Raw genomic sequence first — 72089 nt, 5'->3', positions numbered from 1 at the left:
TTAATGCTAAGGTACATGTAGAACCTATATCATATTGAATGCCGTCTTGGGTGGGGGGCAGGAAGAGAAAATTTGGAACTCAAAAACTTGTGGAACTGAGTGTTGTAAACCAAAAATAAAAAATAAATTTAAAAAAAGAAAGAAGGAATATCCCTTAGCTGACTTGGTGGCAATCCTGAGTCCAAGGATGGGGGTGAAGGAGATTCCTTATTTAGCCCCTATGGAAAAAGAAGATAGCCCCTACCCACAGAGATCTCCATGGGGGTAGAGATGTTGTATCATTCCCCATACATCACTGTCATGTGGGGGAAGGGCTTTTTGGCAGGTGAGCCAGGGAACATTGAGTAGGCAAGGATACATGGAAAGGTTTGGTTCCAACTTAGGTCCTAAGACAGTTGCATGTAAGAGGCTTATGACCTCCTTAGCTGCTTTCCTACCAATGACCTTGATGTTGCATGAGGCCTAGTTGACTGGGCCAGAAATGTCCATGCTATGGTGTATTGGCAACCAAAAATGGGCTCCTTAGCACTTAGTCAACAAGTGCCCTTGACTAGTTTGGCTTTTTCCCCTGAACTGAATGCTGTTTGTATCTTGGACTGGAGTAAGCTTGTCGGCCCCTTCACCTTGCTTCCCTTGCTTAAGCTGATGGAAAAAACCTGTGCTTTTCTGGTCAACCCCTTCACCTTGCTTAAGCAGATTGAAAGAACCTGTGCTTTCCCCGGCGTACCTTACACCCCCGCAGAAGCTGGATGGTTAAAAGCAGCTCCCGTTGGAGCCAGAGGCTGCTACAGCTACAGTTACAGCTACAGTTACAGCTACAGTTACAGTTACAGTTACAGCTACAGTTGCAGTCACAGCCACAGCCACAGACACAGCTGAAGCAGGAGCTGCCAGTAGCAGAGCTGACCTACGGGAGGAAGCTGAAAAAAGACTTCAGGCCAGTGGGTAATCTTATTACCATAGAGGGGGAAGCATGATTTTGCTTTACGCAATCATGCTTCTCTGTAGCCTCCTGGTTACTCTTTCAAGGCGTACTTATTGGGCCTGGAAGCCTTTGATCAATATATCAAAATGGGGTTGCTGGTTCATGGGTTGGTTACTGTGGAGCCTAAATATATGTTTTGATTCTTTTGCCTTCTACTTTGAGAGTTTCTTATATCCGGCGGTTCCGAACGTTTCAGACATGTTTATGATCCTCTTTGAGATTATAAACTCTGCCCTCCTAATACATTTGGCGACGAGGATGGGATCGCTAGGTATAAGATCTCTATTTAGAAGCAGAACAATTCCAGAGGAAGAGATGAATATCCCAGGATGGGAGGATCCATTTTATTCCTCCCTAGCAAAAGAATTGGCTAAAAAAGCTGGACCCTGTGAAAACTGGGAACCAAGGCTACGGAGAGGAGATCCTAGGGATTTGGAAAAGTGTTTACGAGAAGTTGGGATTCAGTCAGGGGCATCACTATCTAGGCAAAGCTGGATAGTGTTATCAGCCTACCGGCTAGTATACGAAAGATTGAGATTAAGTGAAAGACATGGGGGCACTCCTACCCCACAGGAAGAAGGGGAATCTCAGATAGCAGGAGACCAAACTGACTCAAATGAGAACTTTTCTATTAATGTGGCTAAGAGCAACAGGAGACCAAAAAAGCCCAGAGTGCATTTCAACCCAGCCCAGAAAGAGCCTGACTGCCTGCTTCGTCCTAGCCATGGTGGCAGAGGAAGTGAGTGGGGGGAGAATGAGACAATGTTAGGGGCTGAGGCACAAAACACTACTGGGGTTCAGGATGTGCCTCACACAGAGAATAGGAGATGGTTAAATGATCAGACAAGGGCTCGACCCATACAAAGGAGGAAGACAGAAACCCGAGGTGAAGATTCAGTTACAAGGGAAATTCAGGAAGATTTCTCACCGCAAGAGGTCACAGATATTTTGAGTAGATTCAGCCAAAGAATAGGAGAACCATTGATATCTTGGATGGTAAGACTCAGTGATCAAGGGGCCAGTGGAATATCAGTAGATAGGACAGACTGCATGAGATTCATAGGTATCAGCCATGATCCTCTAGTTCAACAAGCTTTTAGGGAACATCATCAGCAAGGAGATGGTGATAGCAGGACTACTCTGTTGGTATTAGCCGCTGTGGGATGCAATAAGAGATATGCTACTGATTCTATGTGGCCCACTGAGCACAGACCCTGGTATTCACTTAGAGATTGTATCATGAGACTAAAGGAGGAGGTAATGAAGACTGCCATTATGATAGGAACTGCAGACAAATATTACAATGATCCAATGGGACTGCCTCATAGGAATTTAATAATTAGGACAGCTCCCCCTGCTTATAAACAACTAATTTTGAATTTATTACTTGGAGAAGTAGGGAGCCGTCTTACAACAGTGATAAATAAGATTTTACAGTTACATGACTTAGGTGACTGGGGAAGGGATAGATCTCCTCGAGAGAGAAGGGTGAATAACCAGCAAACTTGGCGCCAAAGGAGAGTAACAAGGAAAGAAATGTTTACTGCTTTATTGAAAGCAGGGGTAGGTTTTGAAATGATAGATGGAATTCCAACCAATGAATTATACAGAATGTATAGAGGACTTGATAACAGGAGAAATAGGGAAATAAGAACTGCTCCTGCAAGCCCACAAGCCACTCAGAGTGAAGGTGACCTTGTGTGATTAACAGATGAAAACTTGTACATTTGGGGAAAGGCTGGGAGGACAATCCTAGTCTCTGTCTAGGATGGGATCCTCTTAGTTTAATTTTCCCATTGTGTTTCCTTGTACATCTGGGGAAAGGCTGAGAGGACAATCTTAGTCTCTATCTAGGGTGGGATCCTCTTGGCTTCCTCATTATGTTCCTTTTGAAAAGAAACATTTCCCACCTGAGTTTGGCTCTGATGTTGGATCTTTGCATAACTGAAATCTCAACCAAACTTGAGATGATTTTATTTGAAGAATTATAGTCCATACTTGTCTATTCTTTTTGTCCTTTGTTTTGGCTAACCTTGTTGCTAGTTTTGTTTCCTTCAGGCTTAAGCACCCTGCACTTTCCGGTGACTGCCTAAGCATGTAGCATTCTTGGAATTCCTGCCAGCTCGTTAAAGAAATGACCTCTGGAATGGGACTTTTTGGGGGCAGGGCCATCTCTACATCCAATTTCAGCATGAAGAAGCTATGGAAAATGAGACCTTCACCCCTCACCCCAAGATTTTGAGCCCCAATCGTTCAAGGGGGGTGGAAATGATGATAGTGTTCTGTTTACTTATTTTGTGTTATCCTTGCTGTGTTGTTTTATTGTTATGATATTATTGATCCTATGTAATGGATACAAGGATTTAGGGGTGGACATTTGAATTATTAATAATTATTTTGGGGATGATTGATTGAAGAGATTATCTTGCTGGGACCTAGGGGTGGATCACATTTGAATCGTAAACCAATATTTAGGAATGTCACCAAATGATATGTTTTGCTTTATAATGAATGATATGTTTTAGTTTCCTTTGTAATTGGATCACAATGTATGTTCTAGGATACATGGCTGATTAGATTATGTATCCTATAACAAGGGGTGGAGTGTATTGGCAACCAAAAATGGGCTCCTTAGCACTTAGTCAACAAGTGCCCTTGACTAGTTTGGCTTTTTCCCCTGAACTGAATGCTGTTTGTATGTTGGACTGGAGTAAGCTTGTCGGCCCCTTCACCTTGCTTCCCTTGCTTAAGCTGATGGAAAGAACCTGTGCTTTCCCGGTCAACCCCTTCATCTTGCTTAAGCAGATTGAAAGAACCTGTGCTTTCCCCGGCGTACCTTACACCCCCGCAGAAGCTGGATGGTTAAAAGCAGCTCCCGTTGGAGCCAGAGGCTGCTACAGCTACAGTTACAGCTACAGTTACAGCTACAGTTACAGCTACAGTTACAGTTACAGTTACAGCTACAGTTGCAGTCACAGCCACAGCCACAGACACAGCTGAAGCAGGAGCTGCCAGTAGCAGAGCTGACCTACGGGAGGAAGCTGAAAAAAGACTTCAGGCCAGTGGGTAATCTTATTACCATAGAGGGGGAAGCATGATTTTGCTTTACGCAATCATGCTTCTCTGTAGCCTCCTGGTTACTCTTTCAAGGCGTACTTATTGGGCCTGGAAGCCTTTGATCAATATATCAAAATGGGGTTGCTGGTTCATGGGTTGGTTACTGTGGAGCCTAAATATATGTTTTGATTCTTTTGCCTTCTACTTTGAGAGTTTCTTATATCCGGCGGTTCCGAACATTTCAGACATGTTTATGATCCTCTTTGAGATTATAAACTCTGCCCTCCTAATACATATGGCCTCAAGTATTTGGAGCTGCTCCAATTCATAGTCACCATCTTGCACTAAGAGACCTACTATGACCTGCAAATAATTGGCATCACACATCCTATAGAACAGCCTGTTGAGACTTTAGATGTGGTCCTTACAAAGGGATCAAGAAAAGCCTAGGATCTCTGGCTTTCCTTCTCCTTCATAATTTTTCTTATTTGTGTGTGTGTGTATGTGTGTGCATGTATGTATGCATGCACGTGTGTGCATGTGTGCATGTGTGTGCATGCGTGTGCATGTGTGTGTATGTATGCATGCATGTGTGTGGGTACGTGCATGTGTGTGTGCATGTGTGCATGTGTGTGTGTGTCTGCTTTCATTATGGTCACTGCTCTGGGGACCAGAGCAGGGAGAGATTTGTAATTTTCAACTCTAAGGTTTATTTTTTCTTATTTGCGGTAGTCATTATTTTTTTCTTTTTTCCTCTTGTATCTTTTAGCACTGTTCATGTCAAGAGGACTGGCCTGCCAGATCCTTAAAAGCATTTAAGTGGGGGAAAGTTTTCTAGAAGATTGTTAGGCTCTTACCGCCACACGTATTAGGACTAATGTCTACCAGCATTTCCCCAATTGTGGGTTGGGCCTGTGCTTCCTCTTACCTTCTATGATAGAGATTAGTTTCCCCCCAAAGGAACGAAGCTATCCCAGGAGCCCCAAGGCCATCCTTTTATACCTCCCTAATTAATTCATTATCTCACTCATCACAGTTGCTCAGTTGAGAAACTTGCTTCATGTATTACTGATAATATTGGAGCCGTTCCCTGAGAGTTCCTTCTTCTCCCCTCCTCTTCCTCTCACATCACTCAGATGCCTTCTGCCACTGTCTCCTCCTTTACTTCTGTTTCACACATAGATCTGGGCTTACTCCTTATCAAGTCAAACCCCTCTACAGACACAAGTGATCCTGTTCCGTCCCATTTCCTTCAGCAGATTGGTCCTTCTGTCATCCTCATTTTCTCACTTGTCTTCAATCTCTCTCTGTCTACTGGCTGCACCCCACTACCTACAAACATGTCCATGGCTCCCCCATACTCAAAAAAACTCTGTCTGCATCCATCCATCCACCCCTTCTAATTATCATCTCATATATTGCCTCCCTTTTGTGGCTAAACTCCTTGAAAAGGCCATGTACAATTTGCTTTCCTCTCACTCTCTTCCTAACTCTGTAGTCTGGCTTGTACCCTTATCATTGACCTGAAACTCCCCTCTCCAATATTACTAACAATGCCAAATCACATGTCCTTTTCTCAATCCCCATTCTGCACCCTTTAATATTGCCAGTCACAGTCTTCTTGCTACTTTTGTCTCTCTAGGTTTTCATGACACTATTCTCTCTTGGTTCTCCTCCTAATCAGTCAGTTAATAAACATTTATCAAGCATTTAATATGCCAGGAACAGTACTAAGTACTAGACATACAAAGAAAGACATAAGACAGTCCATGCCCTCCAGCACCTAACTATGACCACTCCTCAGTATCCTTAGGTGGATCTTCATCCAGGTCATGTCTGCTAACCATGAGCGTCCCACTGGACTCTGTCCTAGGCTGCCTTCTCTTCTTTCTATGTACTATTTCACTTGGTGATCTCATTAACTCCCATGGATTCAATTATCATCTCTGTGCAGATAATTCTCAAGTCTACTCACCCAATTTGAACTTCTCTGCTGACCTCCAGTTTTGCATCTCCAACTTACCCACTGAACATGTCCAAGTGGATGTCTTGTAGACATTTTCAAGCCAATGTGTCCAAAACTGAACTCATTGTATTTCCTCCTGCCCCCAACATTCTTCTCTTCCAAACTTCCTTATTACTGTTCAAGGTACCACCATCCCCCCAGTCACACAGGCTTACAAGTAGGTGTCATCCTTCCCTCCTTACTCCCTCACCACCAACAACAAACCAATATTGCCAAGACTTTTAATTTTACTTTTATAACAACTCTCATATATACCCCCTTATCTCTTTTGACACTGTTACAGGTGTAGGCCCTGATCACTTCATGAAATGGACTATTGAAACAGCCTTCTGGTTGGGGTCTCTACCTCCAGTATATCCACATTCCATTCTGACTTACACTTGGCCTTCAAAATAATCTGCCTAAAGTACGTCTGACCATGTGCCCCCTCCCCACTGCCCTTCCACTCAATAAAATCCAGTGGCTCCCTATCTACTGTAGGATCAAATATAAAATCCTCTCTATTATGTAAATCCTTTCAAAACCTACCCACACTCAACTTTCCAGTATCCTTATACGTTACACAACCCTCTCCGTACCTCCCTGATAAACTCTTCAGTGCAGCAACACTGGTGTCCTTGGTGATCCCAAGACAAGATAATACACCTCCCAAATCTGGGCATTTTCAGCGGCTGGTCCCCCATACCTGGAATATTCTCCCTCCTCATTTCTGTTTCCTGACTCCTTTAAGTCCCAACTGAAATCCCACTTCCTACAAGAAGCTTTCCCCTTTTCTGCAAATTTCTAGCACCTTCTTTATGTTGATTATTTCCAATATTTCCTGTATCTGTCTTGTTTGTACAGTTGTTTTGTGATACCTGAGTAGCCAGCTATTGCTAGAAAAACCCTGCCCCCAGCCACTAACTGCAAACCCCAGTCTGCATAAGAAAAAACAGACTGAGTTCCTGCCGTTTGGCGAGTGTCCTGGGCCCCTAAGACATTTCCAAGGAATGTAAGCTAATTACCAGGATGGAAGCCTTGGCCCTAGACATTATCTTGAATTATATGACTTTTACCGTATCTTGAGCCTTCCTAGCTTCAAGAGTTATGGCAAAAGTTGGAGACAGAGATCCTGGGTTGTAATTCCAATTGACACTTTGTCAACTATCTGATATGTTGTATTTACAATCTATTCAGGAGGTTCCTCTAATGTATCATGGTCATAAAAAGTGAAGTAACACAGGCTTGCTGAGTCTGCAAAGTAACATATGTAAACTTCAAGAGATAATTAAGCACTGAATCCTGTATTGTCTATATAAACTACCCTCTCGGTTTAAACGTGGTCATTTGCTTTGGGAATTTTCCCCGAATGACTGCCGGCTAATAAACTTCTCCATTCAAAACTTATACTCTGTGGCGTGTCTCACTCACTTCTGGTATAACAGTTTGAATGTTGACTCCCCCATTCATCTGTGAGCTCCTTGAGAGTACAGACTGTCTTTTACTGTTCCTAGTATTCCCAGCATTTAACACAGTGTCTGGCACAGATGAAGTAGTTTAAAAATGTTTCTTGGAGAGAGAATTCTGGAAAGATGGTGGAGTAGGTCAGAAAATCCCAAACTCTCCAGATTTCCCCCATAAGCAAGATAAAATAGTACTTCAGGGCAAACGTAGAGTATGTAAAAATGAACAAGAGTTGTGGCAGAACAGTGGCCCCCCAGGACAATCACAAAAGGTCTGAAGAAAAATCCCAGGACTGAGCTTTGGTCTCTGTGAAGAGGAAACACCTCCAGGCTAGTTTCCTTGAAAAAGCAAGCAGTGAGCCCTGGGGCAATCCAGGTTGGATTTTCACCTCTCAGACAGTGTGGGGAATCAAGTGTCTAAGCCATGGAAGATTGAGGGAAACTCTGCTGATAATGAAGGCCAGGCCCAGCTCTGCTGCCAGAGACCTGTCCCTGGGCAAGTAGGACCCAGCACAGCCCCAGTGAGTGCAGAAGAAATGGGGTGGGAATGCTGTTGGCTGAGGACACTTACAGTAGGGCAGAGTTCTTGTTTTGATTCCAGGCCAGAGGGGAGAACTGAAGGAGGATCTGAGGCCAGAAGCACCAGCCCCCATACCCCAGGACTAGAGGTGATTAGAAAAACAATAAGCTGTAACAAAAGAGAAAGAATGCAACCATAGAAAGTTACTGTGAAAATAGAGAAGACTGGGGCTTGTCTTCAGAGGAGTATGCTGCAGGAAAAAAGCCTCTCCTGTCCCAAAGAGCAATGTCAAATGGTCACCTGCCCAAAAAAGAATTTATAGAAGAACATAAAAAATCAAATGAGAAAGACTGAGGGAAAAAATTTTAGAAATAAGAACAATCCAAGAAAAACAAGATTATGAAAAGAAAGTCAACCAACTAGAAAAAGAGATCCAGAATCTTAAGGAAGAAAACATCTCTTTGAAAATTAGAATTGGGCAAGGGGAAGCTAATGAAGTTATGAGACCCCAAAAAATAAAACAAAAGATAAAGAATGAAAAAATAGAAGCAAATGTGAAACATCTCATAAGAAAAACAACTGATCTGGAGAACAGATCAAGAAGAGAAAACATAAGAATAATTGGACTACCTGAAAGCTACAATAAAAAAAAGAATCTCAATACAATAATACAAGAAATAATTAAAGAAAATTGTTCTGAAGCATTAGAACAAGAGAGGAAAGTAGAAATAGAAAAAATCCACCAATCACCACCTGAGATTCTACAAGGAAAACCTACAGGAATATCACAGTCAAATCCTGAAACCTCCAGCTCAAGGATAAGATATTATGAACAATAAGAAAAGAAACAATTTAAGTATCACAATGCCATAATTAGAATCACACAAAACCTAGCAGTGGCAACACTAAAAGATCACAGGTCTTGGAACATCGAAGAGCAAAAGAACTGAGGTTGCAGCTGAAAATATCATACCCAGAAAACTTAAACAATCCTGAATGGAAAAAAATGGGCATTTGATGAATTGTCAGACTTGCAGGATTTTGTTAAAAAAAAACCTGAACGTAATAGAAAATTTGACATATAAGATCCAAAGAAATATAAGGTACGCATCAAAGACTAATTACAAGGGACTCAATAAGGACAGACTGTTTACCTGAAATAAAAATGTAACGTGTATGTCTAAGATTGTTATTAGTAATTGGGTAGTTCCTAAGAAAGGTAACTCTGAATATGATATGATTTTAAAAAGTAAAACCATTTAGGAACAAGTAAAAAGAGTAATTATTTTATACAAATGAGGTGCAAGAGGAAGAACTGACACAGGGGAATTAGATGGGAGAGGAGGGCTGTTCGTTCTGGAACCCTACTTTCATCAGGAATGGGCTTAAGAGGGAACAATACATATATATATCTAGAAGGTCATAAAAGTCTTCTAAATACAGAAAGAAATTAAAAGGTAAGGGGGAGAGAATAAGGGAGGGAATTTTAGAGGGGATGGTGAGGGAATGGGATAAAAGGACAGGTAATGAAAGGGTGTTTAGGTTTATGGAATGGGAGGATAGGGGAGGGACCCTTGGAAGGGGGGGTAGGCTAAGTAATAGGAGGCCAGGGTAGTGGGTAGAAGTAAAGTAGAGGAATCAGGAGGGACAGGAAATAAGAGATACACACAAACATAAAATAAAGATCAGGAGTAAACTTTATTAGGGAAAAAAGCAGGAATAGTAATCGTGGTATCAGACGAAGTTAAAGCTAAAATAGATTTAATAGTAAGAGAAATAGGGAAACGAGACTATATGTCAGCCATATTAATCAATATTATTTTAGATTATTTAAAATAACTAGACAGTATAATGTTATAATATTGCTGTGGCATGGGAATTAAGATTTGATGGACTTAGAAAAATATGGAAAAACTCGAACTTATGAAGGAAGAGGTTATCCACCCTCAGAAAAACAGAGGACGAATAACCATAGTATAGTCTTACATACTTGGTTGGTTGGTTGTTGTCCTTCGTTCTTGAAGAGGACCAAAATGACCTCACTGTGCTAGAGTCAAGCTTCAATGTGTCCTACTGTAGCTGATCAGACCAATACAGCTCGGAATGCTCTACCATTGCACAAATAGTCTGTGTGAACATTTGCAATGGATACTCTAAATTTGTACATCCTGCATTTCCTTTGAGCTGTTTCAGTTCTGCTTTACTCATAGGGCACAGCACCTCCTCTGATGGGGGAACGCCATGCTGAGTGGTCCCATGCCAGTGTCTCCCATGTCACACAATCAATTCCAAAGTTCTTAATTGAGACCTTGAGAGCATCCTTGTATTGCTTCTTCTGACCACCATGTGAATGCTTGCCCTGTGTGAGTTCTCCATAAAATAGTCTTTTAGGCAAGCGTATGTTTTACATTCAAACAACGTGGCCAGCTCATCAGAGTTCTGCTCTCTGAAGCAGCATTTGAATACTTGGCAGTTTAGTTTGAGTAAGGACCTCAGTGTCTGGTACTTTATCCTGCCAGGTGATCTTCAGAATCTTCCTAAGACAATTCAAATAGAATAGATTCAGTTTCCTGGTATGGAGCTGGTAGACTGTCCAGGTTTAACAGGCATACAACAACGAGGTCAACACAACGGCTCTGTAAACCTTCAGTTTGGCAGTCAGTCTAATACCTATAATCTCCCATACTTTCCTTTAGGGCCTCTCAAACACTGAGCTAGCTCTGGAAATGTGTGTGTCAACCTCATTATCAATGTATACATCCCTGAAAAGTACACTACCAAGGTAAGTGAACTTATCCACAGCATTCAAAACTTCTCCATTTGCTGTAACTAATGGTTCCATGTATGGATGGTGTAGTGGTGGCTGATGGAGAGAGAACCTGTGCTTTCTTAGTGTTAATTGTTAGGCCAAAATTAGTACAAGCAGCAGAGAATTGATCCATACTTTGTTGCATCTCAGCTGCATTGAATACACAATCATCTATGCATTTTAATGTATATGTCTATATGAGTATGATTATAGATATCTAAGTATATGTATGTATATGTAAGTGTATGTATGTATATATGCTTGTATATCTTTGTGTGTATATATGTATGTGTATGTATATATGTATGTTTGGAAATATACATGTATATATCTGTGTATATGTACATGCATATGTATATGTGTGTATGTATATTTACAAATATGTGTGTGTGTATGAACTTAATTGTAGCCTTTGGGGGGAGGGAAAGGAAAAAAAAGTAAAAATTGCACAGCAGAGAACAAAAGAAAACTTACAAGGAAGCAAAGAAAAGATGAAGAGCTCTGAATACAATGTGAAGTATTTATTACATAGGCTTTCTTGAAATGGAAATTTATTGCTGCATTTTATGTTCCACTGTGCATATGGCAATTTTTTTTCTTTTCTTATTTTGTATTTGTTTTAATATTTAAGCTGTCCAATGACATCCAATTACCTTAGTTCATCCCAACATTGAAGCTAAACAAAGAGATTTCTGGTGCTCGATTTTTCTCCTTTCTATTTCCTTTCACCTTTGAATCAAGGTAGACAGCTCTCCCAAATTAGGCACCATTTTGTGATAATAACATTTACTACATGCACATAGATTTTTGGGGTTCAGAATGTGGAAGTGGGGATTGGCAAAAGGGGCATGTGCTTAGTACAGTTCTTTGCACATAAGTGCTTAACAAATGCTTTTTCAGTCATTTCCATCATTCATGGGAGGCTGTACAGAGAATAGATGGTGGTTTGGGGGCTGTTAACTAATCAAGCCTCCGGAAAAATCTAAAGCCAGTGTCAAAAACATCATGAAAATGCAAGTGGGATGAGAAGATGAAAAAGATGTAGTTGCCATGGCAACCCTCTCTATGACTCTTGTGCAGATAGAAGAATAGTCCCTGGTGATTTTCCTTTAGAATATACTCTGTTTGCTTGAGAGGGTCTGTGAATTGTTTTGTACAGTAATGGAAAATGCCTGTCAATGTCAGTTTAGGGAGAGACAGGAGGCAGCATGTGCCAATGTACCAGACAAATCAATACATCACCACCACCTTGTCCAGCATCTCCCCACAGACCCTGATAGAGACAGACCTATACCCTGAACCCAAGAACTTTGGGAAGAACAGGACCTCCAAGCCACCAGACCTGCTTCGAGCCCAACCCCCACAGACATCATGGAAAAGAGAAATCATTGGAAAGACAGAACCCACCTTCCTCATCACTACCAGGACCAAGTGCTGACCAATTGTCACCAATACACACAAAACCACACAAGAGACCTTGGAGTGGCAGCCAGCCTGCTTCTAGCCCATCTCTCACAGCCATCAGTTGGGGAAGCAACTCCTGTAAAGAAGGGGCCCACCAACTCCACTCAACTGCCAGCCATTTGGCATCACAGGGCAGGCAAGGCAGATTAATCAAAGAAGCAACCTGAGAGAGGGACAAGAGGCAGCTTACACTTCAATTTACTTTGGTATTCTTCTAATCAGTGTGGAATGAGAATGGGAGGAGGTTTTTGATGGAGTCCTTGAGAAAAGGGATTGTTTTTTGCTTTTCTTTGCATCCCCAGTGCTTAACATAGTGCCTGGCATTTAGTTGGCACTTAATAAATGTTTATTGACTGAATATCTGAGAGAAGTTAGCTTTCTTCATCCTCAGATGGCATGACTTTTAGCCTCTTTACCATCCTGTCCATCTTATCTGGATACTCTCCAGCTTATTTATTGGACAACCCCTCTCTTAGTTGACTCCCCCATCCTACACAGGTACTAGGAGGTATAGCTGCCAATACACCCAGGGTACTAACCCTAGTTGATAAGCCCTCACTCCTGCGTTTCCCCTTAACAATCTGCCAGAAGACTTGGTTTCAAAGCAAAAGCATTTAAATAGCATAGAAAAAAACAGAAGTTACAAAGAATTTACCTCAAAATGCCAGATATGCATTTGAGGCCCTGAAGCCTCATACCCTTACTAAGTATGAAATGTTTCTCCTAGGTCTGAAAGGACTTCTCTTGTGCATTTCAGCATTGATTTCCACAAGAGTTTGAATTACAAATTTTTTCTCCCCATTTCTACCCTCCCCCCACTCCAAGATGGCATATATTCTGATTTCCCCATTCCCCTGTCAGCCCTCCCTTCTGTCACCCCACTCCCCCCATCCCCTTTTCCCTTACTTTCCTGTAGGGCAAGATAGATTTCTATGCCCCATTCTCTTGTGCATTTCAGTGTTTCTGATTTTGCCCCCTTACACTCTCCAGTGTAGACTGGTTGAAGTCTAAATTGGGCGCAGTATTACACTAAAAAGAAGTTATAGTCTTCAAGAATTGGAAGTATATTCAACAATCAATCAATCAACTTATTAAGCACCTACTATGTGCCCAGCACTATGCTAACTTCTTTTACAAATATTATCTTGCTTGATGCTGACAATCCCCCTATGAGGCAGGTTCTTATCCTCTGTCACAACTAGGTTACAGAAGTGAAGGGACTTGTTCACTTCACAGCTAGTAAGTGCCTGAAGGCACATTTGAACATAGGTCTTCCTGACTCCAGGCCCAGTGATCCAGAGGGATATTGAAGTTTTCTCTCACTGCTTTGTTACTGTCTGTGTCTTCTGGTACATCAGTTAATGTTTCCTTTGTGAATTGAGATGTTAAGGCATTGGGAGTGTAAGTTTGTTATTACTGATAATTGGTTTACTGCTGTATATAAGGTGGATTTATTTTCTTCTTAAGATACTAGTTCCCAGGAATCCAGTGCTCTACAGGGATATTGAAGTCTATTGTCACTTCTGTGTTACCATCTATGTCTTCTTGTAGGTGGAGGGAAGGAAGACTAGAAAAGAAAAAGGGGAACTGTACCATGATATCATCTGCAAAGAGTGATACCTTTGTTTCTTCTTTGCCTATTCTAATTCCTTCAAATTCTTTTTCTTCTCTTATTGTTAAAGCTAACATTGCTAGTACAATATGGAATAACAGTAGTGGATGTCCTTGTTTTACCCCAAATCCTACTGGGGTTATGATAATTGTGTCTTTTTCTCTATCCTATTTTCCCCCTGTTTATGTTTTTCTCTCTCCTTTCTCCCTTTCCCTCCTCACTAGTGTTTTGCTTTTGACCACCACCTCCCTCAATCTGCCCTGTTTTCTATCCATCCCCCTCCTTTTTTTCTCCTTTCCCCTCCTACTTCCTATAGGGTAAGATAGATTTCTATACCCAAGCGAGTATGTATGTTATTCCCTCTTTGAGCCAAATCTGATGAGAGTAAGGTTCAAATAATGTTCATCTCCCTCCTCTCTTTTGCTGTACTGTAATAGCTCTTTGTGACATTTCATGTGACGTAATTTACCCTTTTCTGTGTCCTTTCCTCTTCTTTCAGTTGTTTTCACCTTTTAATTAATTTTTATCATCACATCAAAGTCAACTTATATCGACACCCTCTCTCTGTGTGTATCCCTTCTAAATATCATAATAATGATATAATTCTCAAGAGTTACAAATATCATCTTCCCATGTAGGGATGTAAACAGTTTACCTTTATTGAATAACATATTTTTTTCTTTCCATTTACCTTTTTATGCTTCTCTTGAGTTCTGTATTTGAAGATCAAATTTTCTGTTGAGCTCTGGTCTTTTCAGCAGAAAGGTTTGGAAGTCCTCTATTTCATTGAATATCCATCTCCTCCCCTGAAAGATTATGCTCAATTTCTTTGGGTAGTTGATCCTTGGTTGTAATCCAAGTTCCTCTGCCTTCCAGAATATTATATTCCAAGTCCTCCAGTCCTTTAATGTACAAGCTACTAGGGCCTGTGTAAACCTGACTGTGGTTCCATGATTTTTGAATTGTTTCTTTCCGGCTGCTTGTAGTATTTTCTCCTTGACCTAATAATTCTGAAATTTGGCTACAATATTCTTTGGCATTTTCCTTTTGGGATCTCTTTCAGGAAGTGATTGGTGGATTCTTTCAATGACTATTTTACCTCTGATTATAGGACCTCAGAGTAGTTTTTCTTGATGATGTCTTGAAAGATGCTGTCCAGGCTCTTTTTTTGATCATAGCTTTCACATAAACCAATAATTTTTAAATTATCTCTTCTGGATCTATTTTCTAGGTCAGTTGTTTTTCAAATGAGGTATTTTACATTTTCTTCTGTTTTCTCATTCTTTTGATTTTGTTTGACTGATTCTTGATGTCTCATAGAGTCATTAGCTTCCACTTGCCCAATTCTAATTTTTAATAAATTGTTTTCTTCTATTAAATTTTATACCTCCTTTTCCATTTGGCCAATTCTACTTTTTAAGGAGGTCTTCTCTTCAGTGCATTTTTGTACCTACTTTTCTATTCAGTCAATTGTATTTTTTAAGGAGTTATTTTCTTCAGTCAATTTTTGTCCTTCCCTTTCCAAGCTGTTGTCTCTCTCACCTATCTCTCATTTCTTTTCACAATTTTTCTTCTGACTTTTTAAAGCTTTCTTGAGTTCTTCTAAGAAGGCTTTTTGGGCTTGGGACCAATTCATATTCCTCTTTGAGGCTTCATATGTAGGCATATTGACAATATTGTCCTCTTCTGAGTTTGTGTTTTGATCTTCCCTGCCCCCATAATAATTCTCTATTTTCAGTGTTCTTCTGTTTTTGCTCATTTTGTTTGCCTATTTCCTGGCTTTTAAAGTTGAGCTCTCCTGCTGGAGCACAGGGGACACAATCCCAACCCTCTTATGTTGGGGTCCAGGGGCCTGGTCACTGGCTTTGTGTGCTGGGGCCTCAGATGTTGGTGGGTGGAGGATGGAGGATCTGGTGGCTGACCTGGCACTGAATTGAGGTCTTAGTGGTGGTGTCCAGTGTATGCTAAGGCCACATGGGGTTTTTCTGCATTTCCCTGGGGCAACACTGAAGCACATAAAGCTCTGGCCAATGGAGGACACCTGCCCTAGGCTGAGCTGAAGCGCAGGAAGGTTGGGCTGCTGGAGGATGCCTGACCACCCAGGGCTGCACTAAGGCATGAAGTGTGGGGGTTCTGCTACTGGAAGACACCTGATTCTGTCAGCTCCTGGAGGACACCAGCCCACCTGGGGCTGTGCTGATGCACATGCTGGCTCTCTGAGCTGGAATCTTCTGGTTCCCCTGGCCATGGCAAGGCACATGGGGGTCCTGGTATTGGCATTTGCCTGCTCCACTACCCTAGGGCTTAGGATCTCCTTCAGGTTTGCTGAGGTGGGGCTTGCTGCTGGTTTGCTGGGATGCCTCCTCTCCTGGACTGTGTTGCCCCCTTTTCCTGAGTAAAATGGACCCCTACTGGAACTCTTTTAAGTTCCCAGACCAAAAGACTGCTTCTCTCTGTCTTTCTGCTATCTCTGCTGTTCTGGGATTCTTTCTGTGGTGCTATTCTCTGAATCATTCAGAAATTAAAAAGGGACAGTGAGAGCAATTTACTTCTTACTCCACTATCTTGGCTCTAAACATTCATTTTTAAAACTTTGAGTTCCAAATTCTCTCCTTCTCACCCTCCCCAAGCAATTCAATATAGGTTATACATGTGTTCTGTTGACACCAGTTATACCAAAACTCCTACTGATTGCCCCATTGACCTATATAATGCATAAGAAAGATCTTGGGGCCAAATATAATGACAATTTAGATTTGAAGGTATTTCCCACCCATTAATAGGCCACATGACCTGCTTACATCACAGGAAGCCTTAGTCACATGTGGTGGGAGGAGTTTGCTGAGAGGAAAAGGAAAGTGTGTCACAGGAAGTGAAGTGAGAGAGCAAGTTAGAACTGAGGAAGAGAGCAGAAGTGTAGGCTGTGCTGTGAGTGTGTGTGTTGGTGGCAAGGCCCCAGGAACGGGGTGGAAGGTTAATGGGATGGCAAGACTCCATGCTGTGATATTGTGTTTTAAGTTGTTTGCTGTTATGATAAAGTAGGCTTACTAGTTTTGGGAGTTGGTTGCTGCTATGATGGAGTAGATTTATTGGTTATGGGATTTGGTCTTCTGGTGTCTGAATAAATGTTTTACTTCTTCTACCTTCCATATGAAGAGTCTCTCATATTTTGCAATACAGAACTACTTAGGCATTTTCACAATACAGACACCATCAGTTCTTTCTCTGGGGAGGACAGCATTTTTCATCATAAGTCCTTCAAAGTTGACTTGGACCATTGTATTGCTGAGAATAGCTAAATCATTCACAGCTGATCATCTTACAATACTGCTGTTACTTTGTACACAGTACATTTCATTTTGCATCATGCATCTTGCTCATACAAGTCTTTCCAGGTTTTTCTGAGAGCGTATTACTCATCATTTCTTATAGTACAATAGTATTCCATCATAATCACATACCATGACATGTTCAGCCATTCCGCAGTTGATGGGCATCCCCTCAATTTCCAATTCTTTGCCCCCAGAAAAGAGCTGCTTTAATATTTTTGTCCATATAGGTCATAGTGGTATTGCTAGGTCAAAGGGTATATATGGTTTTATAGCACTTTGGGCATAGTTCCAAATTGCTCTACAGAATGGGTGAATCAGTTCACAACTCTACCAACAGTGCATTAATGTTTCATTTTCCCCACATCCCCTCCAACATTTGTCATTTACCTTTGCTGTCCTGTTAGCCAGTCTAATAGGTATGAGGTAGTACCTCAGATTTGTTTTAATTTGCATTTCTCCAATTGTATCATCAAGGCAATATTCACAGCAATTGTTATTACTATGAATATGCTAACTTGGTCCTGTATTGCAAAATATAACAAACTCTCCATATAGAAGACAGAAGAAACAAAACATTTATTCAGACACCAGAGAACCAAATCCCCAAAGCAGTAAGTCCAATCCACCATAGCAACAAAGAAGTTAAAACATGCTATCACAGCAGGGAATGACTCCATTCCATAGCCTTCCTGCCCCTGCTAGGACCTTCCCACAAGCACACTCACAGCATGGCTAGCTCACCTGTGTCTGTTCTCTCCCTCAGCTCTAACTGCTCTACCTGCTTCCTTCCTGCTCCACCTCTTCATGTTCCACTCATTCAGCAAGCTCTTCCCACCACATGTGACTTAGGCTTCCTGTGATGTAAGTAGGTCCCATGGGCCTATTAATGGATGGGAAGATCTTCAAATGTACATTACCATTACTTTTGGTCCCAAGATCTTTCTTATCCATTACATAGGTCAATGGGGCAACTGGTGTCAACAGAACTTTAGAACAATATAACAGGGATAACACAAAATAAGCATATAAAACAATATCATCATTCCCCCCTCGAATGAATGAGGCTCCAAATATTGGGGTAACAGGTGAAGGTATCATCTTCCATAGTTGCTTCCTGCTGAAATTGGACATAGAACTGTCCCTTCCCCAAGAGGTAGAGTCCCATTTGAGAGATCAGTTCTTTAGCTGGCATCCAGAGCTTGGCCAGGTCCAGGGGTGACACATCACAATTGTCAGGTCCAGGGGTGACACAACACAGTCATGGACGGAGGGTGACATCAGGGGATGACCTCCAGCTTAAACTATCAGGCATCTGCAGGCAGAGGTACTAAGCCTACAGGAAACAAATCTAGCAAACAAATTTGACAGGCAAAAAGCCAAAAAGAAACAAGGAGACAATAACCAGAAGCAGGATAGATATAGAGTCAGCTGTGCTTCTGGAGTTCATGAATCCACTATAATAGTCTTATTCACGGTAGAATACATGAGTCAAGTGTACAATTGGGTGATCATCTTATCTGGAATAAACAACAATTACAGTATTATCTTTCCCATGTGCTATAATTTCCGCAGACTTTGGAACATTGCTTAGCTCCCATCATCTTTAGCTCCCAGTTTTATTCTATCTGTAGAACCAAACCCTTCTGTTCCTCTGATAATTATTTCAGAAGGAGGGTCAGTTTTCACAAGGGGTATTGTTTTGCAAGGAATAAAAATCATTTGAACTATTTGTTTCAAAAATCAGGCTAGCAGCTTCTGTGAGGGGGTGTAAGATCCACCAACAGCCAGCACCCAGCAAGCTGCCAACGCAGGTCCTTTTGATCTCCTTTACTTAAGGAAAGCAACGTTAAGGGGTTAACAATCTTATTAATCCAGCATACAAATAACATCCACCTAGTTCAGGGGAAAAAGCCAGCACCCTGAATTACAGACCAAATACAATTCATAGTTATCAACATCTGAGTGTTCAGCCAGGGAGCTCATTACAACGGCTGGCCCAGAGTCATGTGCCATTCTTGCTATGGCTAAGAGCTCTGAGAGAGAACACTAACCTCTGTGCTTATATATCCTGTTCAGGGCTGGAGGGCCCTGACCTCACCCAGGCTAGGCATGGAAAAGTTACCCACCCCCAATATCACATCAGATACAAATCAATGACTCCCAGTTGTCTCAGTGCTGAGAAATACAAAAACATCCCACTTTATCTGCCCCATTCAAACAAAGGCCAGGATCATTAAAGGTCAACAGCAAAAAGTCCCACCTTAATTACTATTACACTATTCTATCATTTTTACAAAACTGTATGGGTTCTTCCCCCAAATTTTGAAATGTCGCACTACTTTCTCCTTAATAATTAGAATATATAACTCCAGCCAATACATGTATTCCTTGAGCTGCTAATTCTGATTTAGGCAAATTCCATCCAAAATGATTTTTAGGGATTCTCATACATATTCCTGTAGAGATTTTTCTTATTTCTTTTCTATCCAACCAAAGTGTAAATCATATCCTGCCAAACCAGGTATTCCTGGATGTGGAGCTGGGACATCTCTCACAGTCCAAAACTAATATTTGGGATCTTATGTGTTTGCTATTTTTTAATTTGTAGATTTTGGGTCATCATTCTGGCTAGAGGTGTACTTCCTCCCAATGGTCTATTATTCAAATTATATAAAGCAGTGAACAAATTATCCTTCCAATGTTCATATGAATTATTAGAACTTAACTTCCTTAATCGTTCTTTTGATAATCCATTCATTCTTTCAATTAACCCAAATGCTTGTGGATAACATGGAATATGATATATCCATTATATATTGTTCAATATACAATATCACTTCATTTCATTACCTTTGAAATGTGACCCATTGTCACTTTGGATCTGCATTAGGGTTCCATAATATAGATTTATGACATCTAGAGTTTTACAGGTATTCTTCTGAGTTTCATTCTTTTAAGTACAACCCACTAGTACACCCGAATAGGTGTCAACACAAGTACATATAAATTTGTATCCTTTATCTTGGGGTAGTGGAACTTTTCCCCTTGCTATCTCTTCAGTTACTACCTGAAGAACAGTTCTTTCCTTTTCCAATTGACATATATAACATTCCTCTGCTACTTGTTTTATTTGTTTTGGTTTTTTTTTTATTTGTTTGTTTTTTTGAGGAGGGGAAGGCAGGGCAATTGGGGTTAAGTGACTTGCCCAAGGTCACACAGCTAGTAAGTATGTCAAGTGTCCAAGGCCCGATTTGAACTCAGGTCCTCCTGACTCCAGGGCTGCTGCTCTACTCACTACACCACCTAGCTCCCCCGACTCTGTTACTTGTATTAACATTGAATGAGACATACTAATACCTCAATCTTGTGCCCACTGGTGTGTGGTCTGGACCCCTAAATGGCTGACGTTTGGTGGACCCATTTTGCTAGTACCAGATCATCAGCTGGTGTCAGAGTAGGGACAGTATGTTCAGTAGCAATCTTTGCTAGTTAATCAGCATGTATCATACTCCACGTTCTGGCGTGGTAAGGGCCACATGAGCATCTACAAGAAAAACTGACAAATTAGTAACCAAAGACATGCCACATATATCTTCCCACAATTCTTTGCCCCAGACTTGTTTGCCATGAATTTCCCAATTTTGATTTTTCCACATGGGTGCCCATGTAGCTAACCTATTAGCTACTGCCCATGAATCAGTGAATATATGACACCATCCTCCTTGTTCTGTTTTAATAGCTTGATATAGCTTGATAAGTTCAGCATATTGACTACTTCCACCTGTCCCAGTACTTTCCAAAGTTCTCCTAGTACATGGATTATAGGCTGCTGCTTTCCAATGTCTTTTATGGCCCAAATATCTTGCTGTCCCATCAGTAAACCTTGCATATTTCTTTTGTTCTTCAGTTAATCCATCATATCCCTCATTCCATTTTACCAAGGACTGTACCAACTGTTGCCTTGGTTCAGGGGGTTTATCATTTCCTTCAGTATCTATGTTTGCTATAGATTCATGTAGAGCAGAAACTCCACTTTTCCCGGTTTTATATCTGTTTTGAATATATCATTTGCATTTAATTATGGAGCCTTTTGTGCATGTCCAATTCTGTGAGAAGTTGGAGTACTCATTACCCAGGTCATAATCCAGACTCCAGGCCTTAATATTACTTCATGGTCCAAAGTCGGTTGTTCAGTCTCTACCAAAGCCCAATATGCAGCTAGCAACTGCTTTTCAAAAGGGGTAGATTGAGCTCCAGACGAAGGAAGTTTCCTAAATCAAAATCCTAAGGGTACATTTCAGCTTTGTTGTTTTTGCCATGAACTCCAGTTTGCATATTCATTCAGAACAGTCACTTGAAATTACCCTGGGCCATTTTGCATAGGCCATAAATCTTGGGCCAATTGTAAACTTTACTCTGGGGCAGCTAGATGGTGCAGTGGGTAAAGCACTGGCCCTGGAGTCAGGAGGACCTGAGTTCAAATCTGGCCTCAGACACTTGACATACTTACTAGCTGTGTGACCTTGGGCAACTCACTTAATCCCAATTCCCCTGCCTTCCCTCCTCCAAAAAACAAAAGCTTTACTCTGCTCAAGTCCGCAATCAAATTCATATTTTTTTCCTAGGAACTTTATATAAAGGATTCAAAATCTGTCCTGAATGTGGAATGTGATGTCTCCAATATCCAAATAGTCTTATAAACTTTGGGACCTCTTTCTTATTGGTAGGGTTAGGAAAATCCTGAATCTTTTGTCAGGACTGTGGGAGAATTTCTTGTAGTCCCTTATTCCATTGTATATGCCAAAATTTTACAGTTTGAGCTGGTCCTTGAATCTTTTCAGGGTTAATTTCCCATCCTTTGCTTTTCATATGCTCAATTAAAAGCATCAAACTCTTCTCCACTTCTTTTACATTTTCTCTCTGTATCATAATATCATCTATGTAGTGGGTAAGCTTTACACCAGGTAGTTTTAATTCATGCAAATGTTCAGCTACAATCCTATGACAAATAGTAGAGATGTCCCTGTGGCAATTGGGTAAAAGTATATTGTCAGCCCTGCCACATGAAAGCAAACTGGTCCCATTGTTTAGAATCTATTGGGGTCATAAAGAAGCCATTGGCTAAACCAATAACTACGTACCAAGTTCCATTATATTTTTGGAGTCTTTCTATTAAGGTGACAGTATCTGGAACAGCAGCATACAAGGGTGGAGTCACCTTATTCAATTGTCTATAATCCATTGTCATTTTCCATGTCCCATCTGACTTTCATACTGGCCAGACAGGATTATTCCATCTAGTGGTTGCAGGGACTAACACTCCTACCTCAACATATTCCTTTATAGTATTGGTAATTTCATCTTGCCCACCAGGCACATGATATTGCTTTAAAGTGATTCCTCCAGAAGGTTCAGGTAAAGTAATTGGGTCCATTTTTATTTTTCCCACTAAAACTGTATTAATTTCTATCTTCCTTACTGCAAATTAGTATCTCCCCTCAGGTAAATTTAGAGTCATACCTCTTAATATATCTATTCCAATGACATATTCAGGAATAGGTACAATTACCATGGTATATTCTTTCTTAGGTAATTGCCCAATTTTCATCATTAGTTTGACTTGTCTGGCTTATATTTCAGCCCCTCCTAGTCCTGTGATGGTAATAGAAGTTCTATGTTTAAACTTATCAGGGTTTCCATATAGAAGGAAGGCCTCTGTCCCAGTATCTATTAATGCCCTAGTTACAGTATTTGATCCATTTTTCCAATATATAGTCAGATTAATATGGGGTCCATAATCCCATCTCTGTATTTCTTTAATCTGAGCTGGGGCTTGGCCTATTTCCTAGTCTCCCTGAAAGTGACACACTTGGATACAAGGATTCAAAATCTGTAGGGGCAGTTCTTGCTTCTACATTTCTACATTCCATCTACTATTAAGCCCCTTATCTTGGTACATTTTGTATAGTTCATTAGTTGGAATACTATCTATTCTTCCAAAATCTACCCCTGCTCTCAATAGAGCAGTGAACATTTCTTTTGTTGTCAATCTATTTTGACTTTGAATCTACTGGCTAGTCACTCTTCTCTCTCAAGCAAATTTATTTTTTCCTCAGTCCCCTGAGTCACTTTTACTTATCCCACGCCTCTGAAAGAGGATGCCCTATTTCCCCAATTAGCAGAGTCAGAACTAGGTGCTTATAAGCATGAGGAGCCACCTTCACTATTATATCTCCATAACAGACTCCCAAAGGAGTATTGTAGTATGCATCTGGGTTTCTCATCATAGTAGCAGTCTTCATTACCTCCTCCTTTAACTTTCTCATGCAGTCCCTAAGTGAATACCAGGGCCTATCTGCAATAGGCTACATAGAGTTAATCAGATATTGCCTATTGCAACCTGTTGCTGCTAAAGCTAATGGACTAATTGTCCTGTTACCTCTTTGCAGATGATAATCCTTAAAAACTTGCTGTACAAAAGGATTCTGGCTAAAACTTATGAATTTCAAGCAATCCACACTATCTACCAATACTCTACTGGCCCCTTCATCACTGATTCTCACCATCCAACATATTAACAATTCTCCCATTCTTTTGGGTAAACCAACCCAAGATATCTGTGACCTGCTGCACGAAATCTTCAAGAATCTCTCTAAAAACTGAATTATCTCCCTAATTTTCTTGTTTCCTCCATAGTATGGGGCATGCATCTGCTGAGCTTCACGTAACAACGTTTCATTTTGTGTCTGAGGAACTTTATTTAACTTTCACTTTCTGCTGACTCTCTCTCCTGGCAGTCATCGCCATGGCCACTAGACTCACCTTGTACTGAACTTGTATGCAATTTTAACCTCTTTGCTCTTCACTTTTTCTTAGCTAAATTAACAGCAAAATTCTCATTCAAATCAGCTTCTATCACCTGAGATTCCCCATTTTGCTCTTCTGATGAAGAGCTCAAATGCTGTAACATACCAGCCAACTCCTTTTTCATCTGAACTTTCTCCTGTAATAGCTTGGCTCTGCTTTTACATATAATACAGTAAGCTGTTAATAAAATCCAACCTCTTCTAGACACTCCTTCCAGTTCTTTCCCTGGTTTAATTTGAATTCCTTGCAAACATCTTTCCAGATCTCTAGGTTTTCCCTTCTGTAGCCTCTGTTCCAAGTTTTCACAGGGCCCAGTGCCTTTAGCAAATTCCCTTGCTAGGGAGAAATAAGGTAAATCTTCCCATCCTAGGATATCCATTTCTTCCTCTAAAGCCCTTCTGCTCCAAATAGAGATTTTATACCTTGTGATGCTGTTCGTGATGCCAAATGTATTGCCAAAGCAATATTCATAGCAGTTGCTATTACTATGAATATGATGACTTGGTTCTGTATCGCAAAATATAAGAGATTCTTCATATAGAAGACAGAAGAAGCAAAACATTTATTCAGACACCAGAGAACCAAATCCCCAAACCAGTAAGTCCAATCCATCATAGCAACAAAGAAGTTAAAACACATTATCACACAGGAAATGACTCCATTCCATAGCCTTCCTGCCCCTGCTGGGACCTTCTCACAAACACACTCATAGCATTGCTAGCTCACCTGTGTCTGCTCTCTCCCTCTGCTTTAATTGCTCTGACTGCTTCCTTCCTGCTCCATCCTTTCCTGCTCCACTTGTTCAGCAAGCTTCTCCCACCACATGTAACTTAGGCTTCCTGTGATGTAAGCAGGTCACATGGGCCTATTAATGGATGGGAAGATCTTCAAATTAATATTACCATTACACCTGTCAGTAGTGAGATAGAGCATTTTTTCATATGGCTATATATAGCTTTGATTATTTCATTTGAAAACTTATCATATCTTTTGATCATCTATCGGTTGGGGAATGGCTCTTATTTTTGTAAATTTGACTCAGGTCTCCATATGTTTGAGAAATGAGACCTTTATCAGACAAACTTGCTTCAAATTTTTTTCACAGTTACTATTGCTAACTGTATTTCCCTCTATCCTATCCCCACCCCATTTATTCTGTTCTCTCTCTCTTTTCACCCTGTCCCTCTTCAAAAGTGTTTTGCTTCTGATTACCCCCTCCTCCAATCTGCCCTCCTTCTATCAACCCTCCTTCTCTTATCCTCATTCCCTTCCTACTTTCCTGTATGGTAAGATACATTGCTATACCCAATTGAGTATGTTATTCCCTCTGAGCTAATTCTAATGAGATTAAGGTTCATTCACTCTCCCTCACCCTTCCTTCCCAGTGTAAAATCTTTATCTTGCCTCTTTTATGTAAGATAATTTACTCCATTCTACCTCTCACTTTCTCTTTCTCCCAGTAGATTTCTCTCTCACCTCTTAGTTCAATAACATTTTATTGCATTTAGATAAACAGAAGACAGTGTTGGTGATGAGAAGGTTATGAGATGCCCAAGTCTTCAAGAGTAAGTGACCATTGCTGTTGCTCCATTCTGCCCAAGGACTCTTTGCTATGCCTGGTTGTCTGAGCCTACTCAAGGGTCTCTAGGTCCTCATAAAATTTTTCTTTTACCTCATCAAGGTTTCTAAAAGTGGGAGCATACATACTAATGATGGTGTGTTCCTGCAAGTGACAACCCCACTGTCATAAGTCTATCATTCATTCCTTTTGGTAGGCATACAATTTTGTTGACTAGAATAGTTTTGATTGCAAACCCTATGCCAGCTTCACAATGCTCCTTTTTACTACAGTGACTCCAGAAAAATGTGTATCCAGCTCCAACTTTGGTAAGCTGGCCTTCATTTGCCAGCCTTGTTTTACTCAGGGGCTGCCACTGGATGCATTACTGCTATGTTCTCTTGCAACAAGAGCTGTTGATCTTTCAGGTCTACTGGATTTCATGTTGTCCATAAGCATGTGCACATTCCATGTACCAGTGGTGAGTGGAATCATCTTTGCAAACATTTTTTTTGTTTTGACTAGTGTCTACACCTGCTGCTTTGTCACTTTTCTATCACCACAGTACTTTCGGCTAGGTAAAAAATGGTAAAATGGTATAGGTGATGTCTTTCGATTCATGCATAAATTAGATTTAAGTGAGGCAGAATTTGCAATGTCATCAGCCTCATTCTCTCTTCCAGAGTCATCAAAGTTCAGTTATTAGTCCAATTATTAGTAGCTATTTTGTCCAATTATATGCCAATAAAACTAAAAATCTAAATAAAATTAATGTTTACACAAATATAAATTGGCCACATTAACAGAGCAGGAAATAGATTACTTAAATAACTATTTCAGAAGAAGAAATCAAACAAGCCATAAATGAACTCTTTAAGGGTAAAATAACAGAACCTGATGGATTTACAAGAAAATTCCGCCAAACATTTAAAGAATAATTAATTCCAATATTCAATAAATCGTTTGAAAAAATTGGTAAAGGAGTCCTATCGAATTCCTCTTATGACACAAATACTGTCTCAATACCTAAACCAGGGAGAGCCAAAACAGAGAAAGAAATTTGTCAATTTCCCTAATGAATATTAATGTGAAAAATTTTAATAAAATACTAGTGCGGAAATTCCAACAATATATCACAAATATCATATACTATGACCAGTGAGACTTATCCAAGGAATGTAGGGCCGATTCAATATTAGGGAAATTATAAGCATAATTGACCCTATCAATAGTAAAAATAAAAATCATATGATTCATTCAATAAATGCAGAAGAACCTTTTGACAAAATACAACACTCATTCCTGTTTTTTTAAAAAACTAGAAAGCATTAGAATAAATTGAGCTTTTCTTTAAATGATTAGTATCTATCAAAACCAAGAGCAAGCATTATCTATAATGGAGATAAGCTAGAAGACTTTCCAGAAAGATCAGAGGTGAAACAAGGATGTCCATTATCACCATTATTATTCTGTATTATACTAGAAATGCTAACTATAGCAATAAAACAAGAAAGAGAAATTGAAAGAATAAGAACAGGCAATGAGGAAATAGAACTATTACTTTTTGCAGATGAGAATGCTAGAATCAATTAAAAACTAATTGAAATGATTAGCAACTTCAGCAAATTTGCAGGTTATAAAAATTTGTTGTTCAGTCATTTCACTTGTTTCTGACTCTTCATGACCTGATTTGGGATTTTCTTGACAAAGACACTAGAGTGGTTTGCCTTTCTTTTCTCCAGCTTGTTTTACAGATGAGGAACTGAGGCAAATAGGGTTCAGTGACTTGTCTTCTCAATGGGTAGAGGAGGATTGGAAGAGGAAGAAAATCTGGAACTGAAAATAGATTTGAATGAACTCCAACAAAAAATAAATTAGTGAAAATTTAAAAATAGAGAGCCTATGGACCCAGAATGCAGATGGAAGCAGGCTTTCTTTTCTTCCTTCCTTTTTTTCTTTCTTTTGGCTAAGGCTAACATGAGAATTTATGTTGCTTGACTATACATTTATGTAAGAGGTTTTGTTTTTCTTGCCTTCTCAGTGGGTGGGAGAAGGAGGTGAAAAGGTAAAAAATTCAGAATTGGAAATAAAACAAAATTGAATATTAAAAATTATAGTACAAAATTCAGGGATGTGCTCTTAGCCAGACTAGACAGACTCATGAAAGCTTATTGTTTAATTTTCGATCTGAATTTTTACACCTCAGAAATTAGCAATTGCCACAAATCAAGGCTTTGTTAATTGTGCTTGTCTAGATTTAAGAAAGTTATGGGAAAGTGTTAATGATGAAAATTAAACTTTAAAAAACTCTTTTAAAAAGAGTGGAGCCAAGATTTAAACCCATGTTTCCGACTCCAAATCCAAGAACAGAGGATTTCTCTGACATCATAGTGAATGAGTGGAATTTCAGGTATCATAATAGATCAATGGTGAAAATATTTAGGGGAGAGGGACAGGGTACCTGTCAAATCACCCTGCATAGGCAGAGTCATACTTTGCCTATCTATAAGTCCAGCCCTGTGGGAAAGCTTCAGTTCCATGTGTTGGGATCTTTCCCATGTCTCAGGACATTGGCTCTGAGGAAATGAGCACTATGTCTGGAATCCAGAAGACCTAAACTCATGTAATGCTGGGCAAGTCACTTACCCTCTGTCTGCCTCAGTTTCTTTATTTGTATAAAAGGCCAGTAACATCTACTTCCCAGGGTTGTGGTGAGGATGAAATGAGATATGTGTAATGATTTTTGTAAGTCTTAAAGAGCTATAAGAATGCTAGTTGCTATTATTATTGATTGATAATTAATTAATAATTCTTTTTCACAATCAGCTGCTTATTCTATCTGAAAACAGCCTATGGGAATAAACATAGCAGACCAGAGGATATACAGGAATCTTCTATTGAAGGAGGTGGGGATGGGTTGCACTAAGCCATCCCCACTTTTCCTTCCAGGACCTTCACTTAGATTGCTTAACAGGGTTGGAAGTCTTCATTCATCCTCATGCACAAATACGATGTCAAGCATTGGTTTAGTCAAGGTTTACTATCAGAGTGGAGTGCAAGAAATGACTGGGTTTTAGTACCTCTTAATCTAGTGTTGTGTTGCCTTCCGGCCACTTGATGACAGTGTTGCTTCACTAGACTGAATGACAGTGAGCTCCCTTGTGGAAATTTATTTAAATCCATTTCTATGGCTGACCCACTTCAAAGAATGCTAATATTAATATGGGAACCTAAGAACTTTAGGTGTAACTTTGGTTCCCTGGCTCCCATGGCCTGAAAGCCAGGCCTGTTACATTCATACCCTCCCCTAGAATTCTCCTAGACCTTATGGGGAGGAGGGTTAGGGGTATCCTATTTCTCTGCCATTGGCTCAAGGTCCCACCAATAGCATTCCTCTAATTATAGGGGTCCCCTGCACCTTAGGTCCATTTAGTCACTTTAACATTCGGATTAACTTTTACAAAGAAATAGTTATTCCAAATTTGTAGCAAGGATAATCTAATAAACTCCACACCACCCAGTAATACCTCAGTTTCTGGGGAGGGGAGGGGAGAAGAATTGAATTCAAGACTTAGCTTAATTCCTATAGAGCATAAGTCCCACCAAGTTCCAAAAGGGAAGGCCCACTGGGATCAAACTCCAGCATGTTGGCTTCTCAGGGATTACTTGAGAGGCCAGTAGTAATACCTGGCCTAGAACCATGCCTCCAAGGTCTAGCAATTCAGATTCCCACATCTACTCCAGCATTTATGATTTTCTTGTTTTATCATGTTAGCCAATCTGAGAGGTATGATGTGGAACCTCAAATTCTTTTAATTTGCATTTCTCTAATTAGTAGGAATTTAGAGCATTTTTTTCATATGACTATGGATAGCTTCAATTTCTTCATATCCTTTGACCATTTATCAATTGGGGAATGCCTTGTATTCTTATAAATTTGACTCAGTTCCCTATACATTTTAGAGACGAGATATGTGTCAGAGACACTGGTTGTAAAAATTGTTTCCCAATTACCTGTTTCCCTCCTAATCTTGGTTTCATTGGCTTTGTTTGTACAAAAACTTTTAAATTTAATGAAATCAGAATCATGCATTTTGCATTTCATAATGGTCTCTATCTCTTGTTTAGTCATAAATTCTTCCCTTCTACATAAGTCTGACAGGTAAACTATTCCCTTCTCTCCCAAATTGCTTATAGTATCAGCCTTAATATCTAAATTATGTACCCATTTTGAATTTATTTTGGTATATGGTGAAATATATTGGTCTATGCCCAGTTTCTGCCATACTGTTTTCCAGTTTTCCCAGAAGTTTTTTGGGAAATAGTGAGTTCTTATCCCAGAAGTTGGACTCTTTGGGTTTATCAAAGAATACATTACTATATTCATTGACCGCTGCATCTTGTGTACCTAACCTATTCCACTGAGCTATCACTCCATTTCTTAGCCAGTACCAAGTAGTTTTGTTGATTGTTGCTTTATAATACAGTTTAATATCTGGTATGGCTAGGCCACCTTCTCTAGCATTTCTTTCCATTAATTCCCTTCATATTCTGGATCTTTTATTCTTCCAGATGAATTTTGTTATTATTTTATTTAGCTCTATAAAATAATTTTTGGTAGTTTGATTGGTATGGCACTAAATAAATTAATTTAGGTAAAATTGTCATTTTATTATATTAGCTCTGCCTAACCACAAGCAACTGATGTTTTTCCGTTTATTTAGATCTGACTTCATTTGTATGAGAAATGTTTTGTAATTGTGTTCATATAGTTCCCGGGTTTGTCTTGGCAGGTAGACTCCTAAATATTTTATAGTGTCTACAGTAACTTTAAATGGAATTTCTCTTTTGATCTCTTGCTGTTGGGCTTTGTTAGTATTATATAGGAATGCCATGGATTTAGGTGGGTTTATTTTATATCCTGCAACTTTGATAAAGTTATCTATTATTTCAAGTAGTTTTTTTACTTGATTCTCTAAGTAAATCATCATATCATCTGCAAAGAGTGATAACTTAGTTTTTTCTTTGCCTATTTTAATTCCTTCAATTTATTTTAATTCTCTTACTGTTAAAGCTAACATTTCGAGTACCAAATTGAATAATAGGGGTGATAATAGACATTCTTATTTCACCCTGGATCTTATTGCAAATGTATCTAGCTTATCCCCATTACATATAATGCTTGCTGATCATTTTAGGTAGATGCTACTTATCGTTTTGAGAAAGACTCTATTTAATCCTATACTTTCTAGTGTTTTTAATAAGAATGGGTGTTGTATTTTATCAAAAGCTTTTTCTGCTAGTTTTGTTGTTGATATGATCAATTATACTGATAGTTTTCCTAATACTGAACCAGCCTTGCATTCCTGGAACAAACCCTACCTAGCCATAGTATATTATTCTCATAATAAGTTGCTGGAATTTTTTTTGCTAAGATTTTATTTAAAATTTTTGCATCTATATTCATTAGGGAAATTGGTGTATAATATTCTTTCTCATATTGGCTCTTCTTAGTTTAGGAATTATTACCGTATTTGTGTTATAAAAAGAATTTGGTAGGATGCCTTCACCTATTTTCCCAAATAGTCTATAAAGTATTGGAATTAATTGTTCTTTAAATGCGTGATAGACTTCACTTGCAAATCCATCTGGCCCTGGGGATTTTTTTCCTAGGGAGCTCATTGATGGCTTGTTCAATTTCTTTCTCTGAAATGGGGTTATTTAAGTAGTTTGCTTCCTATTCTGTTAATCTGGGCAATTTATATTTTTGTAAATATTTATCCATTTCCCTAGGATTATCAAATTTATGGGCATAGAATTGGGCAAAATAATTCCTAATTATTGTTTTAATTTCCCCTTCATTGGAGATGAACTCACCCTTTTCATTTTTTGATACTGGTAATTTGGTTTTCTTCTTTCTTTTTTTTTAAATCAAATTGACCAATGGATTTTGAATTTTATTGGTTTTTTTTTTCATAAAACCAGCTCTTAGTTTAATTTATTAGTTCAATAGTTTTCTTGATTTCAATTTTATTAATCTCTTTTTTGATTTTCAGTATTTCTAATTTGGCACTTAATTAGGGATTTTCAATTTGGTCTTTTTCTTGCTTTTTCAGTTGCATGCCCAATACATTGATCTCCTTCTTCTTTATTTTATTCATATAAGCATTTATAAATGCTTAATATAAAACTTCCCCTAAGAACAGCTTTCACTGCATCCCATATGTTTTGGTATGTTTTCTCATCATTGTCATTCTCTTGAATGAAGTTACTGATTGTTTCTATGATTTGTTCTTTGACCCATTCATTCTTTAGGATTAAATTATATAGTTTCCAATTAATTCTTAGTCTGTCTTTCCATGGTCCTTCATTACAAATAATTTTTATTGCATCATGACCTGAAAAGGAAGCATTGACTATTTCCTCCTTTCTGCACTGGATTGTGAGGTTTTATGCCTTAGTACATGGTCAATTTTTGTGTATGTGTCATGTACCTCTGAGAAAAAGGTATATTCTTTTCTATCCTCATTCAGTTTTCTCCAGAGGTCTATCATATCTATCTTTTCTAAAATTCTATTCACCTCCTTAACTTCTTTCTTATATATTTTGAGGTTGGATTTATCAAGTTCAGAGAGAGGGAGGTCGAGGTCCCCCACTAATATAGTTTTACTATTTCTTCCTGTAACTCCCTTAACTTCTCCTCTAAGAATCCGGATGCCGTGCCAGTTGGTACATATATGTTAAGTAATGATATTACTTCATTGTCTATGGTGCCTTTTAGCAGGATATAGTTTCCTTCCTTATCTCTTTTAATTAGATATATCTTTGCTTTTGCTTTGTCTGAGATTAGAATTGATAGCCCTGCTTTTTTTTTTTACTTCAGCTGAAGCATAATATATTCTGCTCCAGACTTTAATTTTACCCTATGTGTATCTTGTAAATAGCATATTGTAAGATTATGGTTTTTAATCCATTCTGCTATCTGCCTCCATTTTATGGGAGGGTTCATCCCACTCACATTCACAGTTATGATTACTATCTGTGTCTTTTTCTCCATCCTATTTCCCTCCCCTGTTTATGCTTTTTTTCTCCCTTTTCCTTTCCCCTCCTCAAAAGAGATTTGCTTTTGACCACCACCTGTAAAATTTTCCCTCCCTATCAACCGCCCTCCTTTATCTTAATCTTTTCCCTCACTACTTCTTCCCTCCCTTCTATCCACCCCCTTTCTTTCTGCTATCCCCTGCAACTGCCACTAGGACAAGTTCGATTTCTTTACTTATCAGAGTTTGTTATTCCCTCCTTGAACCAAATCCGATGAGAGTAAAGCTCAAACACTGCTCTTCTCCCTCCCTTCTTTCTCTCTACTGTAATATGTTTTTGTGCCTTTTCATGTGATGCAATTTACCCTTTTCTTCCTCCTCCTTACCTCTTCTCCCAGAACAATCCCTTTGTACCCCTTAATTATTTTTATCATCCCATCACTTAATTTATACTCACACTGTCTGCCTATGTACATCCCTTTTGATTGTTATAATAACTGTACTATTCTCAAGATCGACACATATAATATATATATATATATATATAACTATATAATCCTATATAAAGATGTAAACAATTTGCCCTTATTGAATAACAAGTTTTTTTTCCTCTGTTTGCCTTTTTATGTCTCCTTTGAGTTTTGTATTTGAAGATCAAATTTTCCATTGAGCCCTGGCTTTTTCAACAGAAAGGTCAGTAATTCCCTTATTTCACTGAAGGTCCATCTCCTTCTCTGAAAAATTTATGCTCGGTTTTCCTGGGTAGTTGATCCTTGGTTGTAGTCTAAGTTTCTTTGCCTTTCAGAATATCATATTCCAATCCCTCTGATCTTTTAATGTAGAAGGTGCAAGGTCCTGTGTGATCCTGAGTGTAGTTCTGCAATATTTGAATTGTTTCTTTTCTGGCTGCTTGCAGTATTTTCTCCTTGACCTGACAATTCTGAGATTTGGCTACAATATTCTTTGGAGTTTTCAATTTGGGATCTCTTTCAGGGGGTGATCGGTGGAGTCTTTCAATGACTATTTTACCCTCTGGTAATAGGACCTCAGGGAAGTTTTCCATGAGGATTTCTTAGAAGATACTGTCCAGGATCTTTTCTTTATCCTGGCTTCCTGGAAGACCAATAATTCTTAGATTATCTCTCCTGGATATGTTTTCCAAGTCAGTTGTTTTTCCAATGAGATATTTTATGTTTTCTTCTATTTTTTCATTCTTTAGATTTTTTTTTGACTGATTCTTGATGCCTCATAGAGTTATTAGCTTCTACTTGCCCAATTCTAGCTTTTAACAAATTTTCTTCAGTTAGATTCTGTACCTCCTTTTCCATTTGGCCAATTTTACTTTTCAAGGAGTCATTTTCTCCACTTAGGTTATGTAGCTCCTTAACCATTTTGCCAATTCTACTTTTTAATGATTTGTTCTCATCAGTGCATTTTTTTCTGTTTTTTCTTTGTCCTCTCTAATTTGGCTTTTAAAATCCTCCTTGAGCTCTTCCAGGAATGCTTTTTGGGCTTGAGGCCAGTTCATATTCCCTTTTGAGGTTTCAGATGTGGGTTTAGTGTCAATGCTGTCCTCTTCTGAATTGGTATTTTGACCTTCCCTTTCTCCATAGTAAGAATCAATGGTCCTTGTTTTTCTGGATTGTTTCTTCATGGTGGTTGTCTTTTTCCTGGATTTTTAAGTGGATCTTTGCTTCTGGGGCCCAGGAGGCTCTGTCCCAAACTTCTTGTGTTGGGAGCTAGGGGTGTGGTTACTGACTTTGTGTACTATGGCTTTGTTTTGTCAGCTAGAAGCTATACACTGCTGCAGCTCACCTGATGCTGAGCTGAAGCTGGTTGGTGTGTGCCAAGGACTGAAGCCCGGTGAAGTCTTTCTGAGTTTCCCTGAGGTCACAGCATAAGGTGTGGGGGAGGGGTGGTCTGGCTGCTGGAAGTCTCCTCTTCCCCTAGTGCTGTGCTATTGCATGGTCTCAGCCATTGTCTGTGCTGGTGTCTGCCAATTCCCCTGGCTCTTCAAAGGCATGCATGGGGTCCTGGTGATGGCTTTTGCTGCCTCCACCCCCCCGGACTTCAGGAACTCCCGCTGGTCTGCTAATGTGGGGCTTGCTTGGATGCCTCCCTTCTTGCACTAGTCTCCTTCCATCACTGCAAGAGGGGATCTCCTTAGCTTACCTAGCTAAAAGACTTTTGAACCCCCACTTCTGGCTCCTCTATTCCAGGGTTTCTCTTAGGGCAGTATTCTCTGGTTATTTAAGGGAGGGATGAGAGCCATTTTACTGGGTCATCATGGCTCCCAGAAGTTCAAGAATGTGAGTTTCTAACCTTTAGACTGTGGCTGATAGCTCCAGGAGTAGTTGCTGCTGCTGCTGTTGCTTCTACTGCTGCTGTTGCAGGCTCAGTACTTCTGCCTCAGCTAGTTCCAACAGACTCCCATCCTGTGTGGAGAGGCCTGGGGATTACCACTGCAGAAAGCCATTCAGCCCATGGCCTGCTCCTGCTCCCACTCCAGTATGGTTTAGTTCCAGGCACCCAACACTCTCCCAGCCTCGTCTGCTGGCTGAGTTCCACTGCTGCTCCTGCTCTGGTGTAGTCAGGTGCAGTTCCAGGCACCCAGCACTCTCCCAGCCCACAGACCCATCCCGTTGACCCTGTGGACTCTCCTTGGCTGGAAATCTGCCACACTGTCTCCTAGTGGCTTCTACCTCTCTCAAATCTGCTCAGACTCTTTTTTAGAGGTATCTGACAGAATTTGTAAGAGAGCTCCAATAAGTCACTGGTTTCATTCAGCCATCTTGCCTCCGCCCCCACTGATAGTTTTTTCTAATCATCCCTGCATTCCTGGTATAAATCCCACCTGGTCATAGTGTATTATCCTTGTGATAAGCTGCTGTAATCTATTCGCTAGCATTTTATTTAAAATTTTTGCATCTATATTCATTAGGGAACTTGGTCTATAATTTTCTTTCTCTGTTTCAGCTCTTCCTGGTTTAGGTATCAGTACCATATTTGTAGCATAGAAAGAATTTGGTAGGACACCTTCTTTGCCTATTTTTTGCAAATAGTTTAAATAGTATTAGAATTGATTGTTCTTTAAATGTTTGGTAGAATTCACTTGTGAATCCATTTGTCCCTGGAGATTTTTTTCATAGGGAGTTCAGTGATGACTTGTTCAATTTCTTTTTTCTGAAATGGGGTTCTTTTAGTATTTTATTCCCTCTTCTGTTAATCTGGGCAATTTACATTTTTGTAAACATTTATCCATTTCACTAAGATTGTCAGATTTATTGGCATACAGTTGGGCAAAACAGCTCCCAATTTTTTTTAATTTCTTCTTCATTGGTGTGAATCCACCCTTTTCATTTTTGATACTGGTAATTTGGTTGTCTTCTTTTTTTAATCAAATTAACCAAATGTTTATCTATTTTATTGGGTTGTTTTCATAAAATCAGTTTACTTTTACTTATTAGTTCAATAGTTTTTTTCATTTCAATTTTATTAATCTTTCCTTTTAGTTTCAGAATTTCTAATTTGGTATTTAATTGGGGATTTTAAATTTGTTTTCTAGCTTTTTTAGTTGCATGCCCAATTCATCAGTCTCTTCTTTCCCTATTTTATTCATGTAAGCATTTAGAGATATAAAATTTCCCCTAAGAACTGCTTTGGCTGCATTCTATAAGTTTGGTATGTTGTCTCATTATTGTCATTCTCTTGGGAAGAAATTATTGATTGTTTCTGTGATTTGTTGTTTGACCCACTCATTCTTTAAGATTAGATTATTTAGTTTCCAATTGATCTTTAGTCTATATTTATGGCCCTTTATTACATGCAACTTTTATTGCATCATGATCTGAAAAGGACACATTTTATATTTCTGCCTTTCTGCATTGGATTGTGAGGTTTTTATGCCCTAGCACATGGTCAATTAACCCTCTCATCCTCTGTAAGAGGCCTGTTGCTCACTTTCCAAATACTTTCTGAAAGTCCTGTCCTACCAGGAACTTTAGGAGGATCCACATTCTCAGGTAACTTACAGAAAACAGATGTTTCATTCTTTTTTTCATATTGATTAATGAGTATTTCATATCTACCCAAAGTTTCAGTAGCACTTCACAAAATGCTCTCAATATCCTTGTCTCATATTATGTGGCACTCTTTAGCCAGGAGTGCTCTATGAGGGTCTAATCTGCATTGCTAGGTACCCATCCTCTAGTAATGCACGATTTATATTGCTCATGTCATACCCCATACTTGTAATAGATGCAGTATTACCAGTATCATTGCTGAAATGTTCAAACCTGCAAAAATTATCTCAAAGGGATTAGTCTGATCTGTAAACAAAAACATTAGAAAACTGTACAATTAGTCTTGTTCAATAATTTTCAATCTTGTCTGACTCTTAGCGACCCCATTTTGGGTTTTCTTGGCAGCAATACTACAGTATTTTGCCATTTTCTTCCCCAGGCAAGTAGAGTTAAGTAAATTATCCAGGATCACATGGCTAGCAAGTGTCTGAGACCAGATTCAAACATAGGTCTTCCCAACTTCAGGCCTGGCACTCTATCCACTGTACCACCTAGATGGCCTACAATTAAAACCTAGAAAAATGCTAATTCTTCTCTAGAGGATCCCTGAAAAACTAGGGCATCTAAGAAGTGGAATCTTAGGTGGACAATCTATCCACTTAATCATAGTAAAATGCTAAGTTTCCTGGAATACCCCGAGCAGTGTGGAACCCTTTCTGGAATCATTCTCTCAAAAAACACTGAAAATTACAAGCGGAGTCCCCAAAAGAATGGTGACTCTCTTGGCTTCTGTAGGTAACCCTGAGGGTTATTACTCCTAGCAATTTAACTCACAAACTGATATACTTTTGCTTCCTGCCAGCACTGGGTATGGTGAGTGGGTACCTTCTTCATTTGCCTTGCCTTCATACCTTTCTCTGGTCCTTGGGGCCCAGAGCTCATCCAGGCTGTTCAACTGCTTACACTGTTTGGAAGAGATGAGAGTCACTAACTTTATTTCTTCCAGTGAGATGGAGGACCATCTTCCAGGCCTTACCATCTTCTCTACCTCTATGTCCTCCAGACTAGACACTGTCATCTGACCCCTGGTCCTTGACATCCACCCAGATGCTGACACCTTAGGACTTATGGACCTCCCACCTGCCCTGAAGCTGAATTTTCCTTGGTTTTGTCTCTCCCAATGAGTGTGTGAGCTTTTTGAAATCAGGAACTGCCTCACTTCTTCTTTCCATGGTGCTTGACACATAGTAAGCAATTAATAATTTTTTTTTCATTCATTGCTCTTAACAGTCATCTAACACAGCAAGTCAGCTCTTAAGAAAAGACATTTACTCAAATGGCATAGCACAAACGGTGCAAAGCATTCCCCACTAAAACTCTCCCACAAATAGTCCATGGTGGGAAGAGTTGGAACAAATATAAAGTACAAAGGGTCTTCTGACCAAGATGACTACCTAAATGTTGGCAGTCTGTCCAGCCCCACTACCCCTACTCCAAAAACTGAAATTGACCCCAGACCAAATAATGATCATGGAAGTCAATGAGAAACTATAGTAAGTGGAGATAGAGACAGGAGTGAAGGGAAGCATTTTTGCCCAGCTCTCTCAACTCACCTCCTCCACAACAATGTAGAAAACACACTAAACCAATTTCTGATAGGGAAAGACAAGAAAAGTCACAGTGAGTCATTTTCCAGAACAAGGAAGCTTAGGAAGACGGAGAAGTCTGCAGTGTGGTGGCAGCAACAGCAGTGGTGGGACCTGAAACACTCTAGCACCTAATGATAGAAAGGGAAGATGGAACACCAGGGCAGGAAGCATCTGGACAGAAAGAAACCTCAAAGGATTGCTGTACCAGTTCTGGGAGCAGAAGTAGATGTCTTCTTGCAGCTCTGTCACCCATTACCCAGTTCCAGGTCACAGTTCCAGAGTGAAGAAGAGCAGTCATAACTGAACATAGGGCCCTAGCAGAGCACTTGATGCAAAACAAGTTCCAGAACCATAGTTGTGAGGCTTGGAACCCAGAATTAGAGTGGAAATTCAGTTCCAACCTTTAGTCCAGCACATAAGCCTATAGTGGACTGGGAGGATTCCAGAGCCCAGGGACAGAAAAGAAAACAAGACAGATCACCAGGGTAGGAAGCACCAGGAGAGAAAAATATCCCAGGGGACCTCTGAACTGGCCCTGGGAGGAGGAATAGCTATATCTATTAGCTCTATCACCCATTACCCAATTTCTGGTCATAGATCCAGGACAGAAAGGAGCAGTTGCAACTGAGCACAGGATCCTGCCTGAACATGGAGCACTGAGCACAAAAATAATTCCAGAAATCTTAGCTGTGAGCAGAGTGGTAATTCAATTCTAACCTGTAGCCCAGCACATAATCACGCTATGAAAAACCAGGGCAGGAGACCAAGATCAAAGTGGAAACAGAAATTCAGTCACTCTGAACCCACAGAATCTTCCAGAACAAAGACTGAGTCCACCAGTGGTCTACTGAAACTCAACAACACACAAGCCAACAGACACAAACCTGGATCAGAAACTTACAAAGATCAGACCAGGAGAGCAGTGACAAGACCTCTCTCTGGAACGCATCACTTTAGGAAGTACTAAAAACTTATAGGCCCTCATTTGAAGCTGTGAAAGCAGCAGAATTTCAAACCAATCATTCTCTACCTCTCACCCAGAACTAAGCACCAACTAAGTCCCACCCTAAGACTAACATAAAATCCAAAGTCAAGAAACATACCAGAAAAAATGAGCAAACAACAATAAGAACTCAACCATAAAGAGTTACTGTTGTGACAGGGAAACTCAAGACATGAACACAAAAGAAGAGAATGACCTGAAAACATCTACAAGCAAAGCCTCAAAGAAAAATGCAGTTTGGACACAAGCCCAGCCAGTCCTAGAAGAGCTAAAGAAAAACATAAAGAAAAATAAATTAAAAGAGTAAAAAAAATTTATTTTCAAAACCAAATATGAGCAGTGCAGGAAAAAATGGAAAAGGAAATAAGAGTTATCCAAGAAACTCATGAAAAGAGTATTAACAGTTTTGTAAAAGAGGCACAAAACACTACTGGAAAAAATAACACCTTAAAAATAAGCATTGACCAAATGGTAAAAGAGGTACAAAACCTCACTGAAGAAAATAACTTCTTAAAAATTAGATTTGGCCAAATGAAAGTTGGTGACTACATCAGTCATCAAGAAATAATAAGACAAAGTCAACAAATGGGAAAAATAGAAGAAAATGTATACTATCTGACAGGAAAAAAAGCAACTAGCCTGGAAAAAAGATCAAGGGGAGATAATTTAAGAATCATTGGATGTCATGAATGAAAAAAATAACCTATACATCATATTTCAAGAAATTACAAAGGCAAACTATCCAGACACCTTAGAAGCAAAGGGCAAAGCAGAAATTGAAAGAATCCAGTGGTTACCACCTGAAAAAAAAATCCACAAATGAAAACTCTCAGGAATATTGTAGTGAAAATCCAGAGTTCCTAGGTCAAGGAAAAAATACTACAAGCAGCCAGAAAGAAAAAAAAATTCAATTATCATGGAGCAACAGCCAGGATCACATAGGATTTTGCCGTTACCACTTTAAAGAAGCAGAGGGCTTGGAATATGATTGTTCAGAAGGTAAAGAAACTAGGATTACAACCAAGAATATCCCACCTAGCAAAACTGAGCATGAAAGGATATTTAATAAAAATAGAGGGCTTCCAAGCATTTCTTCTGTAAAGACCAGAGCAGAATAAAAAAAATGACATTCTAACACAAGACTCACATTTAACTGTAGTCTTCTTTAGGACGGGGTGAGAGAAGGGGGAAATAAAGTTTAAAAGCACACAGCAGAGAACAAAAGAAAACCTAGAAGGAAGCAAAGAAAAACTGGATAGCTTTGAAAATGATGTGTAGCATATAGGTTTTCTTGAAATGGAAAGTTATAGTTTTATATTGAATCATCTCTGATGTTCTGCTGTGCACATGGAAATGTTCTTTTTTTCTATTCTCATTTTGTACTTAAATTTAAAATTAATAAAAAGATTTACCAAAAAAAAAGACTTAATCAAACTAGATTTGATATTCACTTTCACTTTTCCTTATCCTTGAAAGTTTACTCAGATAACCTCAGATCACCATTCTATTCTTGTAACATATCTCCACCCTTGTCTTCACGATTTGTACCTCCACCCTTAAAACTTCAATCTCACACATATTCCAGAGAAATATGCTTAATTATAAGTCAAGCCAAGTCAACCAAAGTTCTTGTAGCCACTCCCAAATTCTCCAAATCATATGCCCAGTTTATAGTTAAGGGACTTTTAGAAGGGGAGGTCCAAATTATGTAATGTCAAGCTGATGTCATAGTTTTTTTTTCTTTTTAGCCAATCAGAAGAAGGCACACCTATGTTACATGAGATTTCACTCTGTCATTCTGTCAATCACTATAAGAGACACTGTCAGTCCTCACTCAGGGTCATTGGTCATCAAGAGGCAATTGACCCCATTTATTGGCAATTGCTATCCCCGCTAATACATGGATACTGGTCATAACTTTGTCTCTCAGAGTTTCTCTGACAACACATAAAAACCTCACAAACAATTGCAGAAAAGCAGAAACATTAAATGCATCCTTTTCGGACCATAATATAATAAAAATTACATACCTTGAAATATAGATTGAAGATAAATTGGAAACAAAATAACTTAATGGCAAAGAATGGGTAGGTAAAAGAGCAAATCATAAAAACAATAGTTTCATTAAAGATAATAACAGCAATAAGACAATAGACAATAATTTGTAGGACACAGCCGAAGTAATACCGAGGAGAATAGTTATATCTCCAAACACATCAACAAAAGAGAGAAAAACCAGATCAACAAATTGAGTGCGTGATGAAAAAATTAGAAAATCAAAAAAATAAACCTCCTCCCCAATTAAACACCAAAATAGAAATCCCAAAAAGTTAAAGGAAAGATTAACAAAAGTAAAATTTTTAATGATTCTACTTAATGTTTTATTTTTCCCAATTACAAGTAAAAACAATTTTTAACATTCTTTTTTAAAAAAAAAAATTGAGTTCCAAATTCTCTCCTTTCCTTCTGTTCTTTTTCCTAGTAATGGCAAGGAATTTGATATACATTATACATGTGAAATTATGCAAAATATACTTCTATATTAGTCATGTTGTAAAAGAAAACAGACCAAAAAAGAAAACGAAGGAACATTTTTAAAATTATGCTTTGATCTGCATTCAGACTCCATCAGTTCTTTCTCTGGAGGTGGATGGCATTTTTCATTATAAGTCCTTTGGAATTATTTTGGATCCCTATGTTGCTAAGCTAAGTCATTCACACTTGATCATGCTACAGTATTGCTGTGTACAATGCTCTCCTGGTTCTGCTCACTTCATTCTGCATCAGTTCGTGTAAGTCTTTCCAGGTTTTTCTGAAAGCATTCTGCTCATCATTTATTATAAAACAAATAGTATTCCATCAAACATATACCACAACTTGTTTAGCCATTCCTCTACTAATGGGCATCCCCCCAATTTCCAGTTCTTTGTCACTACATAAAGGACCGCTATAAATATTTTTGTACATATGGGTCCTTTCCATTTTTTGTTTTTTGTTTTTTAATTTCTTTGTGACACAGACCTAGTAGTGTTATTGCTGGATCAAAGAGCATGCTTAGTTTGGATCCCCTTTGGTCATAGTCCAAACTGCTCTCCAGAATGCTTGGATCAGTTCACAACTCCACCAACAGTGCAATACTATCTCAATTTTCCTACATCTCTTCCAATATTTATCATTTTTCTCTTGTGTCATATTAGCCAAAGGGATAGATGTGGGGTGATACCTCAAAGTTTTTATAATTTTCATTTCTCTAATCAATAGTGATGTAGAGCATTTTTCATATGCCTATAGATAGCTTTGGTTAATTTTTCTGAAAATTGCTTGATAATATCCTTTGACCATTTATCAATTGAGGAATGACTTATATTCTCATAAATTTGACTCAGTTCTCTACATATTTGAGAATGAAGCCTTTATCAGAGGAACTTGCTATAACTTTTTCACAGTTATAATTACTGATGGTGTATTTCCCTCCATCCAATTTCCCCCTTGTTTATCGTACTCTCTTTCATATCACTCTGTCCATCCTCAAAAGTGTTTTGCTTCTATCACCTCCCCCAGACTGCCCTCCCTCTTTTATCCTCTTCTCCTACTACTTTTCTGTAGGGTAAGATAGGTTTCTATATCTGAGTATGTTATTCCCTCTTTGAGTAAATTCCTATGAGAATAAGGCCCAACTGCTCCCATCCACCTCCACCTTCTTCTCCTCCAACATAAAAGCTCTTTCAAGCCTTTTTTATGTGAGATAATTTACCCAATTCTACCTCTCCTTTCCCCTTTCTCCCAGCACATTTTCTTTTTTGTTGTTTTTTGGAGGGAGGAAGGCAGGGCAATTGGGGTTAAGTACCTTGCCCAAGGTCACACAGCTAGTAAGTGTATCAAGGGTCTGAAAACAGATTTTAACTCAGGTCCTCCTCACTCCATGGCAGGTCCTCTACTCATTGCACCACCTAGCTGTGCCCAATACATTTTATTTATCACCACTTAATTTTATTTTTTAGATATCATCCCATCATATTCAACCTTACACCTTTGCCCTCTGCCTACATACACACCTTCTAAGGGCCTTAATAATAAGAAAGTTCTTAGGAGTTACAAGTATCATCTTCCCATGTAGGAATATAAACATTGTAACCTTATTGAATCCCTTACAATTTCTCTTTCATGTTTACCTTTTTATGCTTCTCTTGAATCTTGCATTTGAAAGCCATAATGCTTGAAAGTCCTCTATTTCATTAAATATCCACTTTTCTCCCCTGAAGGATTAAACTTAGTTTTGCTGGGTAGGCGATTCTTTGTTATAATCCTAGTACCTCTGCCCTCTGGAATATCATATTTCAAGCCCTACAATCCTTTAATGTAGAAGCTGCTAAATCATGTGCTATCTTGATTGTGGCTCCACAATATCTGAATTTTTTCTTTCTGGCTCCTTGCAGTATTTTCTCCTTGACCTAGGAGCTCTGAAAGTTGGATATAATATTCCTGGGGGTTTTTGCTTTGAGCTCTCTTTCAGAAAGGGACCAGTGGAGTCTTTCCATTTCTACCTTCAACTCTGATTCTAAGATATCTGAGCAGTTTTTTTATTATAATTTCTTGAAAAATAATGTCTAGGCTCTTTTTTGTTCCTGGCTTTCAGGCAGTTAAATAATTCATAAATTATCTCTCTTTGATCTATTTTCCAAGTCATTTTTAATGAGATATTTTACATTTTATTCTATTTTTCATTCTTTTAACTTTGTTTTATTATTTCTTGATATCTCATGGAGTCATTAGTTTCCACTTGACCTTAGCACCTTAAAAGCACCAAAAAATTACAATTTTTAAGGCATTATTATCTTCAGCTAAGTTGCATACCTCTTTTACCACCTGGACAATTCTTTTTTTTAAATAGTAACTTATTTTTCCCAATTGCATGTAAAAATAATTTCAATACACATTTTTGAAAATTTTGAGTTCGAAATTTTCTTCCTCTCTTCCCTTTCCCCCTCTGAGATGGTAATTTGGTATAGGTTATACAGGTACAATCATACACAACATTTTTCTATATTAGTCATCTTGTGAAAGAAAACATAGACCAAAAAAAGGAAACATGAAAAAACAAAGAATATGAAACACAGTATGATTCAATCTGGATTCAAACTCTTACCTATTGTGTCTCTAGATGTAGATGGCATTTTTCCTCATAAGTCCTTTGGAATTGTCTTGGATAATTGTATTGCTGAGAATAGCTGAGTCATTCACAGTTGATTATCATACACTATTGTTGTTACTGTGTATGATGTTCTCCTGGTTTTGCTCACTTCACTTTGCATCAGTTCATGAAAGTCTTCTCAGGTTTTTCTAAAAGCATCCTTCTCATTATTTCTTATAGTACAACAGGATTTTATTACAATTATATACCACAATTTGTTCAGCCATTCCCCAATCTGTGAGCATACCCTCAGTCCAATTCTTTGTCACTATAAAAAGAGCTGCTATAAATATTTTTGTACATATAAGGCTTTTTCCCTTTTTATCTCTTTGGGATATAGATATAGTAATGGTATTGCTGGATTAAAGGGTATACACAGTTTCATAGCCCTTTGGGCATAGTTCCAAATGGCTCTCCAGAATATTTGGATCAGTTTACAACTCCACCAACAATGTATCAGTGTCCCAGTTTTCTACATCCTTTCCAACATTTATAATTTTCCTTTTCTGTCATATTAGCCAGGGAATCATATGATTGCCAAGTCTGTTTTTAAGGAGTTGTTTTTTTTTCAGTATTTTTATGCTTCTTTTTACCAACTTAATTCTCTTTTCAGAATTTTCTTGCATTGTTCTCATTTCCTTTCCCAATTTTTCCTCTACCACTATTGTATTTTTAAAATCATTTTTGCATTTTTATCTCTTTTCTTAGCTTTTCTAGGACTTCTTGCTGGCTTTGTGTCCAATTTACATGTTTCTTTGAGGCTTTGTTTGTAGATGTTTCCATAGCATATTGTATTGAGTGTATCTTCAGCTTTCTCATCACCACATAGCTTTTTATGGTCAGGTTCAATTTTTTGTTTTTTGCTCACCTTTCCAGCCAATCTCTTGACTTTGGATTTTATGCTAGAGTTGAGCTCTGCCCACCTCTGGGGTGGAGGATGGTGATTGGCCTGGACTTCTCGATTTTATGTCCTGCTGTTTTCACATCCAGCTCTGGGGATCTGTAAGTTTTCATTGCTTCCAAAGTGATATGATCCAGGAAGAATTCGGGTCACTGTTCTCTTGCTCTGTACTCTGGTCTTTACCCAGGCAGGCCTCCTGCTTTCTCCTGACCTCAACCCTCATCTCCACCCTGGAACTGTGATTTGGACCTGTGTACTGCCAATAGGGCAAAGAAGGAGTCCTGCCAAATTCTTTTTATGACACAAATATGGTGCTGACACCTAAACCAGGAAGAGACAAAACAGAGAAAGAAAGCTATAGATCAATTTCTCTAATGAATATTGATGCAAAAATTTTAAATAAAATGCTATCAAGGAGATTAAAGCAATATATCACAAAGATCATACACTATGACCGAGTGGGATTTATACCAGTAATGCATGGTTCAATATTAGAAAAACTATCAGCATAATTGACCATATCAAAACAAAACCAACAAAAATCATATAATTATCTTAATAGATGCAGAAAAAGCTTTTGACAAAATGCAATGCTCATTCCTATTTGAAAAAAAACCATTAGAAAGCATAGGGATAAATGGAGGTTTCCTTAAAATGAGATGTAATATCTATCTAAAACCATCAGTAAGAATTATCTGTAAAGGGGACAATCTAGAAGCCTTAAGGCCCAATAAGATCAGGGATGAAGCAAGGATGCCCCATTATCACCACTATTATTCAATATTGTTCTAGAAATGGCAGCTCTAGCAATGAAAGAAGAAAAGGAAATTAAAGAAACTAGAATAGTCAATGAGAAAACAAAACTATCATTCTTTGCAGATGATATAATGGTGTACTTAGAAAATCCTAGAGAATCGACTAAAAAAAACTAGTTGAAATAATTAAGAACTTCAGCAAAGTTTCAGGATATAAAGTAAACCCACATAGACCATCAGCATTTCTGCATATTATCAATGAAGTCAAGCAGGCAGAGATACAAAGAGAAATTCCATTTAAAATAATTGTAGACAATATAAAATACTTGGGAGTCTACCTGCCAAATGTGGTGGGTGGAAGATGAAATGACTGAGGAAAGAAAGGTTTGATGTTCCAAGCATATAGATTTATTAAACAATGAATGCCAATTGCCCAACAAATTGGGAACAAGTCCCTTCCTCAGCTTAGGGCTGGACTCCAAATACAGGGACAAACAGACTTTTACACATTAAAAACAAGCAATCAAATAAGATGAATTGATTAAACATAAGCAACACGACATTAGGTAATCTGATTTCTAATTAAAGGAAAGATTAGGAACTTTCCAAATTGGGAGCTGATGAGTGAACAAGTGCAATTCTCTGAATTCAGAAAAGGGGGTGCCCCACTCCCCCAAAGTGTCTGTGAACAATCAAAGGAATATGGAAGCAATAACTGATCAGTATGGGGCCAGTTTTCATATGGGTTGCTTGAGATGTACAATGGGGGAAAACTGCTTGTATCAGTCTTTGGATCTGACTAGTTTCTGGTCAGCATAACCTAGGTCATTAGTTAAGTGTTTCTAAGCAGCAGGTAAAGGTGTTCCAGCTTCCCAGTCAGGCAGGACTAAGTTTAAACAATGCAATAAGGGTTTCTCCCAATTCCCACAATTGAGTAACGGTTTCTCACAAGATAGAAGTTAGACTAGAACCATAATTGAACAAAAGGAAACTGAGCTAGCTCCAGAATGGAGTGAAAAGATGGAGTCCGTATCATTCATTTAATTCCCACAATTAACTGTTTGCTGTCCTAATCCCTTCAATTTCTTCAATTTGCTCACAAGAGAAACCCAGGAATTATATGAACCCAATTACATTTTTTAAAAATTATTTATTTAGTATTTTATTTTCCACCAATTTCATGTAAAAACAATTTTACCTTCATTTTTAAATCTGAGTTTTAAATTCTCTTCATCTCTCCCCAACTCCTTCATTGAACAGGCAAGCAATTTGATGTAGGTTATATGTGTGTAATCATGCAAAACATATTTCTATATTATTCATGTTGTAAAAGAAAACATAGACCGAAAAAAACCTCCAAGAAAAATAAAGTTTTAAAAAATATGCTTTGCTCTGGATTCAGACTCCATCAGTTCTTTCTCTGGGGACAGATAGCATTTTTCATCTGTGACGTTTAAAAAGTTTTAGAGATAATTTCTGGATAGTTTAATCATTTTTATTAATAACACCAGTGTTTAAAAAAAGGATGGTCATCTGGCCCTCTCTCTCTTAAGACCAAAGACGATCATGGTGGTGGGCACAGCTTAATGCCCATTGGAAAAGGGGTGTCTCTGAGCATGACAGTAAACTCTGATTGGTTAACAATTAATGAGAGAATGGATATTACAATAAGGGGCTGAACCTATTCAAAGAAATGTTGATTATGTCATTTACTTCTAAGTTGCCTCCAGCCTTGGGCAATCTATTCAAAGAATGTATCCCCACTCAAACCTGAGTAGAGCACAATGGCTTCCCCACCTGGATGGGGTCTTAGTCCAATCTCATTATCAGTAATGTCCTTTAAGAGATTGAACTTTTGAAACCATGAATTTATAAAAAAAAAGGGGGGGAACTCTGGATCTTCCCAAATGATTATCAATAATCATTTCTCTCACATCATAAGTCCTTCAGAGTTGTCTTGGACCATTGCATTGCTAAGAATTGCTAAGTCATTCACAGTTGATCATCCTACAATATTGCTGTTACTGTGTACAATGCTCTCTTGGTTCTATACATTTTATTTTGCATCAGTTCATCTAAGTCTTTTCAGGTTTTTCTGAGAGCATCATGCTCATCATTTCTTATAGAATAATAATATTCCATCAAAATCATATACCACAACTTGTTCAGCCATTCCTCAATTGATGGGCATCCCCTCAATTTTTAATTCTTTGCCACCAGAAGAGAGCTGCTATGAATATTTTACCAATGTATGTCCTTTCCTTTTTTGTTTAATATCTATTCTGTGATATAGACCTAGTAGTGGTATCACTAGGTGAAAGGGCATGCATGGTTTTATACCCCTTTGGGCATGCTTCCAAACTGCTCTACGTAATGGTTGAGGCAGTTATGAACACAATTACAAAACACTTTTCACATGACTTAAGTCAGATCTAAACAATTCAAGAAATATTAGTTCCTCATGGGTAAGCTGAGCCAACATAATAAAAATGACAATTTTACCTAAACTAATCTACTTATTCAGTGCTATCCAAATAAAACTACCAAAAGTTATTTTGTAGAGCTAGAAAAAATGCTAACAAAATTCATCTGGGAGAACAAATGTCAAGAATATCAAGGGAATTAATGGAAAAATGTGAATGGAGGTGGCCTAGCAGTACTAGATCTCAAACTCTATTTCAAAGTGGTAATCATCAAAACAATCTGATACGGTCTGAGGAATAATAACAAAATTCATCTGGAAGAACAAAAGGTCAAGATCTCAAATTATATTATAAAGCAGAAAAGTGGAGAATCAGTGGAATAGATTCGGTACACAATACATGCTAGTAAATGACCATAGTAATTTAGTGTTTGATGAACCCAAGGACCTAAGCTTTGGAAACAAGAACTCCTTATTTGACCAAAAACTGCTGGTAAAACTGGAAAGCAATTTGGCAAAAAAAGTCTAGACCAACTTCTCACATTGCACAGAGATAAGGTTAAAATGGTACATGACTTAGACATAAAGGGTAATGTCATAAACAAATTGGGGGAGAATGAAACATTTTACCTATCAGATTTGTAGATTAGGGATGAATTTTGACCAAAGGAGAGACAGAGAGAATTATGGGATGTAAAATGGATAATGCTGATTATATCAAATTAAAAAGTTTTTGCACAAAAAAACCAATACACCTAAGTTTAGAAAGTAATCAGGAAACTGGAGGAAAATGCAAGTTTCTTTTGTAAGGCTTTATTTCTCAAATATATAGAGAACAGAGTCAAATTTATAAGAATATGAGAAATTCTCCAATTGATAAATGGTCAAAGCATATGAACAGGTAGTTTTCAGAAGAAGAAATCAAAGTTATCTATAGTCATATGAAAAAATGCTCTAAGTCACTATTCATTAGAAATGAAATTTTAAAAACAACTCAGAGGTACCACCCCACATCTATGAAATTGGCTAATACGACAAAAAAGGAAAATGACAAATGCTGGAGGGATATGAGAAGATTGCTACACTAATGCACTGTTGGTGGAGTTGTGAACTGATTCAACCATTCTTGAGAGCAATTTAGGACTATGCCCAAAATAAATTTAAAAAACAATATATATAATATATATATAACATATAATATAATATATAATAAAATAATAAAATAAAATTTCATGAACCCTTTGAACCAGCAATACCACTACTAAATCTGTATCCCAAAGAGATCAAAGAAACAATGGACCTATATAAAAAGGACCTATATGTACAAAAATATTTATAACAGCTCTTTTTGTGGTGGTAAAGAATTGGGCATGGAAGGGATGCCCATCAATTGAGGAATGGCTGAACAGGTTGTGGTATAAGATTGTGATGGAATACTATTGTGCTATAAGAAATGGTGAGCAAGCAGATTTCAGAAAAACCTGGGAAGATTTACATGAACTTATGCAAAATGAAATGAGCAGGACCAGGTGACACTGTACACAGTAACAGCAATATTATACGATCAACAACTGTGAATGACTTAACCATTGTCAGGACCAAAGTGATCCAATACAATTCCAAAGGACCTATGATGAAAAATATTTTCTACACCCAAAGAAAGGACTAATGGAATCTGCATGTAGATCGAAGCATACTTTTTAAACTTTCTTTATTATTCTTGTTTTCCCTTTTGGTCTTTGTCTTCTGTTGCAACATGGATATTATGGAAATTTTTTGCATGATTGTACATGTATAATCCATATGAAATTACTTGCCTTCTCAAGGAGGAAGGTAGAAAATGAGAGAGAAAAATAGAAAACTGAAAATTTAAAAACAATGTTAACAATGTTTGTTTACATGTAATTTAATTGAGAAAAATAAAATAAAAAGTAGATGTAAAAAAGACCATAGACTGGCAAAGTTCATAAGCATATTAGAATAAAGAATGTCAGATATGGGAACAACTTTGGAGCATGGAATTTCAGAGTTGGCACTAACATTAGCACACAGAACGTTAGAGTGTGGAGAGACCTTAGACCATACAATGTTAGAGCTTGGAGGGACCTAAGATCTTGTCATTTCAGAGCTGGAAATCACCTTAAAAAAGAGAAGGTAAAGGCTAGGAGAAGCCTTGGAACAGAGCTGAAAAGGACCTTATTTAGTACTATATTAGAATTGCTATGGACCTTAAAACAAATGTCATGACTGGGAGGGATTTTAGACTATTGTATGTTCTCTCAGCTTCTAAGTAAGACATGAGAAATCTAATTATTCAAAAAAGATACCACCATCCAATGACTAGGGAAGATGCTGAGCTGTGTGTTCAGAGTAAGGAATGCTTATAGAGATGAAGACTTGTTTCCAAGCAGAGGAGGTCTATGGACAAGTTTGGGATTCAGAAGAGCTTCATTTTCCAATATTGTGACAAGGGCCAGTCTTCCAAAGCTTGGCATGTGGTGGTACTATCCCAAACAAGCCTTTCTCTACCATGACAGAGTGGGAGTTTCAATTCTCTAATCTTTTTTTATTTTCTACATTAGTCATGTTGTAGAGAAGAATTAGAACCAAGGAGAAAAACCATGAGAAAGAAGAAATAAAAAAGAGAGAGAGAAAATAGTATGCTTCTATCTGCATTCAGACTCCATAATTCTTTCTCTGGATGTGAATAGCATTTTCTATCATGAGTCTTTTGGAATTGTCTTAGATCCTTATGCTGCTGAGAAGAGTTAAGTCCATCAAAGTTAGTCATCACACAATGTTGCTGTTACTGTGTACAATGTTCTGCTGGTTCTGCTCACTTCACTTGGCATCAGTTCATGTAGGATTCTCCAGGTTTTTCTGAAGTCCATCTCCTCATCATTTCTTATGAAACAATAGTATTCCATTACATGCTTATACCACAACTTGTTCATCCATTCCCTGATTTATGGGCATCCCCTCAATTTCCAATTCTTGGCCACCACAAAAAGAGCTGCTATATTTTTGTACATGTGGGTCCTTTTCCCATTTTTATACTCTCTTTTGGAAACAGACCTCGAAGTGGTATTGCCAGGCAAAAGGGTATGCACAGTTTTATAGCCCTTTGGGCATAGTTCTAAATTGCTCTACAGAATGGTTGGATCAATTCACAACTCCACCAACAATGCATTAGTGTTCCTATTTTCCCACATCTTCTCTGACGTTTGTCGTTTTCCGGTTTTGTCATGTTAGCCAATCTAATAGGTGTGGTGTGGTTTGCATTTCTCTAATCAATAGTGATTGAGAGCATTTTCTCATATGACTATAGATACCTATAATTTCAACATCTGAAAACTGCCTGCTGATAGCCTTTGACCCTTTATCAATGGTGAATGACTTGTATTCCTATAAATTTGACTCACTTCTCTATATATTTTAGAAATGACACTTTATCAGAGACACTGGTTGTAAAAATGGTTTCCCAGCTTTCTGCTTCCCTTTGAATTTTAGTTGCATTTGCTTTGTTCGTGTAAAAACTTTTCAATTTAATGCAATCAAAATTATCCATTTTGCATTTCATAATGATCTCTATCTCTTGTTCAGTCATAAAATCTTCTGCTTGATCCAATCATTCTGGAGAGCAATTTTGAAATTTTCCCAAAGGGCTATAAAACTGTGTGTACCCTTTGATCCATCAATATCACTACTTGGTCTATCCAAAGAGATCATAAAAAATGGAAAAGAACCCACATGTACAAAATATTTATGGCAGCTCTTTTTGTGGTGGCAAAGAATTGAAACTGGGGAGGATGCCCATCAATTGAGGAATGGCTGAACAAGTTGTGGTATAAGAATGTAATGGAATACTATTGTTCCTTAAGAAATGATGAGCAGATGCATTTCAGAAAAACCTGGGAAGACTTACATGAACTGATGCTGAGTGAAGTGGGCAGAACCAGGAGAACATCATATAGAGTAAGAGCAACATTGTGCAATGATCATCTTTGATAGACTTACCTCTTCTTGGCAATACAATAATCCAAGACAATTCCAGGACTCATGATGGAAAATACTATCCACATCCAAAGAAAGAACTATGGAGTCTGAATGCAGATTGAAGCATACTATTTTCACTTTTTTGTTTTTTCTTTCTTGTGATTTTTTTTCATTTTGTTCTGATTCTTCTTTCACAACATGACTAATGGAAATGTTTAACATGATTGTATATGTGTGACATCAGATTGCTTGCTGTCTTGGGGAGGGGGGAGAGAAGGGAGGGAGGGAGAAAAATTTGGAACTTAAAATTTTACAAAAATGAATGCTGGAAACTATCTTTACATTGGAAATAAATCTTTACATTTATCTTTAATTATATTTCCAATTGGAAATAAAATAGAATGCTATTTGGAAAAAAGGAAACAATAAAACAAAACCAAAAGAATGAAAAAATAGAAGCCGATGTTAAATATTTCATTGGAAAAACCTGGAAAATATATCCAGGAGAGATAATTTAAACATTATTTCGCTATCTGAAAGCCATGATCAAAAAAGAACAATGACATCATCTTTCAAGAAATAATCAAGGAAAATTGCCCCAATATTCTAGAACCAGAGGATAAAATAGAAATTGAAAGAATCCACAAATCACCTCCTGAAAGAGATCTCAAAATGAAAACTCCCAAGAATATTATAGCCAAATACTGGAGGTCCCAGATCCAAGAGAAAACATTGCAAGCATCCAGAAAGAAACAATTCAAGTATCATGGAACCACCGTCAGGATAACACAAGATTTAGCAGCTTCTACATTAAAGGATTGGAGGGCTTGAAATATGACATTCCAGAGGGCAAAGGAAATAGGATTACAACAAAGAATCACTAACCCAGAAAAACTGAGTATAATCCTTCAGGGGAAAAATGAATATTCAATGAAATAAAAGACTTTCAAGTATTTTTGATGAAAAGAAGAGAGCTGAATAGAAAATTTGACTTTCAAATACAAGACTCAAGAGAAACATAAAAAGGTAAAGAGGAAAGAGAAATCATAAGGGACTTAATAAGGTGGAAGATGATACTTGTAACTCATAAGAACTTTATCATTATTAGGGAAGATAGAAGGACCGTATATATAGACAGAGGGCACAGGTGTGAGTTAAATATGAAGAGATGATATCTTAATCTGGGTCTGGAAGCCTCACAGTTGACCTGCTGGGCCAGGACTAAGAGGCCTCAGTTGCTGATCTGTGCTGTGGCTAAAAGCCTCCCACTGACTTGCCCAGACACTCTCTGTGTTAGGCTGTTCTCCCTTTTTACCCAAGTGAGACAGACCTTTCTTGAAATCCTTCTAAGTTATATTAAGCTGGAAAATTGTTTCACTCCATCTTGTTGTAGGTTCTGTCTCTCCAGAATCTGCTTAGAGGCTTGATTTAACACTGTTTCTGAAGGAAACTGGGGAGAGCTCCATTAACTTCCTGGCTTCTCTCTGCCATCTTGGCTCTGCCTCAGAGCTCTCTATTTTTCTAAGCTGCCCTGGTCTAGAAAAATGACTCACTGTGACTTTTTTTTGGCTGCCCCAATCATAATTCAACATAGCACATTTTTAGGTTGTTGTGGAAGAGGAGTATGGAGTGAGCTGGACAAAAATGCTGGCTCTCATTCTGCCTTCTTTACTCCACCTCTTTGTAAGTTGTTTTTCAATAATAAGATAAACATTTGTGTGGTGTGATATAGGAAACAACTTTATGTGTTCCTTTTTTTTGTTTGTTTTTTGTTTTTTGCAGGACAATTGGGGTTAAGTGACTTGCCCAAGGTCACACAGCTAATACATGTCTGAGGCCAGACTTGAACTCAGGTCCTCCTGACTCCAGGGCCAGTGCTCTACTCACTGCGCCACCTAGCTGCCCCTCTTTATGTGTTCTTAAACAATTGATAAACATATGTGAACTTTCTGATTAGAGAGACCACCAATGAGAAAATATAAATAATTTCATCAGTAATTTATCTAGAAAACTACCAATCAAATTGCATGGTAAACAATTTAGGAAAAACACATTTTGAGATAGCTAGATGGTATAGTGGAGAAAGCACTGGACCTACAGTCAAGAAGACCCAAGTTCAAATCCTACCTCAGACATTTACTAGCTATGTGACCCTGTGCATATCTCTTAACCTGTTTCCTAGTAAAAATTGGCATAATAGCACCTGCCTCCTGGAGTTTTTGTGAGGATCAAATTAGATATTATTTATAAAGTACTTGCACTGCCTGGCATATAGTAGGTTACTAACAGATGCTATTTCCTTCCTTCCTTCCAAAGTTAAAACTATAAAAATCTCACCTGAGGCCCTAGTTATCAGCTTGTTCCTAGGGTGTGACTGGCTGGCTCCTGAGTTCCCTACCCTTGAGACTAGAGCAGATCCATCTTCACTAGAGGGCAGTGCTGATTGATTGAGGGAGATATATAACCTTTAGCTGGGCAAAGAAAGAACCTTGTCAAAGTTCCAAGTTCCAAACCAAATTTATTGGAACCTCTGCAACTGAGGTTGGTGGTTTGTTCTTAGAGGGTATTGTTTACACACTTTGATTAACGAAGTTTGATTGCATGAATTGAGAAGTATAAGTCTAATTAGTTTTTCAATTACACTAGTTAGCATAATTATAGGTAAATCAGTTATACGTATGCACTGGATGCCACAATTGTTGATGAGGATGGGACACTGTTAAAGGCATCCCATGAGGAAGACAGAAAGGACAAGACTGGCCAAGAACTGATTTCTGACATTTCCTTTTAGACTCACAAGGCACTGACCAGGGATGGAAGCAAATTTCTTAGCAAATTGTACTCCCAACCACAGGGATAAGGTGAACAACTTCTGCTAAGACTTTCTGTCTTCTTCAGAGAGAGCAGAATAATAAAAACATTAAGTAAGGGCCAAACGAGGATTTGTTTAACTGTAGGCCGATTGATCGCCTAGCCAGGTGGATATGTTTCTTGCTGAGTGCCATATTCTCTAACCAATCTGAAGATTTTTAAGAATGGAGAAAATAGACTTCCGGGGGTGGAGCCAAGATGGCGGCTGGAAAGCAGGGACTTGCATGAGCTCCCCACCACGTTCCTCCAAAAACCTATAAAAAATGGCTCTGAACAAATTCTAGAACTGCAGAACCCACAAAATAGCAGGAGGAAGCAGGGATCCAGCCCATGACAGCCTGGATGGTCACTGGATGAGGTCTATTGCACACGGAGTGGAGAGGGACGGAGCTCAGCATGGGAGGCAGCAGGACCAGCCAGACCAGGGGCCAGGCAGAATAGGCCCTAGCACCCTGAATCAGTGAGCTGTGGCAGTTACCAGACTTCTCAACCCACAAACACCAAAGACAACAGAGAAGGTTAGTGGGAAAAGCTGTGGGGGACAGAGTTTGCAGTTCGGCCACCGCCCCAGGAGCAGCGGGGGAGGTGCAGCTACAGAACTACAGCTGCAGTTACTTCCGGCCCCAGGCCCACGTGGTGGGAGGAATTAAGTGGCGCATCACAGCAGGAGTGAAGAGCCTGCTGAAGATTTGCGTAAGGTCCAGGTTGGTGGTTCTTGAGGAAGGAGGAGTGCTGGGGTGGCAGAGCTGACTATATAGAAATAGCTCTCAAATCAACGGCACATCCCCTCAAGCTTGGAACAAAGTACTCTTTGCTCTACAAGCAGTCATACCGCAACGAAAAACTCAAGGGTCAAGTAAGTTGGCTGGGAACATGGCCAGGCAGTGAAAACGCACCCAGATTCAGTCTCAGACTTTGGAATCTTTCTTTGGTGACAAAGAAGACCAAAACATATGGCCTGAAGAAGTCAACAAAGTACAAGCACCTACACCAAAAGCCTCCAAGAAAAACACGAACTGGTCTCAGGCCATGGAAGAGCTCAAAAAGGATTTGGAAAAGCAAATTAGAGAAGTACAGGAAAAATTGGGAAGAGAAATGAGAATGATGCAAGAAAACCATGAAAAACAAGTCAATGACTTGCTAAAGGAGACCCAAAAAAATACTGAAAAAATATTGAAGAAAACAACACCTTAAAAAATAGACTAACTCAAATGTCAAAAGAGCTCCAAAAAGCCAATGAGGAGAAGAATGCCTTGAAAGGCAGAATTAGCCAAATGGAAAAGGAGGTCCAAAAGACCACTGAAGAAAATACTACTTTAAAAATTAGATTGGAGCAAGTGGAAGCTAGTGACTTTAGGAGAAATCAAGATATTATAAAACAGAAACAAAGGAATGAAAAAATGGAAGACAATGTCAAATATCTCATTGGCAAAACCACTGACCTAGAAAATAGATCCAGGAGAGATAATTTAAAAATTATTGGACTACCTGAAAGCCATGATCAAAAAAGGAGCCTAGACATCATATTTCAAGAAATTATCAAGGAGAATTGCCCTGATATTCTAGAGCCAGAGGGTAAAATAGAAATTGAAAGAATCCATCGATCGCCTCCTCAAATAGATCCCAAAAAGAAAACTCCTAGGAACATTGTCGCAAATTCCAGAGCTCCCAGGTCAAGGAGAAAATACTGCAAGCATCCAGAAAGAAACAATTTGAATATTGTGGAAAAACAATCAGGATAACACAGGATCTGGCAGCTTCCACACTAAGGGACCAAAGGGCTTGGAATACGATATTCCGGAGGTCAATGGAGCTAGGATTAAAACCAAGAATCACCTACCCAGCAAAACTGAGTATCATGCTCCAAGGCAAAATATGGATTTTCAATAAAATAGAGGACTTTCAGCTTTCTCAGTGAAAAGACCAGAGCTGAATAGAAAATTTGACTTTCAAACACAACAATCAAGAGAAGCATGAAAAGGTAAACAAGAAAGAGAAATCATAAGGGACTTACTAAAGTTGAACAGTTTTGTTTACATTCCTACATAGAAAGATGATGTGTATGATGCATGAGACCTCAATATCATAGTAGCTGAAAGGAATATGCATATATATGTGTGTGTGTATACATATATATACATATGTGTGTGTCTATGTATGTATATATGTAGGTATATATATGTATATATATATGTATACATATATATATATACACCCAAAGGGCACAGGGTGAGTTGAATATGAAGGGATGATATCTAAAAAAATAAAATCAATTTAAGGGATAAGAGAGGAATATATTGAGAGAGGGAGAAAGGGAGAGATAGAATGGGGTAAATTATCTCTCATAAAAGTGGCAAGAAAAAGTGGTTCGGTAGGAAGGGAAGACAGGGCAGGTGAGGGGGAATGAGTAAATCTTGCTCTCATTGGATTTGACCCGAGGAGGGAATACCATACACAGTCAATTGGGTATCTTACCCCACAGGAAAGAAGGAAGAAGAAGATAAAAAAGGGGGGATGATAGAAGGGAGGGCAGACGTGGGGAGGAGGTAATCAAAAACAAACACTTTCGAAAAGGGACAGCGTCAAGGGAGAAAATTCGATAAAGGGGGATAGGTTAGGAAGGAGCAAAACATAGTTAATCTTTCACAACATGAGTATTGTGGAAGGGTTTTACATAATGATATGCATGTGGCCTATGTTGAATTGCTTGACTTCTTAGGGAGGGTGGGTGGGGAGGGAAGAGGGGAGAGAATTTGGAACTCAAAGTTTTAAAAACAGACATTCAAAAACAACAACAAAAAAAGTTTTTCCATGCAACTAGGAAATAAGATACACAGGCAATGGGGCATAGAAATTTATCTTGCCCTACAAGAAAGGAAGGGAAAAGGGGATGGGAGGGGAGTGGGGTGACAGAAGGGAGGGCTGACTGGGGAACAGGGCAACCAGAATATACTCCATCTTGGAGTGGGGGGAGGGTAGAAATGGGGAAAAAATTTGTAATTCAAACTTTTGTGAAAATCAATGCTGAAAACTAAATATATTAAATAAATTTTTAAAAAAATTAAAAAAAAATTAAAAAAAGAATGGAGAAAATATAGCCATTAGTGCAAAAACCAGAGCCTACAACAGAACTGAACTAGGCCAATTTTTTTTAAGATTTTGCTCAGAAACCAAAAGATATAGATGCTTCCTGGCTATTGAGTCTATCAATCAGATGGTAAAGGCACCTGCCTTGATTCTGCCAACCTCACGAAGTAGTTAAAGCCTTAGGGATGATTAGTAAGGAGAGAGGCTTAACTAAACTATTCAAACTCAGACAGCATAAGGTAGAGTATTAGCATAAAATACTCTCCTGCATTGGATTTTCCATGCTTGAAGAAGGTAATGGCCCACTCCCTACCAATGAAAGTACATCAGTTGTTATTGAAAAAACACACAGTAGAATGGGTATGTGTGGATTTGAATGAAGACATAGAAACACCCAAACCATACAAATGAAGAGAATATGGATTTGAGCAGGTCAGAATAATGAGAACTCTAACTCTTAGGAGAGGCATAGACTGTAGAACCTGTTGTGATAGCCCTAAGACTATGCAAGGATATCAGCTCCAGAACAAAATATGCATAGAAACCCTGCCAGGTACTTATGCCCTTTAAAGGGCAAGATGACAGGAATCAAAGCAATTTTAGGACTTGTGGGCAAGGCAGAACAAGTCACAAAGTGAATAAGGCCCTACTTGGGTAGAGGTACGGTACAAACTAAGAGAGAATAGCCTGGGCAACTATTCAGGGCAAAGCATTATCAGAATAGATATAGAGAGATAAACCCAACCTCTTTCTCAGAGTCAAAGAAACAGCAGAAAGTTTTGACTCCCTAGACCTCTAAAGCAAGTCAATCAAAATGAAGCTAGCACAAGAGCTTTGATAAAGAGGCCTAATTTTCCTATAGGCATTCACCAGTTCCCTTGTTAGGTTCCTAAAGGGAAAGAGTTGCCCTGATCTGGAATTCATAATTAGGTAAAATGTGAGTTGAGAACACTCTTAGATATGAGTTCTTCGGTTATTATAAAATAAAACTCAGTAACAGAAAATGAGAAATAGCTACAAAACCAGACTAGGATAAATGGGTTTAGAAGCCCTACAACACTAGACTGAAAAGTATATAGAAAGCTAAAAATCAGAGAATAGTCTGAGGTCACCTATAGAATTGTCATTAATCCAGGCTCAGATGAAACAATAATTAGAATGGATTATTGAGTAACGCTTTTATCTTATGGCAGAAACCAAAATTTAATGTCCAATTATTAGTAGGGATGCTTCACTCTATGGGATCCAGTAGTATTTGCCCACCCCAAAATGAACTTAATACCCCCAGTACCAGAATAAAGGATGGATAAAACTAAATCACTGCAATCTGAAAGGATCTAGAACAGGAAGGAATAACTAAGAAAACAACTACTCCATATAACTCTCCAGTTTAGCCAGTGAAAAAGGCAAATGGTGAGTGGGGCTTTACAGTTGACTATAGAAAACTTAATTCTTAGAATAAGACTATTAAGGGACGCCTTCTAAATATTTCAGAAATGATTGATGAAATTAAAGGCTGCAAAAGGCATTGGGTTTGGGTTATTGATTTAAGTAACATGCTTTTTGCAGGGCCTGTGGCTGAAGAAAGCCAGGAACAATTTGCCTTCACATGAGTATATATTCTGTAGATTGTTACAGGGATATGTATTGGGATATTGTATATCTACAGGGATATGTATATGTAGTGACCTCTTGGTCAGTGCTATGCCATAATTTATGTAGACCAGACATGGACAAAATTGATACAGGTAATCATCTGATACAGCATTACATAGATGATAAATTAGTCAAGAGACATGATAAGCAAAAATAGAGGAATTTCTAGATAGGATTATTGGAGGATTAACTGATAGAGGATGGACAGTTGACTCACAAAAGGTGCAAAGAGGACAGTCATCAGACAAATTTCTAGAGATGATTTGGATATCAGAAGGAGTGTCAATTTCTCAATCAGTTGTAGAAAATATCTTAGCCTTAAAGAATCTTTATTCCTGAAGGATAAGAAGGAAGCACATAAACTAATGGGATTATTTGGTTTCTGGAGAAATCATATTCTCCATTTTAGGTAAGATGCTAGCACTAATGTATGAAGTTACAAGGCAATCTAGAAATTGTGAATGGGCACCCCCAAAAAAAGAGTGGGCCAGTTTTGTAGCAAGAGTGAGTGAGAGTCAGGACACAGACCAAATGCTCCATTGGTATCCACACAATGTTAAAAGAATTCAAGGAATGTCTCCAGCATATTGGGTTGACCCTGTACGGTAGATTTATGATAGGATGTAAACAGCAATTACAAGATGGGCAGAAATGGATAGTTTACAATGTTTCTTTGGAGGAAAAACCACATTAAGAAATCTATTGGATTATTCCTCGATAATGATAAATAAATGAGTTGTAATTAGTATGCCTCAAAATTACCTAATCTTCTTGCAAGGTTGTTGGTCCAGTGTGCAGAAAGTATATACTATGTTAAGTGTGCACTATATTTGCAAGCAGTAGGAAGAGGAATGAAGAATGTACAAAAACTACTGTTTTCCTGCTTCCAAAACCATAGTGTACAAGAGGATAAATGTTTTTATATCACAAGGGATAAATCTGAAAATTTCTTTCAAATAGCAAAACCCTAGAGTGTTTCTTTCCAATAGGGAATGCCTCAGGATTGCTGCCTTGTTTCTCTCTAAAGCTCTCCCTTATCCGTTGAATTGGCAGGACACTTGAAATTACTCAAATCTAGAGGTATCAGATGCAAAACTCCCCAGCGTAACCCAAAGCAGATTAAAATGCAATTGGAAAATGTTTAACAAAAGACATAATAATACAACATAGATGATGTTAATTTGTGATTTTCTTAGTCAATATGAGCTCACAGGAATTCATATCTATTTGAGTTTGACACCACTGCTCAAAACCACAAATTTTAGAACTCTCCTATATTTGAAAGCATTATAAAGTATGCTTAACAGATTTGACACACGTATTTTTAAAAATATATCCATTTTGGTTTGAGATGGGGCTATGAAATGCTCAGTCCCCAGTTTTCTTTGGAACAGAGAGAAACTAAAGTACTTAGTAGTTTGCTAACCTTCCCAGTCTGTGATCTCCATGTGAATTTCTCTTTTCTGACCTGACCAAAGTCATATCATTTTATAGGACCAAATAGTCCAATTATCAACTTCCAGGAAGTATTTTTACCATCTTTTGCCCTTCCTCCCTTCTGCCTCCCCCACTCCACCCCTACATTTGGAAAATATTTGCACAAAATAAAATAATTCTTAGTAAATGAGTAAGTACCTTACCTAAAGGACAGCATCTTCATAAAATGGGCTGCTAGGTACATTTGCTAAAAGAGATTTATTGTTTAACACAATTAATAGAAATCATATAGGTAGACGGGACTTAAGCAATAATCTAATCCAAGCCATTTGGCAGGGCAATTGGGGTTAAGTGACTTGCCCAAGGTCACACAGCTAGTAAGTGTGTCAAGTGTCTAAGGCCAGATTTGAACTCAGGTCCTCCTGACTCCAGGGCTGGTGCTCTTGTCACTGCACCACTTAGCTAGAAGAAGGCTCATGGTATAGTAGAAGGAATGTTGGACTGGGATTTTGAAGACCTAGGTTTGAGTCTTGGGTCTGCAATTAGTTTTGTGATGCATGGCCAAGTCATGTCTCTGACTCTCAGTTTATTCATTTGTAACATGTTATGCCTCTAAGTCCAAGTTCCTCAGACCCCTCCTTTAGGCTATAAATCAGCCATGAAGAAGACTTCATGATTTAATCCCTGTGGACCAGGCAAAAGGACGATAATGAGAAAGTTTACGTGCCAGTAGGGCTGTGGACTAAACGGTGACCAGTTCATAGATTAGATATACTATTATGGAAAAGATAGCCCTGTAAGTGTATCACACCATTCCTGAAACCAAAGGCTTGATCCATGGCACATCACTGACACTATGCATACTGATCCCTATACTATCATGGGCAAAAATACCCCAAGAAACACGTTGGAACAAACACCATGCAGTCAGTGCCTAAGTGGAAATGGCTTATAACTGACAGCACCAGGGTTGGGGAAAAAGAGATGAGTCAACTCTATGAATAGATAACTGCCCATACTGTTCATATGCCAACTAAATGCCCAGAAAGGGACATCGCCAGAGTATTGCTGAGTAGTCTCCTACTTAGAAATTGCTGACAGACAAAATCAACACATGATTCACTGATGGAAGTACTATTCTCACCCTTCAGGGCACGAAGTGGTGAGCATCCACCCTCAGTCTATCCATCAGTGACCTAACGGTCTGAGAAGGGAATGGAAAATCAGTCCAATGTGCTGAAGTAAGGACAACATGGTTGGTTGCCACTAGGGGCTCTAGGAAAAACCTTGGTAAGTGAAGTAATAGTAACTGGACAGTGAATAGCAGTGTGGTCTGGGGCAAGAAGCTATGGGAAGACATAGCTTATGCAAATGTTCCAATTAAGGTTGGCTGCATCTCAGCTCATAATAAATGGCAATCACATGAAGCAAAATGCAATAAGATGGTGGATCACATTAGCAAACTAAGGGAGAGAGAGGTAAAGGAGGATTGTGAGAGGAATAGAATCAGAATAAAATGGACTTATGAGAAAATTGGATACTTAGGCATTTGGTCCACCAAATCTTAGGTAGAATATAAAATGAGACTAAGTACAAGAGAAATAATGAAACGTACAAAACTATTCTGCTCCATTTGCCAGAATACTAGACCATTACCAAAACTACTACCTGGATTCATCACCAAAGAGTGGCCTCTGAGAACACTCTGGCATATAGATTGCATTGGCCTACTCAATAAAAGCTTAGCAAAAACTGTAACTATTGCTTAAATGTAATTTGCAGGTGCACAGGATTGGGTTTTATTCACCCCTATAAATGAGCAGATACTGGTTCCACTAGTGTTTGTTGATTGGCTATTACAGTTGACCTGTGAGCGTATAGAGTGATCACTACTTCACCCCCCACACAAAGTTAAAAACTGGGCTGAAACCCAAGAAATGGTGTGGAATTTTCACCTAGTTTATAATTCCAAAGCTGCAGGACTGATGGAAAGATTTAATTGGAATTCTTAAAACATAAGCTGAGAAACTCTTAAGGGAAACAAAGGTCACTGACCAGAAAGAAGTGAATAGAACAACAATAAACCAACTGAATAACAGACCTATGAGCAACTTTCCTGCACCAGTAGATGAGTTTAAAATTATAGCTCCATCCTCTGTTGATATGAGGGAAGGTACAGAAGCCCAGCAGTAGCTAGGTGGTACAGTGAATAGAATGCCAGACCTGAAGTCAGAAGTACCTGAGTTCAAATTTGGCCTCAGACACTTACTAGCTGTGTGGTCCTGGGCAAGTCAATTCACCATGTTTGCCTTAGTTCCTCATCTGTAAAATGAGTTGGAAAAGAAAATGGAAAAACACTCCAGTATCTTTACTGAGAAAAATGAGGTCACGCAGAGACAGACATGACTAAAATGACTCAACCACAGCAACAACAACAAAGAAGCCTTATTACAGTAGCTCTTCTGCCCTCCCTCATCCAAGTTACAGTATTAGAGATTTTTGTTTAGTTACTAAGAGGTTAAGTAACTTGCCACCACCTTTCCAAGTCAAGGCTTGAAACCAGGTCTCTCTGACTCAGAGCTAGCTCTCCATCCACTAGTACCTCTTGATAATCTCACAAAGTCATAAAAAGGTGAAAATACTAAAGAATTGACCACTTACAAAGGTAGCCAACCCTTCATCTCCCTCCCCATTCCACTCCTACCTTGTCTTTACACTAGTGACTCATCCCTACCATCCAAGGAGTCCATGTCTTTGTCAGTCAATGGCTGTCTGTAAGTCCTTCAAAAGAGATTGATGTCAGTATCCAAGGATCCAAAGAAGCCCTTGGGAAACCCATGAAGTTCTACAATATTTATGCAATAATAACCTTTTTATGCTTTGAAACTAAGAGAAAAAATGAAAATAAAAAAAGAAAGACAAGGTAAGTTCTGCTGCACTATTGTATCATCAGAAGTGATTTTCTGGCTTAGGGATTGGCCTAGTCAAAGACAAAGAAGCAATGGATGGAATCCTGAGCTCAGGAAACAAGAACAACTGGGCTAGTCTGCATTGAACATAGCTTGAGTGGAGGGAAATAAAGTGAACTAAATCTGGAAAAGTTTATACTTCATTCCAGAGGCCACAAGGACTATAGGAAGCTTTGGAGTCAAGATATAATATAGTCAGATCTGTGCCTTAGAAAGATTCTTTTGATGGCTGGCATGGAGACTGGAGAGACTAAAAGGTGAGAGCACAAATAAGAGGCTGTTGTGATAGTTCAACTGAGAAGGTAAAAGAACCTGAACTGAGGTGGTGGTTGAGAGTAGAGAGAAGAGGACTAATGAGGGATGTGTTGTGGAGGGAGAACTGGCAAGGCCTTGGCAACCTATTGGAGATAGGGGATGGGGGAAATGAAGGAATATACTCCAAAATATTTATAGCAGCACTTTTTTATAGCTAAGAATTGGGGGAAAAGTAGATTCTCATCTATTGGGGAATGGCTAAATAAATTATAGTACATGAACAAAGAGAACATGCAGGAAGCATATTGGGGTTTGGTTGAGAAGACTTAGTCATGCACTGTGGGGATTTGATAAAATAGTGTGATAGTTTCAGAGCCATGGTTGGTCCAGCTAAGTTGTAGAAGCTGCTTCCACCAACTAACAGAAAAAAGGAGGGGAGAATGAGACAGTCTCTATCCATTCTCCGTCCAGTCCACCCACCGTAGGATGACCTTTTGAACTTCAGACAGATTGGATAAGGAGTTTAGCTAGGTTCAATAGAGGTCTTCACACTTGATAAAGGTTTGATGACTTAAAGCAGTAGCATCAAATTCAAATAGAAAACATTATAGGGTTATAGGGTTTTTAAAATTTATGTTGTTAAACACTTATCAACTACATTTTAAGCTGATTCCCTCACTGGAAACTATTGGGAGTCAAATAGAACATCTGAGCCCTTTTGTGCAGAGCATTTGGTTGGGTACTTTAAGTAGGATGGAATGATTAATTTATTGACTTAATTTAATTCACCCCCTTTGCTTGCACTTCCCCCAATCCAGTTCAAAATGTGCTGTTTTCAAAAAATCTCCTGGGTTGTGTTTGGAAAAGCCCATAGTTCTCATGATCTTGCTCATTTCACTGCATCAATTCATACAAGTCTTCTAATGGCTCTCTAAAACAATTTCTTTCAGCATTTCTTGCACCACAATAGCATTCCATTATCATCATATATGTCCATTTGTGCAGCCATTCTCCTAGTGATGGGCATACCCTTAGTTTCCAGTTCTTTGCCACCACAAAACGAAAACTATCTTTGGACACAAAGGTTTTTTTTTCTTTTTTATCATTTTGGGTTATAGGTCTAGTAGTTTTATCATTGGGTTAAAGATTATGCACAGCTGAGTAAATTTAAAGGCAGAGTTCCAAATTGCTTTTAACAATGGCTGGACAAACTTACAGATCCATCATCAACAGTACATTAATGTGCTAAAGAGACTACCAAGTAGAGGCTTAGAGGGACCTGTTTTGATATCATTTTTAATTATCTAAAATGAAAAGAAAACATTATATGCAAAGGAAAACACTAAAAGCTCTCTCATCACATAGAAGACTAAAGTAAGGGTATCTATTCTCCCTGACATCATTTGATATCATTCTAGAAATGCTAGTGATAACAATAAAACAAGAAAAAATAAATTAAATGTATAAAGATGGGTAAATAGGAAATAAAACTATTTTTATTTGCTGACAACAGCATGCTTTTGCTTAAAAATCCTAGGGAATCATTAAAGGCTCAAATTGAAGAAATTAATAGCTTCTGCAAAGTTGCAGGCTACAAAGGAAACATTTCCATATAATGATCAACATTTCATATAATAATAACAAGAGGCAATAATAGAAAGAGAATCTTATTCAAATATTGTAAAATGACTAAAATACATGAGAATTAATCTACCAGAGCACACAAAATAGTTGCATAGATTCATTTACAAAGTACTCCTTAAAGAAATAAAGAAGAAGAAAGGAGAATGTCCTGGTGGTGTCAGTAGATAACAGCCACCAGAATCTTGATTGGAGGATGAATATAGATTGAGTGAAAGTGCAACCAGTACTAGAAAGGATGGTCAGGAAAGTTGGGTTTCACTAAGTACAAGATAGAGGGATCAAGAAAGGAAAAAAATTATGATTAAAGCTAGTTTGTTACCTATGTATCCTGCATCTCACAGAACACAGCGGAAAGGGATGGGGTAGAGATGGGTTAGATTGAAGGGGGTAGGAATAAGGGAGAAGTCAGTGGAGGAAGAGGAACAGGAGTTTGAATAATAGCAGCTAGGGGTTCATAATCACTGGGATGGGGAGACTATGATGGGGTAAAAGTATGTTAATTCTTGAGGAATCAGTTTAGGGAGGATACCATTGTCCGTGGGGATTATTCTGAGGTGGAATCATTGAATGACCTCAATTTTTTACTGAAATATGAGGCAAGTTCCTTAGCTAAGGGTAGGGATAGAGGTTGCAAATGGATGATTGAGGTGAGAATGAAAAAGTGGGGAATAGGCACTGTAGTGAGTAAGAGCATGAATCACTTATAAAGGTATAAAGGGATTGCCTTCCTGGAATTACGTAATTAAGTCCGCATCTTTTATGACTTTGCACATCTCCATGTAGGAAGATGTGAATAGGCACAAAGGAGGCAGACGGAAAAAGTAACCAAAGGCATAATTGCTGATTGGACAAGGGGCATGAGATTCCAATGTAAAGGACAGCATAGAGTTGAATTAATTTAACAAAGCATCAAGATAGGGAAGGGAAGAGAGTCCAGCCAGTGCTAGGGTGAGGGCCTGAGAAAGTACTAAGTGGTGGAGGCATTGAGGTCACAGTGAAGACAAAGACCTCTAAGTCATAAGACAGTAGGAAAGATGGAGTGGTAAAAGATAATGACCTGACTACAGGAATTTGGGTGTTCGTGAAGATGGAAGTGGAATACTTGTGGGCAATTGCAAGATCAAGGGAATGATGAGATGGAATGGAAGATCGGGCCATGGGAACTGAGAAATCTAAGGACCTGGACAGCTAGGGGATTTGGAAGAGCATCTATATATATATATATATATATATATATATATATATATATATATATATATATATATATATATATATATATATGTTAGAGTGGCAAGAAAGACTGAGGCAGCTCATTGAGGGAGGAAGGAAAATACCCTGGGGTTTGGCCAATAAGGGCCACCAGGCTATGGATTAGGTGACAAATTTAAAGACCAATAACTACAGTGGATAGAGCGCTGGGCCTGAAGTCTGGAAGACTCCAGATTTGAACTCTTCCTGAGTTCAAATCTGGCCTCAGTCACTTACTAGCTGGGTGGCACTGAGCAAGTTACTTTACCTTGTCTGCCTCAATTCCTCATCTATAAAATGGGCTAGAGAAGGAAGTAGCAAACCACTCTAGTATCTTTGCCAAAAAAATCTCAGATGGAGTCATGAAGAATCAGACATGACTGTAAAGACTGAATAACAACAACAAAAGAAGCCCTTCCAAAAAGAGCCAAAATGTGATGGAACAGATCCTCAGACCATTAATTAATTCTAGTAGAGATGATTGGAGCAGGAAATAAAAATACAACATGGTTCACAAATGGAGTTGGTGAATCATACCAGGTCCCTTCAAAACAACTTACACAACATGTATAGCTCATATCAGATTGCATGTTGTCTTGGGGAGGGGGGAGGGGAAGGAGGAGGAAAAATTTACAACTCAAAATCGTACAAAAGTGAGTGTTGAAAACTAAAAATAAATTTAAAAAATAAAATAAAATGGAGGCAATGAAAAAAAACCCAACAACTTATATATAGAGACCCCCTTGATTCTTTTTTTGACAGATGTGCAAGTTCAGTGGCATCAGCACTGGCACATTTCTATTCCTGTTCATGGGGGTCTATGCTTGTCTCATCACATGCACCCCCTACCTGTGCATCCTCTTATGACACCGACTTGCTGCAGCTTGCAACCAAGTCTGACTCTATTCCATGGTCAGCTGCTCTACAACCAAGTGTTCCTAGGCATCACAGGCCTGATCAGTTTGATCCCTTTGATGACTCAAGTCACTCAGCTATTGCTTTAACTGGTGTGGCTCTATGTGGAGTTGTAGTACACCTGTGTCAACTGCAGATACTTTGTTTTTGTGGCATCATTATTTGATTTGTAGACTTTTCGAGCCATGGTGCAAGCTCCATGAAAACAGTAGTAATTAAAGGACATGTATTATTTTCACCCTTCTGAAGGCTTCCTTCATTTGATAGAAGTCCTTGGACACCTGTGGGTTCCCATTTACCTGGCTACTTCTGCTAGACCCTATGGTGTTACTTGTTAGCTTCTGGAATTGACTAAACCTTTCATCAACCTAGCTGAAAGAGAATTATGTCAATGATTAGGTGTAGAAAACTTAAACTCAGTCCTCGAGGACAGGCTAGAAGGCTCCAAGGAAGCCTAGGATGTGTACTTCCTGGACCTGGAACAATGGTACACTGAGTCCAAATTCACCCCTTTGGAGTGCTTGGACCAAGATAACCTTTAGGGAACTGCTCCTGATGACAACCTCTGCTACCCTTTTCATTTTTGTAGTCAATTTATGGTCACTCTTCCCAGGCCCTAACCAGTACAGCTCATGCATTTTCCAGAGAGATCAGATATATGAACAGAGCTATAGCACCATACATTTCCCAGAGTGGATGGTTGCACCCTCTAGAATGCCTCTAGTAGTGACCAAAGACAAACCTATATTAGGGAGGAATAACATGTCATTTAGCAAACTAGACCTTGATGTTAGATGATAACTTCCAAAATGCAGAGAGAAAGTTGAATGAATCCTTGCCATGGAATCAATCAAACCCTGACTGTCATCCCATTGGGTAGGCAAAAGAAAATTAATGGATGTAGGACTTTGTCTAGCTAGAGGAACAACAGGAACCATTGCACATGACTAAGCCCACAGGGACATTTCTTTACTCAGGGCCAAAGTATCTAAAGCAGGATTAGAGGGAGACAACATTTCCAATTTGACTTTCAGCATCTTCAGTGCTCTTGGACTGTGAGATGGAATCCTAATAAAAACATTCATAACTAGCTAAGATTGACCCCATCATTAATGATACCCTTCCAACCTTGAAACAGACTTTTGGTTATCTCACCCAAGTCATCAAGAATCAAAAGGAGGTAGTCAAGAACTCTTTAATATGGGAAGGGTATAAGATTCTATATATCATAGTTAACTACCAAATGGAATGAGATGATGTTTCATAACCACTAGAAATTTTCAATATACCCTGTATAGCAGACCCTGCCTGGTCCCAGGGAAATATCTCACCAGAGCCAGGGGTGGGGAACCTGTGGCCTGTAGGCTACATGTGGCCTTCTAGGTCTTTGGGTGCAACCTTTTGACTGAGTTCAAATTTTACAGATTTGAACTCAGGTCTTCCTGACTCCATCCCTGATGCTCTATTCACTGCACCACAAGCTGCCCAAAAGCCATCTAGCTGCCAAATCCTATTACCTTACTAAGGTACTAAAACTTATTCTCACTACATTCTGCCCTCTGGTTTCTGGCTATCCCTGAAGCCATTTGAAATAATTCATGACCACCTAGAATGACTGGTATCATAAGTATTATTAAAACAACCCAAATAGTAATTCCAGTCAAGCGACATTTATGTTACTTAAGATTAGAACAAATGACACATAAGCATTAATATCACACTAAGCATTAAAACATTTTTAAATAAGGTGTTAATGGACCAAGGAAGATTCCAACCCAGATTCTTCCAGCTATCCCAGTGTCTCTGGTGATGAGAAGGTTTCTGTGGCCAAAACCACTTGCCAACAAAGGAGCAGATGTTTCACAATTCTTTACTTTCTTCCCATTCTTATGTATGTCCAGCAGCCTTTTGCCTGGCACCAATGATCATGCTATTCATAATATGTCTTTCTGTTTGCAGAGTCCAGCCTAAATCTTTAATCTCCTGGACCACCTCTTGATGATACATAATTACTGCTGTATCTTGGTCAGGTTATGTTGCATTTTAGTCAAATCAAAAGGTTGTGTCCCTTCTACTTCCAATGGGATTTCTAAGAAAGGATGTATGTATATGTCTTTTTTTGCTTGCATAATTCATATTCCCAAACTGTCATACTTCTGATGTTTCTTGTCAATGTACATCCTTCTTGTAGTTCAAGATATTCATTGTATTGGTCCCATCTTGAGAAAGTAGTTGTCCTCAGGGACCCACAGACAAGCAATGTCTAGTTCCTGGTTGCTGTGATTTTAGGTGGATGGGCTTCTACCACCATAGAAACTTCCTCCTCTGTTGGCATGAGATCCTCAATGAGACAATATGTTTTCTTACTACCTTACCACTCTGACTTGTCACAAGTTGTAAGTTGTTTGTCTATAAGTTTTTTTCTATCTTTCCATGGCCCTTTATTACAAATAATTTTTATTGCATCATGACCTCATGAAAACCAAGTCCTTATTGGGAGCTGAGGAAAATCTGGTGCCATTGTGGCATGTCCCTACAGACAGCTGTGTGACCTTGGGCAAGTCTTTACCCTGTTTGCCTCAGTTTCCTCATCTGTAAAATGAGCTGGTGAAGGAAATGACAAATCACTCCAGTATCTTTGCTAAGAAATCCCCAAATGTGGTCACAAAGAGTCAGACATAACTGAACAACAACAAGGTATTAGAAACAAGTTTCTCAAAATAGCATAAGTGATAAAGTAGTGAGAATAAGTTTTATTACACTAATAAGATAATTTGTCAACCCAGCTGTTAGATAGATAACACACAGGAGGTACTGGAGCTTCTGGTCTCCAGCCTCTAACAGGTTCACTCTTGATCTGGTCAGACAAGAAAACAGCTTCAAAGGGGTTAATAATGCGCTTTATTCTAGTCTAGTCTTCTCTAACACAGTATTGCTGATGATGGAAGCACTACAAACTCCTACAGCATTCCCCAACCACTCTTCTTGAAGGGGCCAACAAGAAGGGGGGGGTAACTACCCCTACTTCTCAATGGAGTCAATTGAGACAGGCATAATTTGTGCATCCCCCTATATCCCCTCAAGCCTCAATGCGGGCTGGTTGAGGCAAACACAGATTCTCCCCTCCCAAGCCTTGATATGGGCTAGTCAAGGCACACAGAATTCCAGCTTGTGGATTCAACGGTATAAGTTCCCCAACTCACTGACCAGTGCCCACCTGTTTTATAGGGCATCAGACAAAGAAGGCATATTTCCAGCAATAGCCTCACAAGTTAATATCACTTCATCCCTGTATCTCACTGCACAGTCGCAGTGGATGTTTACAATTTAAGCATACATATTTATATCATTTATCA

The sequence above is a fragment of the Trichosurus vulpecula genome (genome assembly GCF_011100635.1).
Source record: "Trichosurus vulpecula isolate mTriVul1 chromosome X unlocalized genomic scaffold, mTriVul1.pri SUPER_X_unloc_2, whole genome shotgun sequence".
In the NCBI taxonomy this organism is placed as follows: domain Eukaryota; kingdom Metazoa; phylum Chordata; class Mammalia; order Diprotodontia; family Phalangeridae; genus Trichosurus; species Trichosurus vulpecula.
This window is presented reverse-complemented; position numbering follows the sequence as displayed.